The sequence below is a fragment of the Triticum urartu genome, chromosome 3A (genome assembly GCF_056163025.1).
Source record: "Triticum urartu cultivar PI428250 chromosome 3A, HENAU_Tu73, whole genome shotgun sequence".
Classification (NCBI taxonomy): domain Eukaryota; kingdom Viridiplantae; phylum Streptophyta; class Magnoliopsida; order Poales; family Poaceae; genus Triticum; species Triticum urartu.
In genome coordinates this window covers 60,990,614-61,061,546 of record NC_141875.1, presented here as the reverse complement: position 1 = coordinate 61,061,546, position 70,933 = coordinate 60,990,614, and the positions used below count along the sequence as shown (strand labels likewise).

At 50.2% G+C, this 70,933-nt stretch overlaps 2 protein-coding genes, 1 long non-coding RNA gene and 1 pseudogene across 3 annotated transcripts; 2 read left to right on the top strand and 2 right to left on the bottom strand.

Moving 5' to 3' along the window:
- Positions 1–18,716: 18,716 nt before the first annotated feature.
- ETG1 (E2F target protein 1 (ETG1)) lies at positions 18,717–22,847 on the bottom strand. Its single transcript, XM_048706037.2, has 14 exons — positions 22,561–22,847; positions 22,043–22,156; positions 21,849–21,956; positions 21,616–21,741; positions 21,475–21,522; positions 21,068–21,187; positions 20,804–20,962; positions 20,621–20,695; positions 20,382–20,495; positions 20,080–20,282; positions 19,828–19,963; positions 19,277–19,501; positions 19,109–19,176; positions 18,717–19,018 (listed from the first exon to the last, which is right to left on the bottom strand). The coding sequence occupies exons 1-14, from the start codon at positions 22,738–22,740 to the stop codon at positions 18,904–18,906; spliced, it is 1,791 nt and encodes a 596-aa protein (XP_048561994.2). The 5' UTR covers positions 22,741–22,847; the 3' UTR covers positions 18,717–18,903.
- Positions 22,848–23,564: 717 nt separating this feature from the next.
- On the bottom strand, positions 23,565–27,049 carry LOC125542815 (UDP-xylose transporter 3-like). The gene is made up of 8 exons (XM_048706013.2): positions 26,830–27,049; positions 26,520–26,729; positions 25,817–26,001; positions 25,472–25,539; positions 25,254–25,386; positions 24,759–24,920; positions 24,402–24,671; positions 23,565–24,141 (listed from the first exon to the last, which is right to left on the bottom strand). The coding sequence occupies exons 2-8, from the start codon at positions 26,641–26,643 to the stop codon at positions 24,016–24,018; spliced, it is 1,068 nt and encodes a 355-aa protein (XP_048561970.1). The 5' UTR covers positions 26,644–26,729; positions 26,830–27,049; the 3' UTR covers positions 23,565–24,015.
- Positions 27,050–28,778: 1,729 nt separating this feature from the next.
- Positions 28,779–30,653, top strand: LOC147978545 (uncharacterized). The gene is made up of 2 exons (XR_015599596.1): positions 28,779–29,209; positions 30,417–30,653. It is a non-coding gene; the product is annotated as an uncharacterized LOC147978545 (long non-coding RNA).
- Positions 30,654–30,813: 160 nt separating this feature from the next.
- Positions 30,814–34,611, top strand: LOC147978544 (uncharacterized; annotated as a pseudogene).
- Positions 34,612–70,933: the final 36,322 nt, after the last annotated feature.

The window sequence follows — 70,933 nt, the reverse complement described above, 5'->3', positions numbered from 1 at the left end:
GCTGCGCCGGTCTTCGGGCTGACTTGTAAAGATGATATAGGCGGCATGCTCGTCGGGGAACTCGTCATGCACGGCTCCGACTGCGGGCCAAGCGGCCAGCGGCTGTGGAGCCGGAGGTGGCGGACCGGCAGGCGGAGGCAGTGCGAGCCCTTCGCCTTTAGAGATTCGGGTGAGCCAGTGGCACTTCCGGGTTGTGTGGTTGGACGGCTTCGCGCCGCTGTGGAACTTGCACGGGGCGTCGAGAGTTTGCTCGTAGGAAAAGGCCGGCTGCCAAGCCGGCCTGCCGCCCTTGGGTTTCTTGGGCGCGGGCCGCCCTTCGGGCGGCACGTCTTCGACTGTGGCCACCTGCCGGCTGACAGGAGGCGGCGCGGGGCCCTTGCGCTTGTGGTCGTTCAAGTGTGGGCGTCGGCCGGAATCCCCAGCCGGCGTCTTGGGCGTCGGGTTGAGTACTTTCCCGGACGCGTCTACCCGGAGCTCGGTCTTCATTGAGGAGTCGGCAGTGGCGTACTTGTCCGCTATGTCCAGAAGCTCGTCGAGGGTAGTCGGCTCGTCGTAGAGAAGCTTGTGCTTGAGGAGGGTGCCTTCTCGGCACCCGGCGGTGAAGTATTCTATGGCTTGCACCTCGTGCACCCCTTCGCAAGAGTTGCGGAGCTCGGCCCAACGCGTGAGGTAGTCGCGAGTGGACTCGGCGGGGCCTTGTACACACAAGGAGAGCTGTCTGGGCTTGGGAGCCCGCTTGTAGGTGCTGGTGAAGTTGCGGACGAAAGCTTCTGTGAAATCTAGCCAGCTGTTGATGTTGTGTGGTTTGAGGCTGTTGAGCCAGGTCCGCGACGTGCCTTGCAGCATGAGGGGCACGTACTTCACGGCAACGCGCCAGTTGCCGTTGGCTATGCTAACCGCCGTGGAGTAGTCGATCAACCAATCTTCCGGCTTCACGGAGCCGTTGTACTTGGGCGTGTCTCTTGGGAGCGAGAACCCTTTGGGGAAGGGCTCGTCGCGGATGCGGGGGCCGAAGCAAGGCGGACCGACATCATCTTCTTCTTCCAGCGCCAGGGATCGCGCCAGGCGGTCGATCCGATGGCGGGCGTCGTTCTCGCCGACTCCTTCGCGGCGACCTAGCCGGCCGCTGAGAGTCGGATGCGCAACAGGCGGCGGGGTGGGATATCTCTCTCCATGGGGCCGGGGCGGAGGGGGGTTGCCCCACCACTCCACGGCCCAAGGGTGGCCTTCTGCGTCTCGCTCGATGGAGATCCGGGTTTGGCATCGGCTGGCAGCTGGCTCTTTCTCGCGCCGCGCGCGGTCTCTACCCGCAGCCGGCGTCCGGGACGTCGCGCCGTGATCTCGGCCCGGGGGAGGGCTTTCCGCGCGGGCGTCGGCTTCGTGCCGCTGCGCGGCTGCATCGATCAGCTGTTGGATGCGTCGGGTCATGTGGGGGAGTTCCTCGGCCCCCAGTCCGTCTAGCTCGTCTACGGCCGCCTGGGCGGCGCGCAGGTTTTCGAGTGGAGTGGCGTAGACTGGGCGGTCGACTCCTAACGTGTCGGCAACGACAGCGCCGTGCTGTCTGACAACGCCGGCCCGGCTAGGCCCGCCTGGGGGCGGCGTGCCAAAGGCGGCGCGATCGGCCTCGCGTCGGTGGGCCTCAGCGAGGCATCTCATGGAAACCAACTTCCGGCCCTCCGCGAGGAGGGCGAGGCGGCGAGCCTCCAGTGCTTCAGCGTCGGCGTCAGTCGGGAGGGGGATGGACAAGTCGTGGACCGCCGCGTGCGGGGCGTCGTGGGCGCTCTCGTCAGCGGCGCCGTCGTGGCCGGTGACCATCACCTCGGTGGTGACAGCGTCGCAGCCATCGGCTCGGGGAAGCGGTTCGTTGTAGATTGTGATGTTCGTGGGGAAGGTGTCGAATGAGGCCGTGTCGGAGTCGACAGGCATCGGATCGGTGGAGCCAACCGACTCCAAGTCCACAGCAGGCTCGCCGGAGACGTGGAGCCGGCCGAGGAGGTTGACGAGGTGGTCGGTGCCCGCGTCGGAGGCGAGCTCGTCGGAGATGAGGGCCTTGTCGAGGAGATCAGCGAGGCTGCTCGCTGCGCAGGCGTTGGTGACGCCATGTAGCGCGTCGTGGCAAGCGCCATCGGGCGTGCCGGGCTGGCTACGCTCGCGGGGGAGGAAGAGGGTTCCCGTCCAGAACAGGTCTCCAGACGACGGTGCACCTGGCCCCACGGTGGGCGCCAAATGTCGGGTGGTAGGTGCGAGATGTGCCAACGGGTGGCTTATCATTGTGGGAGCTAGTAAAACATCGCCGGTGCCTGAAAACGGGATGAGGCGAAGACATGCACGCCGGCGAATCTTACCCAGCTTCGGGGCTCTCCGTGGAGATAACACCCCTACTGCTGCTCTGCGGGGTCTCCGCATGGTCACTAGATGAACAAGTAGCTACACGGTGCTCCTTGAGCTGTTTGGCGAGAGGAGGAAGAAGGGCACGGCTTGCTCTCTTCTCCTCCCTATGTGGTGTTTTAGACTAGCAGAGATTCATCCCCTTGCATGGATGCCCCGGGGGGGTTATATAGGCCTACCCCCCGGGGGTACAATGGTAATCCGGCTGGGCACGGGTCCCAGCTGTCTGTGTCTATGCTCGCCGGCTTCCGCGCCGACTGCTAGGGCCCGCCGACTGGTGGGTCCCGCCGGCTGCTGGCTCCTGGGTCGACAGGCAGGCCCCACTGTCCAGGGCCTTGTCGGTGGCTGGTTACTGTTGCTCAATCTTGGTGACGAGGGCTTCGCCGAGGTAAGCGTGGCTACAGTGCTGTCGTCCGGCGGGCGATCACTGTAGCCCCTCCGCGTCTTGTCTCCTTAATGGGGCGTCTTCTTCGAGGGAGGTGGCAAGCCGGCTGTGGGGAGCCGGCTCTATCTTGGGCCGACTAGGGGAGGTCTGGCCGCCTTCGGGTGTCTCTCTGCCCGAAGGGGGCCACCGCCCGTGGGCCGTACTGGCAGCCCGTCGTGGATGACATCAGGGTCAACGTGGCAACAGTGCTGCGCCGGACGGGTCATGCCCACCCGTACGGCGCATTGTGCCAGGCGTGCTCCGGGATTCGGGGGTGGCCAGCCTTACTGTAGCCACGCCCCGTCACATCGCCGTTATGTGGGTGCAGACTTCGAGGGTACGACCTCGACCGCTTTATGGGAGCCGGCTCCTTGGAGTCGGCCTTCTCGCAGCCGGCTTTCTTCATGAGGGCTGTAGTCGGGCCGCCTTCCGATAGCCGGCCTGGGAGACAGCCGGCCAGGGGAAGGCGGCCCCATGTCTTGGACTCTCGAGAGCCGGATCGGCCCGTAATTTTTCAGAAAGGCCAGGGGGAGCCGGCTAGGCTACCCGTGGTCACTTACTCCGACAGTAGTCCCCGAAGCTGAGCGAGCTTCGAGGCTGATAAAGGGACGAGAAGCTTGGTCAGCTTCCTATCCTAAGGGGCCGGCTTTGCTTGTGCGCGCCGACTTCGGAGAGCCCCGTTTCTCATAGGCGGGAACGCGGTCGACCTGCGAGCTGTCCGCAGGCCATCCCGCGGGCCACGTGGCAAGGAAACCCTGCCAGTGCACGCGCGCGACGGGATGCCGCCGCAGGCCCGGGCCCGCCACTACTAGGCCTCGGCCCGAGCGTGGATCTTCCACGGCCCATGCGGACCGCTCGCCTTCCCGCAGTGATTTTATTACGCCATTAGGGCGTAATAATCGCGGGACGTGGGGGAGTGGGCACAGTTGATCCCCACGTTCCCCCACGCCACGCCTCCTCGGCTCTGCCGCGCGGTCTATAAGTAGGGGGAGGAGGGGGGGCGGCAGAGGCTCGCACGCTCTCCCTCGCTCCACCCCCTCTCGTCTTCCTTCTTCTCCATCCCGCCGCCGCAGTAACTCTTTGCCGCGCCGTTCCGCCGCCACATCGTCTTGCTTCTCGCCGCGCTGCCCCATGGCGCTGTCAAGCTCGTGGGATGGCTCCAACGTCCATGAGGACCACGTCAAGTTCCTCCGCCAGACGCGACGCCTGCCCGGCGAGGACTTCGTTCGGGTTCGTCTAGCGCCGGAGAAGGAGATTTCGCCGGCACCGGAGGAGGGCGAGCGGGTGATCTTCCGCTCGCACTGCCTGCGCGGCTTCGGCCTTCCGGCGAGCGGGTTCCTCCGAGCCTTCCTCGAATTCTACAACCTCCAGCCGCATCACCTCACGCCCAACGCGGTGATGCTGCTGTCGGCCTTCGTCACGCTGTGCGAAGGCTTCCTTGGGGTCCTCCCCACGCTCGAGCTCTGGGCGGAATTCTTCCAAAGCAAGCTCAGCACCGTCGTCGCGGGCGTGCCCGCCCCTTGCGGAGCCTTTATTGCCATGAGGCGGGCGAGCAAGAACAACCCCTTCCCGCCCATCCCGCTGATCCAGTCGGTGAAGCTCTGGCAGAAGTCATACTTTTACGTGAAGAATGTCGCGCAGCAAGGCGACTACGTCAACCTGCCGGCTTATGAAGCCGGCCCGCCGGCTGGGAGGCGACCTTCGTGGAGCTACCGGGCCAGGTCGTTGTCTCAGGCCGGGAATGCAGCCGTCTCCCGGCTTCGGGTGATGATCCAGTCGGAGGGCCTGACCGGAGCCGACTTGGTGGCCGCCTTCGTGGAGCGCCGGGTTCTTCCCCTCCAAAGCCGGCCTCACATGGTTTGTCAGATGAGCGGCCGCTTCGACCCAAGCCGGCTGAGCACCAGGGAGATGTTGGAAATATGCCCTAGAGGCAATAATAAATTGGTTATTATTATATTTCCTTGTTCATGATAATCGTTTATTATCCATGCTATAATTGTATTGATAGGAAACTCAGATACATGTGTGGATACATAGACAACACCATGTCCCTAGTAAGCCTCTAGTTGACTAGCTCGTTGATCAATAGATGGTTACGGTTTCCTAACCATGGACATTGGATGTCGTTGATAACGGGATCACATCATTAGGAGAATTATGTGATGGACAAGACCCAATCCTAAGCATAGCACAAAGATCGTGTAGTTCGTATGCTAAAGCTTTTCTAATGTCAAGTATCATTTCCTTAGACCATGAGATTGTGCAACTCCCGGATACCGTAGGAATGCTTTGGGTGTATCAAACGTCACAACGTAACTGGGTGGCTATAAAGGTACATTACAGGTATCTCCGAAAGTGTCTGTTGGGTTGGCACGAATCGAGACTGGGATTTGTCACTCCGTGTAAACGAAGAGGTATTCTGGGCCCACTCGGTAGGACATCATCATATGCGCAATGTGACCAAAGAGTTGATCACGGGATGATGTGTTACGGAACGAGTAAAGAGACTTGCCGGTAACGAGATTGAACTAGGTATTGGATTCCGACGATCGAATCTCGGGCAAGTAACATACCGATAGACAAAGGGAATTGTATACGGGATTGATTAAGTCCTTGACATCGTGGTTCATCCGATGAGATCATCGTGGAACATGTGGGAGCCATCATGGGTATCCAGATCCCGCTATTGGTTATTGACCGGAGAGTCATCTCGGTCATGTCTGCATGTCTCCCGAACCCGTAGGGTCTACACACTTAAGGTTCGGTGACGCTAGGGTTATAGAGATATTAGTATGCGGTAACCCGAAAGTTGTTCGGAGTCCCGGATGAGATCCCGGACGTCACGAGGAGTTCCGGGATGGTCCGGAGGTAAATAATTATATATAGGAAGTGCTATTTCGGCCATCGGGACAAGTTTCGGGGTCATCGGTATTGTACCGGGACCACCGGAAGGGTCCCGGGGGTCCACCGGGTGGGGCCACCTGCCCCGGGGGGCCACATGGGCTGTAGGGGGTGTGCCTTGGCCTATATGGGCCAAGGGCACCAGCCCCTAGAGGCCCATGCGCCAAGAGAAGAGAAAAAGGGGAGAGTCCTAAAAGGGGAAGGCACCTCCGAGGTGCCTTAGGGAGGATGGACTCCTCCCCACCCTTGGCCGCACCCTTCCTTGGAGGAAGGGGCAAGGGCTGCGCCTCCCCCCTCTCCCTTGGCCCTATATATAGTGGGGAAAAGGAGGAGCAAACCAACCTAAGGCCTGGCGCCTCCCTCTCCCTCCCGTGACACATCTACCTCCTCCCGCAGCGCTTAGCGAAGCCCTGTTGGAATCCCGCTACTTCCACCACGCCGTCGTGCTGCTGGATCTCCATCAACCTCTCCCTCTCTCCTTGCTGGATCAAGGCATGGGAGACGTCACCGGGCTGTACGTGTGTTGAACGCGGAGGTGTTGTCCGTTCGGCACTAGGATCATCGGTGATTTGAATCACGACGAGTACGACTTCATCAACCCCGTTCACTTGAACGCTTCCGCTTAGCGATCTACAATGGTATGTAGATGCACTCTCCTTCCCCTCGTTGCTAGTCTCTCCATAGATAGATCTTGGTGATACGTAGGAAAATTTTGAATTTCTACTACGTTCCCCAACAGTGGCATCATGAGCTAGGTCTATTGCGTAGATTCTATGCACGAGTAGAACACAAAGCAGTTGTGGGCGTTGATTTTGTTGAATATGCTTGCCGTTACTAGTCTTATCTTGATTCGGCGGCATCGTGGGATGAAGCGGCCCGGACCGACCTTACACGTACTCTTACGTGAGACTGGTTCCACCGACTGACATGCACTAGATGCATAAGGTGGCTAGCGGGTGACTGTCTCTCCTACTTTAGTCGGATCGGATTCGATGAAAAGGGTCCTTATGAAGGGTAAATAGCAATTGGCATATCACGTTGTGGTTTTGCGTAGGTAAGAAACGTTCTTGCTAGAAACCCATAGCAGCCACGTAAAACATGCAAACAACAATTAGAGGACGTCTAACTTGTTTTTGCAAGGTATGCTATGTGATGTGATATGGCCAAAAGGATGTGATGAATGATATATGTGATGTATGAGATTGATCATGTTCTTGTCAAGGGAATCACGACTTGCATGTCGATGACGAGACAACTTCAAGAAAACACGATGATGGAGATCATGGTGTCATACCGGTGACAAGATGATCATGGAGCACCAAAGATGGAGATCGAAGGAGCTATATGATATTGGCCATATCATGTCACTACTATATAATTGCATGTGATGTTTATTATGTTTATGCATCTTGTTTACTTAGAACGACGGTAGTAAATAAGATGATCCCTCATTAAAATTTCAAGAAGTGTTCTCCCCTAACTGTGCACCGTTGCTACAGTTCGTCGTTTCGAAGCACCACGTGTTAATCGGGTGTGGTAGATCCTTACGTTCACATACAACGGGTGTAAGACAGTTTTACACAGCAAAAACACTTAGGGTTAACTTGACGAGCCTAGCATGTACAGACATGGCCTCGGAACACAGAAGACCGAAAGGTCGAGCATGAGTCGTATAGAAGATACGATCAACATGAAGATGTTCACCGACGTTGACTAGTCCGTCTCACGTGTTGATCGGACACGGCCTAGTTCACTCGGATCATGTAATCACTTAGATGACTAGAGGGATGTCTATGTGAGTGGGAGTTCATAAGATGAACTTAATTATCCTGAACATAGTCAAAAAGGATTTTGCAAATTATGTCGTATCTCACGCTTTAGTTCTACTGTTTAGTTATGTTCCTAGAGAAAAATTAGTTGAAAGTTCATAGTAGCAATTATGCGGACTAGGTCCGTAAACTGAGGATTGTCCTCATTGCTTCTTAGAAGGCTTATGTCCTTAATGCACCACTCAGTGTGCTGAACCTCGAACGTTGTCTATGGATGTTGCGAACATCTGACATACACGTTTTGATAACTACGTGATAGTTCAGTTAAATGGTTTAGAATTGAGGCACCAAAGATGGTTTTTTGAAATGTCACGAAACATATGTGATGTTTTGAGGGCTGAAATTGGAATTTCAGGCTCGTGCCCACGTCAAGAGGTATAAGACCTCCGACGATTTTCTTAACCTGCAAACTAAGGAGAAAAGCTCAATTGTTGAGCTTGTGCTCGGATTGTCTGAGTACAACAATCATTTGAATCAAGTGGGAGTTGATCTTCCAGATAAGATAGTGATGTTTCTCCGAAGTCATTACCACCAAGCTGCTAGAGCTTCGTGATGAACTATAATATATCGGGGACATGTATGATGATCCTTGAGATGTTCGTGATGTTTGACACCACAAAAGTAGAAATCAAGAAGGAGCATCAATTGTTGATGGTTGGTGAAACCACTAGTTTCAAGAAGGGCAAGGGCACGAAGGGATACTTCATAAAACGGCAATTCAGCTGCTGCTCTAGTGAAGAAACCCAAGGTTGAACCCAAACCCGAGACTAAGTGCTTCTGTAATAAAGGGAACAGCCACTGGAGCAGAATTACCCTAGATACTTGGTAGATTAGAAGGCTGGCAAAGTCGATAGAAGTATATTGGATATACATTATGTTAATGTGTACTTTACTAGTACTCCTAGTAGCACCAGGGTATTAGATACCGGTTCGGTTGCTAAGTGTTAGTAACTCGAAATAATAGCTACGGAATAAACGGAGACTAGCTAAAGGTGAGCTGACGATATGTGTTGGAAGTGTTCTCAATGTTGATATGATCAAGCATCGCACGCTCCCTCTACCATCGAGATTGGTGTTTGCGTTGAGCATAGACATGATTGGATTATGTCTATCACAATACGGTTATTCATTTAAGGAGAATAATGGTTACTCTGTTTATTTGAATAATACCTTCAATGGTCTTACACCTAAAATGAATGGTTTATTGAATCTCGATCGTAGTGATACACATGTTCATGCCAAAAGATAGTAATGATAGTACCACCTACTTGTGGCACTGCCACGTAAGTCATATCGGTATAAAACGCATGAAGAAGCTCCATGTTGATGGATCTTTGGGCTCACTCATTTTTGAAAAGTTTGGGACATGCGAACCATGTCTATTGGTATATATGCATGAAGAAACTCCATGCAAATGGACCGTTTTGTACTCGCTTGATTTTGAATCACTTGAGACATGCAAATCATACCACATGGGCAAGATGACTGAAAGCCTCGTTTTCAGTAAAATGGAACTAGAAAGCAACTTGTTGGAAGTAATACATTTTGATGTATGTAGTCCAATGAGTGCTGAGGCATGTAGTGGATGTCGTTATGTTCTTACTTCACAGATGATTTGAGTAGATGTTGAGTATATTTACTTGATGAATCACGAGTCTGAATTATTGAAAGGTTCAAGTAATTTCAGGGTGAAGTTGAAAGATCGTCGTGACAAGAGGATAAAATATCTATGATATGATCATAGAGATGAATATCTGAATTACGAGTTTGGCACAGAATTAAGACATTGTGGAAATTGTTTCACAACTAATACAGCCTGGAGCACCATAGTGTGATGGTGTGTCCGAACATCATAACTGCACCCTATTGGATATGATGCATACCATGATGTCTCTTATCGAATTACCACAATAGTTTATGGGTTAGGCATTAGAGACAACCACATTCACTTTAAAAGGGGCACCACGTAATTCCGATGAGATGACACCGTATGAACTATGGTTTAGAGAAACCTAAGCTGTCATTTCTTAAAAGTTTGGGACTGCGACGCTTATGTGAAAAAGTTTCAGGCTGATAAGCTCGAACCTAAAGCGGATAAATGCATCTTCATAGGACACCCGAAACAGTTGGGTATACCTCCTGTCTCAGATTCGAAAGCAATAAGGGATTGTTTCTAGAATCAGGTCCTTTCTCGAGGAAAAGTTTCTCTCGAAAGAATTGAGTGGGAGGATGGTGGAGACTTGATGAGGTTATTGAACCGTTACTTCAACTAGTGTATAGCAGGGCACAAAAAGTTGTTCCTGTGGCACCTACACCAATTGAAGTGGAAGCTTATGATATTGATCATGAGACTTCAGATCAAGTCACTACCAAACATCGTAGGATGACAAGGATGCGTACTACTTCAGAGTGGTACGTAACCCTATCTTGGAAGTCATGTTGCTAGACAACAATGAACCTACGAGCTATGGAGAAGCGATGGTGGGCCCGGATTCCGATAAATGGCTCGAGGCCATATAATCCGAGAGAGGATCCATATATGAAAACAAAGTGTAGACTTTGGAAGAACTACTTGATGGTCGTAAGGCTGTTAGGTACATATGGATTTTAAAAGGAAGACGGACAATGATGGTAAGTATCACCGTTAAGAAAGCTCGACTTGTCGTTAAGATGTTTTCCGACAAGTTCAAGGAGTTGACTACGGTGAGACTTTCTCACTCGTAGCGATGCTAAGAGTCTGTTGGAATTATATTAGCGATTACTGCATTATTTATGAAATCTTGCAGATAGGATGTCAAAACATTGTTTCCTCGACGATTTTCTTGAGGAAAGGTTGTATGTGATACAACCGGAAGGTTTTGTCAATCCTGAAAGATGCTAATAAGTATGCAAAGCTCCAGCAATCCTTCTGAGGACTGGAGTAAGCATCTCGGAGTTGGAATGTATGCTTTGATGAGATGATCAAAGATTTTGGGTGTATACAAAGTTTATGAGAAACTGGTATTTCCAAAGAAGTGAGTGGGAGCACTATAGAATTTCTGATGAGTATATGTTGTTGATCAGAAATGATGTAGAGTTTCTGGAAAGCATATAGGGTTATTGGGAAAGTGTTTTTCAATGGAAAGCCTGGATTAAGCTACTTGAGCATTGAGCATCAAGATCTATAAGGATAGATCAAAACGCTTAATAGTACTTTCAAATGAGCACATGCCTTGACGTGATCTTGAAGGTGTTCAAGATGGATCAGTCAAAGAAGGAGTTCTTGCCTGAGTTATAAGGTATGAAGTTAAGACTTAAAGCTCGACCACGGCAGAATAGAGAGAAAAGACGAAGGTCGTCCCCTATGCTTAAGATGTAGGCTCTACAGTATGCTATGCTGTGTACCGCACCTGAAGTGTGCCTTGCCATGAGTCAGTCAAGGGGTACAAGAGTGATCCATGAATGGATCACAGGACAGCCAAAGTTATCCTTAGTAACTAGTGGACTAAGGAAGTTTCTCGGTTATGGAGGTGGTAAAAGAGTTTGTCGTAAAGGGTTACGTCGATGCAAGCTTAACACCTATCCGGATAGCTCTGAGTAGAGATACCGGATGCATATAATGGAGCAGAAATTTAGAATAGCTCCAAGTAGAACAGTTATTTGGAATAGCTCCAAATAGAGCGTGGTAGCTACATCTAGGAGATGACATAGAGATTTGTAAAGCACACAAGGATCTGAAAGGTTCGGACCCGTTGACTAAAACCTCTCTCACAAGCAACATGATCAAACCTAAAACTCATTGAGTGTTAATCACATAGTGATGTGAACTAGACTACTGACTCTAGTAAACTCTTGGGTGATAGTCACATGGCGATGTGACCTGTGAGTGTTAATCACATGGCGATGTGAACTAGATTATTGACTCTAGTGCAAGTGGGAGACTGTTGGAAATATGCCCTAGAGGCAATAATAAATTGGTTATTATTATATTTCCTTGTTCATGATAATCGTTTATTATCCATGCTATAATTGTATTGATAGGAAACTCAGATACATGTGTGGATACATAGACAACACCATGTCCCTAGTAAGCCTCTAGTTGACTAGCTCGTTGATCAATAGATGGTTACGGTTTCCTAACCATGGACATTGGATGTCGTTGATAACGGGATCACGTCATTAGGAGAATGATGTGATGGACAAGACCCAATCCTAAGCATAGCACAAAGATCGTGTAGTTTGTATGCTAAAGCTTTTCTAATGTCAAGTATCATTTCCTTAGACCATGAGATTGTGCAACTCCCGGATACCGTAGGAATGCTTTGGGTGTATCAAACGTCACAACGTAACTGGGTGGCTATAAAGGTACATTACAGGTATCTCCGAAAGTGTCTGTTGGGTTGGCACGAATCGAGACTGGGATTTGTCACTCCGTGTAAACGAAGAGGTATCTCTGGGCCCACTCGGTAGGACATCATCATATGCGCAATGTGACCAAAGAGTTGATCACGGGATGATGTGTTACGGAACGAGTAAAGAGACTTTCCGGTAACGAGATTGAACTAGGTATTGGATTCCGACGATCGAATCTCGGGCAAGTAACATACCGATAGACAAAGGGAATTGTATACGGGATTGATTAAGTCCTTGACATCGTGGTTCATCCGATGAGATCATCGTGGAACATGTGGGAGCCATCATGGGTATCCAGATCCCGCTGTTGGTTATTGACCGGAGAGTCATCTCGGTCATGTCTGCATGTCTCCCGAACCCGTAGGGTCTACACACTTAAGGTTCGGTGATGCTAGGGTTATAGAGATATTAGTATGCGGTAACCCGAAAGTTGTTCGGAGTCCCGGATGAGATCCCGGACGTCACGAGGAGTTCCGGAATGGTCCGGAGGTAAATAATTATATATAGGAAGTGCTATTTCGGCCATCGAGACAAGTTTCGGGGTCATCGGTATTGTACCGGGACCACCAGAAGGGTCCCGGGGGTCCACCGGGTGGGGCCACCTACCCCGGGGGGGCACATGGGCTGTAGGGGGTGTGCCTTGGCCTATATGGGCCAAGGGCACCAGCCCCTAGAGGCCCATGCGCCAAGAGAAGAGAAAAAGGGGAGAGTCCTAAAAGGGGAAGGCACCTCCGAGGTGCCTTAGGGAGGGTGGACTCCTCCCCACCCTTGGCCGCACCCTTCCTTGGAGGAAGGGGCAAGGGCTGCGCCTCCCCCCTCTCCCTTGGCCCTATATATAGTGGGGAAAAGGAGGAGCAAACCAACCTAAGGCCTGGCGCCTCCCTCTCCCTCCCGTGACACATCTACCTCCTCCCGCAGCGCTTAGCGAAGCCCTGTTGGAATCCCGCTACTTCCACCACGCCGTCGTGCTGCTGGATCTCCATCAACCTCTCCCTCTCTCCTTGCTGGATCAAGGCATGGGAGACGTCACCGGGCTGTACGTGTGTTGAACACGGAGGTGCTGTCCGTTCGGCACTAGGATCATCGGTGATTTGAATCACGACGAGTACGACTTCATCAACCCCGTTCACTTGAACGCTTCCGCTTAGCGATCTACAAGGGTATGTAGATGCACTCTCCTTCCCCTCGTTGCTAGTCTCTCCATAGATAGATCTTGGTGATACGTAGGAAAATTTTGAATTTCTGCTACGTTCCCCAACAGGAGATGCCTCATGCGGAGGTCTCCTACATGGTGAACTATATCTCCAACTGCAAGCTCGCCGAGGATTGGCGGTACGGCAAGGGGCCCTACTCTCGCGCCAACCCTCCGCCCGTCGTAAGTTCTTTCTTATTTTCTTCCTTTGGTAGCCGGCCTCATGATAGCCGTCCTCTGATCAGTCTGTTTGCCCCTAGCAGAACCCTCTCCTTCTGCCGACGACCGGGGCCGCAGGGATAGAGCGCCAGCTCGTCCTTGACCGCATGGTGGACGACGCCGACGACCCGGACTTGGGAGCGGCCGCCATGGAAGACGCCATCGTGGGAGAAAGCAACGAGGCCGGAGGCGCGGGGCTCACAGCCGACTTCGAGGACTGGCCGGATGATGCCGAGGTCGAAGTCGCTCCGCGCCGCCAGCCGGCGCCTGATCATCAAGGCGCGAGCTCGTCTGCCGCGCCGGCTGCTGGCGGCGGCGCCCAGAAGCGCCGGGCCGTGTCGATCCTCTTCGGCAGCCGGCCGAAGAAGTCCAAGGCTTCCACAGCGGCGACCAAGCGAGATGAGGCGACCGCGAAGGCGGCCTGCTTCCGCAAGGCGGTGAAGCAGCCGCAGGCGATCTCAGCGTAAGTCGTCGAATGCTTGGATACATATTTTTTGTTGTTCTTTTCGATTGAAAACTCTTCTAAACCTTTCTTTGTTCGCCGGACAGGGCGCCGCTTTCCCTTGAGCGGGGTCCGGGCGGCTCCGTAGTCGGGCCGACTGGAGGGTCTTCAGGCTCCCGCCGCATGGATCCCCGCGCCGACCTCAGGGAGCCACGGAGCGGAACGCACGAGAGGTGCGGGAGGAGCGGGAGGCGGCGGAGCGAAGGGCCGCCCAGGCGACGAAGGAGCAGGCTGATGCAGCAGCCAAGGCCCGAGCGGAGGCGGCAGCTGCGGAGACGGAGGCGGAGGCTTCGCACAACCAGCCTCCGCTGCTAGCCATTCCCCTCCGCGCCGTGGCCCCCAACATTCCTGTGCCTCCGCTGGAGGAGGTCGACCAAGAACCGCCGGTGATGGAGCGGAGGGAGGACTCCGTGATCTTCGTGGAGGGGGCGCCGCCGGCAGCGCCAACCGAAGCGGGCCAAGGCGGCCAGTCGGCTGCGGCACCAGAGCAGCCGGCCGGGGGTGAGACGGAAGCAGGAGCCGGCCTCGAGGTGCAGCCAGCAATGCGCCGGCGCGCAGGGGGAGGCACCGCTGCGCCGGAGCCGCACCGAGCTACGGGTGCCAGCCAGACGGCGGAAGCCTTGGAGGCGGCCAGCACCGGCACGTCCGAGTGGACTCCCAGCGGCGGGACGGGCGAGCTGAATGTGGCGGCCCAAAAGATTCGGAACCGGCTTCAGGCCCAAGCCGCCTCGCTGCAGCAATACACCCAGGAGTTCCTTGCGACACGGGCCGTCATCCGGGTGAGTCTTCTATCTTTTGTTGTTTTGTTCTCTTGATTTCTTCCGTGGGGGCGCGTCAGCGCACCCACTGGGTGTAGTCCCCGAGATTCGGGCCGACTGCTGAGCAGTCGGGTCAGATTTTCCTTGACGACTACCTTATTCTCGCCTCCTGTCTAATCTTCCAGGAGTATCATAACCTCCGCGCTGCCGCCTTCAACTCCCAGGCTCAGGAGCTGGGTCGGAGAACCGAAGACCTGGTCAGCAGCCGGAGTACGTACTTGGTTTCGTTCATCTCCTGTGGGGGCGCGTCAGCGCACCCACTGGGTGTAGTCCCCGAGATTCGGGCCAGCAGTCGGGTCGGATCTTTCCTGACGACTTCACCTTACTAGTTTTTCTTTTGTCTTTCGTGCTCGCAGAAGCCAATGCCGACTTAAGGGGGCAGCTTAGCAAGGCGCAGGCCGCCCTTCGCGCCAAGGAAACCGAGTACGACGCCTTGGTCCTGGAGCGTGACCGCCTGGCCAAGAAGCTGGCTGACCAGGAGGAGAGCCACAAGGCGGCTCTGAAGAAGGCGCAGGATAACGAAGCCGCCCTGAAGGCCGAGTTCGAGACTGAAGCGGCGGGCTGGGCTGAGACCAGGCAAGCGCTGAATGAAGGCTTCGGCCGTATTGAGGATTTGATCGACGGTAAGCCGCTTTCCTCACTCCTTGCTTGCCTCTTGCCGCCTGACTTGTGTTCTGACTTGAGCTGCTTTTTATTCTCTGTGCAGACTACTTTCCTGGCTACCCCGTCTTCGCCGCCCAAACCATCGAGGCCCATCGCGAAGCGCGCCGGCAGGCGGGGGCTGAAGTCGCGCCGGACGCGAGTCGGTCGCTCGAAGAGCAACTCTTGGCGGTCCAAGCGCAGCTGCAGCCGGCTCATCGTATGCTCCGCTGCCTCCAGCGCGCCGGAGCGCAGGTGTTGGCCGCCCTCTGGCCAAGCGAGACGATTCCCAGCACCCCGAGTCGGACTGCCGACTGGCTGGAGGTTGCGGTTGGCCGCTTCGAGGCCTGGAAGGCGTCGGCGGCCCGGCTTGGAGCTGGGCAGGCGCTGGAGTTCGTCCGAGCTTGGTATCCGGGGCTGAACCTGGACCAGCTGCGCACCTGGCGGCTGGAGGCCGACGAAGAGCTAGCGGAGGTGCAGCCGGCTATCGCTCAGCGCGCATCGACAATCGCCGAGTGTACTGACATCAGCGTCTTCGCTCCCGAGATTAATGATGACGGCGTTGCCCAGCCGGAGGAGTGGTTCGGGCTGGACCCGGCGGCGGGTGAAGACTCGGCAGAAGAGGTCGCCTCCGGCGACGAAGGCAAAGACGACGAAGGAGAGGAAAGCGAAGACGTCGAGCCGGCCGGTGGAACAGCCAGCCAGCCTCAGCCTGACCGTGCCTCCAGCAACGAGGCGCGCGCAAGCGCGCCTTCTGCAGGAGGCGGTGATCATGCCGAGGTTCGCCAGCCGGCCACTCCTCCAGCCGACACTGCCGTCTCCGCCGACCTGCCCGGCTCGTCAGTCGCTCCGCCGGCTTAATCTGCCGTCCTTGTTTTTTCCTGCTTGTTGCCTTCTGAACAATTTTATTAAGCTTCCGTAGTTCCACCCACTGGGGGTGTATCCAAACTATGTTGAATGCTGGCCTTTTGAAGGTCTTTTATGTAAATATTAACTTGTGCATGTTTGGTTTCCATTCACGTATGCTTTTTATCCTTAGGCTGTTTCCTTTGCCGCCTTCCCCTTTTGGGGAGGCAAGTACTCGAGCTTTCTTGGATTGAAGTGGAGTGAATGGAAGCCGGCCGGCCGGCTACTCTGGTAGTCGGTCGGTGGTGGGAGAGAAACCGGCTTTTGTTATATTAGTCCATTAGTCCCTAGCCGTTTTTCATGTGGGCGTCCTTTCCTGCCTTTAACTCTTGCCAGCCGGACAGCCGGTTCTTCGAACTGCGACTTTTGGCAAGAGAAGGCTTGGGTGCCGGCACACTACTTGTCTGACCGCGGGTAGGACTTCTAATATAACTCCAGTCGGCCAGTCCCCGGGCCGACTAGTCGAACCCGGTGCCGGACGGAACAAATAAATGTAATGACAAGGTCATAAGCATGATACTCTTCATTCATAGATAAAATATGGCAGCCCCGAGCTCTCCTCGGGGGGCCTATTGTCTCGTACTTAGTACAAAAGTTAGCGTGATACATACTGCATTTCAGCTGTAAAACCTTCGGAGGAGGTTGGCGTTCCATGGTCGTTCCGACTCCTTGCCGGAGTCGTCTCTCTTTCGTGCCTTCGGCTTCTGCGCGTCGATCAGGTAGTAGGAGTCGTTGCCTAAGGCTCTGCTGATGACGAAGGGGCCCTCCCAAGGGGCCGAGAGCTTGTGCTGGTCGGCTGTTCGCTGGATCAGCCGGAGCACAAGATCGCCCTCTTGGAAGGATCTTGGCTTGACCTTCCGGCTGTGGTAGCGGCGCAGGCCCTGCTGATAGATGGCGGACCGGCTGAGGGCTAACAGCCGGCCTTCTTCCAGCAGGTCGACGCCGTCTTCTCGTGCTTCCTTGGCCTCGACTTCCGTGTACATGGTTACCCGAGGCGAGTCGAACTCGGTGTCAGTTGGGATGACCGCCTCGGCACCATATACGAGGAAGAAAGGAGTGAAGCCGGTTAACTTGTTTGGTGTAGTGCGCAGACTCCATAGGACAGTCGGCAGCTCATCGAGCCAACAGCCGGCTGAACGCTCCAATGTTACGATCAGTCGGGGCTTGATGCCGGAAAGAATGAGGCCGTTGGCTCGCTCGACCTGGCCGTTTGACTGCGGGTGGGAGACGGACGCTAGGTCCAACTGGATGCCTTGCGTCGCGCAGAAACGTGCCAAGGCTCCCTTGGCGAAATTCATGCCATTTGTCGGTGATGATGCTGTGTGGTACGCCGTACCGAGTTGTTATATCTGTGATAAATGTCACGCCAGTCGGCCCATTCAGCTTCTTGATCGGCTTTGCCTCAATCCATTTGGTGAATTTGTCCACGGCGACAAGCAGATGTGTCATGCCGCGCGCGCGCCGCCTTGAATGGGCCCACCATGTCCAGTCCCCAAACGGCGAAGGGCCAAGTGAGGGGAATGGTCTTGAGTGCTGAAGCCGGCGTGTGTTGCTTGGAGCTGAAGAGTTGGCACCCTTTGCAATGTTTAACTAACTCCTTGGCGTCATCCAAAGCAGTCGGCCAAAAGAAACCATGGCGGAAGGCTTTGGCGACGAGTGATCTTGAGGCCGCATGGTGGCCGCATTCTCCTTGGTGGATGTCTCTGAGGATTGCAATGCCCTTCTCTTGCTCAACGCATCGCTGGAGGACTCCAGTGACACTGCGCTTGACGAGTTCTCTGTTGACGATTGTGTATGCTCCGGCTCGGCGTTGGACTTGTCTTGCCTCTACTTTGTCAGCCGACAGATCTTGGTTTATTAGGAAGTTGAGGATGGATTGAGCCCATGACGGAGCTGCGACTTCTTCTATTGCCAGAACGGCTACTGCGACCAGGGCGGGCGGGCTGGGCGGTGAAATGCTGGAGTCGACCGCCGCCTGTTGTGTTGGCGTAGTCTCCAGGCCGACTGGGGGAGGTCTGGCCGCCTTCGGGTGTCTCTCTGCCCGAAGGGGCCCACCGCCCGTGGGCCATACTGGCAGCCCGTCATGGATGACATCAGGGTCAACGTGGCAACAGTGCTGCGCCGGACGGGTCATGACCACCCGTACGGCGCACTGTGCCAGGCGTGCTCCGGGATTCAGGGGTGGCCAGCCTTACTGTAGCCACACCTCGTCACATCGCCGTTATGTGGGTGCAGACTTCGAGGGTACGACCTCGACCGCTTTATGGGAGCCGGCTCCTTGGAGTCGGCCTTCTCGCAGCGGGCTTTCTTCATGAGGGCTGTAGTCAGGCCGCCTTCCGATAACCGGCCTGGAAGACAGCCGGCTAGGGGAAGGCGGCCCCATGTCTTAGACTCTCGAGAGCCAAATCGTCCCATATTTTTTTCAAAAAGGCCAGGGGGAGCCGGCTAGGCTACCCGTGGTCACTTACTCCGACAAGGCCAGACAGAATGTAGCTACCAGAGCACATTTCACAAAAACACAGGCTTAACTTGATAATTGAGTTGTCAAATGACACTCACAGGAAGGATCACAAACAATGGTGCAGATTCAAGTCTTGATGATTTAGACCCTAGTAGAAGGAAATATACACATCACAGCAAGCCATTACTACAACTAGAGTTTCACACATCCATGTGCTTATGACACTGTCTTCTCATTGCATCCTCTCCTTTCTAAGCCTCTCAAGCTCCTTCACCATCTGCCAGTGCTCCAGGGAAAGGCTCTTCTCACCAAAGCTTGAGGCTGTTATCTGAGCCATTGTCAGCCATCTGCACATCAGCGCAAAAAAAGTTAGTCGGATGGAGGTTCATAAACTACCATGTTATCGCAAACGCAACATGTTAGACGCCCAAGATTACCTGCTAAGTTCAGTGCAACCCAAGCTCCTGTCGTTGCGCATGGCACTGACCATTTCATCTTGGATCGTCTACAGTTAAGATGCAAACATTGAGCAAACTCAGTACATGTTTAAACATAATCTGAAATTCTGAATCTGCTAAATAAGAAGTGGAGTGAGGGATAGTTACCTGGTAAATCTCAGGTTCAGAAGACTGAGGGAGAGACCTCACTGTGGCCAAGTACCACCTCCAGCTCTCAAGCTCCTCAGAAGTTGCATTCACCGCAGAAACAGTGGATGGACGAAAAGGCACTACCAAGTCTGAAGGCAGGATGTTTGATTTTCCCTCAGAAAGAGTAAGTAGCTGCACATCGGTCGCCATCTCCAGCTTGTAGTACTCAAAATCATACTCAACCTGTAAGTACAACAGACAAAAATTGTAAATGAAAAATTACCCAGCAATGATAATTTGGAGGTTCATGCTTGAAGTATCATGCCATCACTAATTAACTTTAGATGTGCACAGTTGGTTACACCTAAGTGCTTGTGAATTTTGATTCAAATTTTCATTCACTGTTGGATCATGTAGTCACTGACCTAAAATGGTTGATACTGATATGTATGCTGACAAAAGACTTACACACCACTCTAATGGGATGAGCATAGAATCTTAAAGAAATATAATGCAATACATTCTTATATGTATGATGTCTTAAAGACAAATTCAGAGAGAATTATTACCATCTGTGACTCCATCAAGTTCTTAAGCAGCACCGTATTCTCAACACCTTTAGATGCCAAAGATCCAGATTGCAAGAGAGTTTCATCAAATGTCAAGTGAGAGCCTTGAGGTAGCTGCAGAACTCCTGTAACCAACCTACACCAAATTTTATGAAGAGCAGTTTATAGGTTAGCTCCCAATAAAGGCAAGGAGTTATTAACATACTTATGGAATTTGATTGGACAAACAAAGGGAAACTGAACAGGACTTACCTTCCTGACTTGTTGTCCTTTCTAGGTTGAAGTGTGGCTGTGTTGAGATACTCAATTGACAGAGGAATAGCTTGTGAATACGGCATTAGTCCCTGGATCAAAGCATTTAGCTGTTTTCCAAAAATGGAAACACTTTCTCTGTTAAATCCAGTGAAATTCAAGGAGAGCCTGCCAACAGTGACCACATCCACCCTAGTTCGTAGCTGTAGAGATATTGAAAAGGCAATGAAATCATTAAACCAACATACAAAATATCTGGCAAAAAGCATGAAAAGAAAGCAATGTGCAGTGATAAGACATACTCTGGATAGAAGATGCAGCAGTAAACAGTTAGCTGCCAGGTCATCTTTCCCTAATACCAGAGTGAGATGTGAGAGCAAAGATTGCCGGATGCCTTTTAGGAGACTTGGTGAAGGCTGCATAATCAAAACAAAAATATGTCAATAAAGCAATGGTCAAGAGATGTGTATATTAGCACAAGGAAATGAATTACATGGTAAAACCAGCAAGTCCATTTCTGAGTTCAAAGTTATAAATTCACCTCAACAGCAGGACATTTTGCTAGAAAATCAACAGATGATAATTTTCGCCACACCAAACAGTGAAGACGGGGCACCTATGCAAACAGTTTTAGAGGTCAGGGCAAATATTAAAATATGCATAGAAATTCAAGTTTCTGTGTCACGCATGAAATCAAGCACTATGCACCCTATAATAGGCATACCTTGCTGGGAGGCAACTGAGCTGTTACATCTTCTATGAGATCAAACATTATATCATCCGAATTATCATTGGGAGCAGCAAGTTCTGGGTCAAATGTGTATACCCCTATGAACTCAGCAACATCGTTTAGTTTCACTTGACTTTCAGGCATATCATAGATCTGCAGTGCATGAAAGTCTGTAAGCAATAGGACTTGCGAGAACAGGAAGCACGGCAAATAAATTAGCTAATGTACATTTCATACAAAAAAGTTCAGGTGCCCCACCTTCACTAGACATGAAAAGGAGCTTCCAGGAATATGATGATCGTTCCCATTCATCTGTGGCACGTTTTCACTTGCTGGCATTTCTGCTGAACTAGATGGGATCTGGACGTCATCTTCCTTCTGAGAAAAACAAATGCACTTTATGTCAGATAACCAAACCCTTCATTCTATATGACTTCAGATTAGCATGAAATGGAGCATAATTAACTAAAACATGTTACTATTCAATTGATATGGTTCCTTATTCTATTTTATGATTATGCTAATCTATATCCAGACAAGTAATTTAGGCCATCAAATGCTAGATGAACTTCAAACCAGAAACAGATACACGGTAAATTATCATATGGGGAAATGACAAAGCTCAAGCATGAAGTTGCTTGTAGAAAACTAAGTTCGGTTCTTACTGGTTTCTTGCTGCATGAAGAACTCTCGCCATTTCCATTTTCCAAAACCTGTAGCAAGCAATGCATTAGTGCCAATGGTAGTTACTGGACACAGAAATTGTTAATAGAATGCATTACTGTAACAACATGACAAGAGCTTACATCCATGGCATCATCATCTCCATCCCTCTTCCTTTTCTCCCTTTGTTCAGGTGACAAGCAGTTTGCCATTTGGCGCAAGTCAGGCCCAGGGGAAGAGTCCAGTGTCCACGAATTCTGCCCAGGCACCTGAAAGAAGCCAATCACACAGTCAAGATGGATTCCACCAGCCAATCACACAATGAACTCTAAAATTGATAAAATGAAAACAAGTGCGCAGGGAAGTAGTAACATACAGGCACACAATGGAAGAGATGGCGCTCCCAGAGATGCGAGTCACACGGGTGCGGCATCGCGAACGGTGAGAAATCTGTGAACTTGTTCGTCCTCCAGGTAGACCCATCCTTCACAAACAATGTTTTATACAGGTAAGCAAAAGAAGCAGTGGCCAAAGCTTGACGGCAGAATGTCAGCAGAGTCATGTGGGTACCTTGAAAGCCCCGGCATAGAACTCGTTCCCGAGCATGTCCTGAACCATCCCCCGGAACCGGACGAGGGTGTTGGGTTTGATCAATCCGAGATTCGATGCATCCAACAATGGAACCTGGAAAGGGCAACACACAGTGTAAGAAATCCCATTTCACCTGGTGAAAGACAATTTTGAAATCTGCTAACAGTGCAGTAGGGTCTACTAATACATACAAAAATAAATCCCTTTCCCCCACCATAAATCCGCAAACGCATTTGCTCTCGAGCATTCTTCTACTCCTTCTATTCATTTTGATACCAATCATTACCCCCTTTTTACAGTGCGGAGCACGGACTGTGTACATAAGATTATCAAATTTTGATGATTTATTTATCTAGGATGAGGCCGATTAATCTGTAACATGATAGCCTGATACATGGGAAACTGGCAGACGCCAACCAGATCGCGAGTGGATAACCTAATCTCGTGCACACGACAGGGAAATAAAGCCAAGAACAGAGACGACGAGGGGTCGATACCTTGTCGAGGCCGCCCTGCTCGAAGAGGAAGGAGCGGAACACCTCGCTGGCGCCCCAGTCCTTGGACCGGAATGCCGCCACCGGGTCGCGGCCCCCGGACTCCGCCGCCGCCGCCCTCTCGAAGGTGGCGCGCACCGCGCCCAGGGGGTTGCCGACGAGGTCGTACTGCGGGCCCACCATCCTCTCTGCCTTTCTCCGGCGGTGGATCTCGCTCGCTCTTCTTGGGGAGTTGGGAGACCGGGAGACTAGGAGCAATGGCGGGGAGGTGGTGCGGCGGGGAGGGAGGCGGGAGGGGTTATAAGTTGTCAGGGTTTCGCGCCACTGGCGGCGGTGCTTCCCGCCGTTTCTCCCTCCGTTCCCGCCATTTTCTGTGGGCTGGGTGCGTGTACTGGGCCGACCCAGGCCCAATTTTGCCGTGGTACAAGTGATGAGCCTGCATCAGGACTGCGAGCGAAATGGAGGAAATGCAACATGCCAACAAGGCCCAGAGGCCCATCTGGTTCATGTACAAGTTCTTTTTACTACTAACATTTCTGTTACCCCCTAAAAAAAACTAACATTTCGGTTACCCCCTCAAAAAAAAAACACTAACATTTTTGTTACCCCTCAAAAAAACTTACGTTTCGGTTTTGTGAGAGAAAAGAAACAAGATGTCAGTAGCATAGTTAACATTTGTCTTGGATTCTCTTGAAAAGAACATATTTGTTTTGTTTTAGATAATGAGAAAGAAAGCTTCCCACCATCTATTATCGTAGGATAAGAAGCATAATCAATTTTATTATTTTATGTCAGGCATCATGATCGAACAAAATTGGCTCGCAAAGTTTGTGCGTATCAATTTGATACAAAAGATGGCATGACATTTCTTCAACAATGACTAGCCTAAAGAAGTCTTGTCTTTAGCAACTGGCATATGGGACCCAAGAGAGAGAGAGAAATGCATCTTATATCACAAACTGAAAGCTCAAAAGATCACCACAGACCATTCACTGAACACTTGTACAAAAAAAGAATGTAAACTACGTGTTGATATTTATGTCTTGCGACCAAAGTTACAACCGCGGATCCGAAGCTGAACATGCGAAAAATAATACTACAAGAGATCCCCTTCCCAGCAATTGAAATTTTGTATCTTAGCTTCAACAAAGGTAGATCTGCCATTTGGAGTCATTTGGGGTGAGATTCACTTTTACAACAGCACCACAGGCATGGTAAGCCAAAACAGAAGCAAAAAAGGGGGGGGGGGGGGGGGGGGGGGAGAAAAAAGGCCCAAAAATGGAACAAGGAACGTTCATTACACTCAGGGCTGGCCTGGCTTCCTTCCAGCCCTACTATCTGCCTACTAAACTGAATAATTATGTATATAATACCATGAACCAAGGTCCGAAGCGGCGTTCATGCCCTCGAGCGCTTGGAGCTCCACATGGGCACCTTCAGAGGTCGGAGCAGCAGCGTTCATGCCCGCGCGTACTTGGAGCTCCACATGGGGACCTTCAGAGGCTCGTCGGTGGTTGCAGCAGCTCCATTCTCGGCGGCGTTCAAGGAGTCTGCGATCAAAGGGTCTGATTCGCCTTCCTTCACCTGCCATGCAGATGACATGCGAGGTAAATAACAAGAAAATTGTAGCAGTAACCGAGGTAAGAGGGGCTGAGAACCACCATCCAGCTACATATGAAGCACATCAAAAATAATTGATAGGGCTTATAAAGTGGACTACCCAGTGAAACTCATGCTAGGTGAATTATGCTTACTCCTTAATCACGTCGCTCAGCAGATCAGGATTCCAAAATACAGAAAATAGCAAGAGCTCAAAGCACAATGAAAATACCCAGGGAATGTACCTGAGTGACTTGTGGAGAGGCTTCAGTGGGCTTTGGAGCTTCACGGGTGCAGAAGTATGAATATAGTCCCATCCCAACCACTGCAATCAGGATTCCAAGTATATTTCTCCAGCTAAACGGATCGTGCAGCAAGACATAGCCGAAGGCAAGAACCAAGCATGTCTTTAGATGGCCAAGGACTTGGTAAGTTACGGGAGATGTCTTCCCAATCACAAGGAAAGTGCTGAAGTTCACCGAGACTGATATCAGACACGACAGCACGATGAAGAACTGCAGAAATGATAAGAACAAACTATGAATCACATGAAGCCGTGTCAAAAATCAAGGTAAGCTTTCACAGCCTAGTTCAATACTTACCAGAACTTGAGGTGTGTATGCAAAAGCAAAGACATTTTTGTTAGTCAGAAATCCATCGAGGAATGGACCAACAATGAACAGGGTCAATGCTTGGTATGGGCATGATTGGTACAGCAGCTGAGTTGAAGATACTTTGAACTTCTTTTGAATTGTATTGGTCATCTGATGGCTGGTTAAGGACTCAAATCGCACACCATAAAGCAAACATAATACTCAATCGTGAAGTTTTTTCAGCATTGTAACCAAGAGGTATATTCCGAGTAGGATAGAAAATCTACAGTACCTATTGTAAGTTCAGAAGGAAAGTAGAAACAAAGTGGCTGTCAAGAAAACAAAGTAGCTGTAGGGAGTCACTTCTATTCATTATTTCATTAGCTAATACTGACAAACTACATGATGTGCAGCTAGTTACATGCAACATTTAATATATGCAGATGATTTGGCAAGCACAGAAAGTTTTACGGTAGAAGAAAACAACTATTGTCGAAAGGATACAATTTGAGCAATACAGGTTGTGACGATGGCCAGTAGAGACAGCACAGATCCCATAGCATTGAGCTGCAGATCAGTCACAGTTGCAACTCCAACACCAAAAAGGAGCACACTAAGGGACAGCTGGATGTAACGACTGCACAGTAAAGATAGAAAATCAGTCAGATGATAATTATTAGTACTCCAATATAACAGTGGACATGGTGTATCAAAATACCAACCTGAACTTCTTCCTGAAGAAAAGAGTCTCCAATATAACAGTGCAGGGAATAATGGCCAGCTTTGTCATCTGGAAATAAAGAGAATTTTTAGCATGAGCTTGTTGCAGTGTAAGGTCGGACAACGCACTCACGCGACATGTAATAACTTAACTGAAACCCTTCTCCTAAGATGTCGTTTGCCATGCGAATATAGTAGGGACACTACTGCATGCGTTAAAGTCACACTAATTTTATGCACACCCAACGTCCCATCCAAAGCAACTATTGCCATTCTAGATAAGGAACTGAATCGACTATGAAATCTTGAAAAGTTCTGGCACAGTGGAAGCAAGGGACAACGCTTACCTGATAGAAACCAACAGAGTTGAAACCCAGACTCAGATTGAGAAGCCCAATCGAGATGCCGTTGAGCACTCCGAACCCCATGACGGTCCTTGCGTCAAAAGGTTTGTGCTCAAAGAGCTTCATGCATAATGCCACATGAAGCGAACAGAATGTCACCAGGAGATGCCAGCTTGTCAACGTGGTGGCTGCACAATAAAGAACAAGGTTGAGTAAAACTTCGGGGTAACCTACCTGCTTTTTGTTTTACTAATATGTTTAGATGAACCACTACTCTTTTCTTCTCAACATATTGTTTGGCAGGATGTAAGCTCACTCTAGCTCCCTTCTCCTAGACATATTCATTCCAGCAAGTCACCCTAAGCATCAGTAGCTGTAATTCATTCAAGTTGAGCACAGGACAAATTTATTTTGTTCTAGTCATGATGTGCCAACCCACGGATGCTCGAGGAACTCCACCGACGGCGATTCCCCTCATCGAGACAAAAAAAGGTAACTGATTTTGCAGTTCGCAGTAGACAAAATTCTCACAGGCCCAAGATTTCCACTGGCCACTGCCCACGACCCTAACCGAATCTGGACATCGCACGTCTACGAGCACTACGCGGGCGAAGCATGGAGCGCAGGCATCCAGGGAGGCGAAGCGCCAGCGAGGACAAGGAGCGGGGCACATCTGGAGAGCGAGAGGCGAGATTGGATCTCATACCGAAGATGAAGCCGAGGGCGCTCATGAGCGCCTTGTTGCAGATGACAATGGAGACCGAGGAGACGACGGAGAGGCTGAGCGCCCCCACCGTCCCCAGCTGGAACTTCTCCCCCGCCAGCCCCATCTCCGCCGGCCGCCTTGGCTACAGAGCGCGGGAAGCAAGAAGCAGCAGCCGACGAGCTTCCCACCGAACCACGCCGCCGGCAGGACCTGCGCAACAGGAAGAAGATCACATTCCGATCGAGCAGCCGCGGCACGAGACGGGCTTCCCGCCGGCCGGTCAAAGCAACCGGGCGGCAGCACCACCAACCTCTTCAGAAATCCAAGCGCTCGGAGCTGGATCTGGGAGGGGCGCGCGCGGGGAGATCTGAGGGGGCGAGCGGCGAGGGATCTGATCGGGTCGGGGGGTCAGCTCCGCCCGCGGTCGGTCGGCAGCTGGTGCTGTGCAGTCGTGCTGCGTTCTTGGCCTCCACCCGTCCTCTCCCTCTCTCTCTCCTGCTAACCGGAGACGGAGACAGGGGCTTTTATATAAAAACGAGACATTTCCGCCCGGTGGTTCCGGGTTTGGTGGTGGGCGCTGGCCAGGGACCTGAGCGTGAATATCAGACACCGCAGGGGGTGGCTGGCGATTTCCTCCGGGGACATGTTTGATTAGAAGTAGTAGTAGGTGTTGGAGGCCACGTGTGTGAATGAGAGGGATTTTGTGATTGTTGGCGTTTGGTCGATCATCATTTGCCCCCTGCTGGACTCAACTCATTGAAATTGCTTTGGTGATTAGTTTATGTTTATGTTCTCTTTAGTAGTATTAGGTGGTGCAAAAGTGAGCTTTTTTTCCAATTCATTCAACTTTGAGCAGTCATGGTGTTTATAAATGTTTATATATTTTTCGCAAAATGAATAACCTAACGCATGGATGTGTAGATGATGGGCTCCGGGTGTGATATAAGCACGGGTGAAGGAGAAGAGGGGAGGCGGATCGGATTGGTGGGGATGGATGACGATGACGATGACCGGGGTTAGCAACGATAAGAGGAGGCAAAGGCAATGAGGTTGCGACACAGCAACAACAACCACATTTACAGTGTCGACTAATAGTTTTTTCGGGACTTGAAAGATAGGTTGGTCAAGGTGTGGGTGCTGCTCACGCCGCCCATGGCATCGATCAAAGTAGGGGCGGAACAACAGAAAGAGAGACGAAACAAGAAAAACGAGAAAGCCATGTGGAGGTGAGCGTTGGCGTTGGCGTGGCGGGGGAGGCACAAAGCGGCGCACCATTGCGGATGGTACTAATCGAGAAAGAATTTGCTATGATGGCGGTGGCCTTCTTGCAAAGTTATATGACCTTATTCGCAGAGGGGATACAGAAGCAATACATCGCGTAACACAAGCAAAAAAAAGAAGCAAATGACCCTTTTCAACAGGGCAACCACGGAAACGACATTTCTGCTTCGTTAATACGAAGCTTTCGGTGTTTATCATTGTTGCTGCATGGCATAGTCGAGCATGCAATGCAGCCCATGGTATGGCCCAACAACCAGAACGATAATACTTATCTGACCCCCTTTCATGCGTCACTGTTTCTAATCGAACAGCCAGGCACACGAGCACGTCGTCCTTTGACACGACACTAGCGTGCCATACACAATCGTCCAGTCCACACGCCACCGCCCACAAGGCTGCCCCCCACCCCATCCTCGTTGTAAGTGGTCAAACATCCCCACATCAGTGTATCTCGTTTAAGATCGAGGTAGGTCACGGGCCTTGGAAAATCGTCGAAAGACGTTGTAGTCGTATCAATTGAACAAGTTCGTTGGTTTATTTGTGTTTTCCCCTATATATGGGTTTATGCGGTCTTTTAGTCCCCGTGAATCCGCATCCACATTGTATTCACACCACATTTGTTTCTGGTAGTACCATTTGCTTTTGAAGTTTTTATGCATGTGCCCGCTTCCATGAAAATGATAATACAAAAACAAATTTAGCAGCAAGCAGTTCAATTTATTCCCATCCCGTTTCATTCATAAATAATACTCCGTTCGTTCCAGAATGCACTGCCTGTGTTTGTCTTCCAAAAGTGAAGCATAATGTGTCTGACAGAGTTCATACAATAAAACTATGGACATCTAAAATGCTAAATAAATATAACATAAAAACACACTTTCATGATGAAATCCGGTGATGCTAAACATGCATGTGCTGTGGATGCTAATGTGTTTTCACAATACCTAATGTGCACCACGTTCTGAAACCTAAGGAATGGCGCTACGTGCTACTACATGTTTCGTTGTCCATTTTTAGTCGGTGCGGCGGTGTGCGCCATTATTCTGTTGGCTGTTTTGGCTGTCTCTCCCCGCGGTTCCACGTAAATGGCAGTCAGCCCCAGGAAGAGGGAGAAAGCTGCTGCTGTGGCCGTGGCGCTGATTTCCATGGGAGTTTGGCAGTGGAGGACAGTGGTGCGCGGAAAGCCACAGCCAGTAGGGAACCCAGGCCGTTCATACGAACTGGAGCACACCCCTCCATATGGCAGGCCGAGTATACGAAAGGAACATGAGCCACTTCTTCTGATAATTCATTTCTGGCGGTGCGCGTGTGGGAGATGCAGTGCTAAGAGAGCGGACGTCGTCTTCCGACGGCGTCTATATACGCCGAGACCTCTCCCTGCTTGCCTGCCGTGGGTGTGCTCCTTGGAGGTACGTGCGCATGGATTTGTGGCGTTCCTCCGCTCGAATCTCCTGATCGTTCACCGTCGCTGGTCTAGAGCCAGATGCATACACAGTAGAAAATTCAGTATATAGTACAGTAGAAAATTCAGTAGTGGAAGGGAGCTCCGACTCCGACAGGTAGCTGATTGATTGCGCCGGGATCTCCTTCAGTGCTGGGCGGGAATCTTGCGGCAGCGATTCCTTGATGCGGTCAATGCTGCAGCGATGGCCCAAATCTACAGCCCCGAGCACTCCTTTTCTGTACTCGCTCTGCGCTGCTTGCTTATTAGAATCCGTGGACGTAAAAAAAATTCAGAATCCATTTGCGTCTTCTCACCGTCTCTTCGTGCGGCGTGGCCTCGCTTCCGAAACAATCCTACTGCCAGTCCTGCAATTTCTTGGTTGGTTAGGCCGTGTGGATAAGGAGGAGGAGGGAGGAGGAGGAAAGCGAGAGGCGCATGGCTGGGCTAGCTTTTAGAGGGTTCGGTGGCGCGCCACTTTCCCCGCAATAAACATGGCGAAAATTCCCCATTGGTGTGGATATATATTACTGTACTTCGTACTCTCTTCGTTTTAAAATAAATAATCCAACTTTATATTAACTTTAGTATAAAATTGGGTCATCTATTTTAAAACGAAGGGAGTAGTTGCTTAAAGAGGGTAACGGCGAGTTGTTGCGCGCGCTGGTTGGTTGGTTGGGTTCGCTCCCATGGCCATGGCCTCCACCTGATCCAGGCATCCGGCGCTTCTACGGGCTCCATTCTTTTCGCGCAGGGCCTTCCCATGCACTGCCGTTGCTTATTTGCATGCGCCACCGACACTCCTCCCGGCCTCCCTGCTCCAAAGTCTTCAGCGCTGACTCGTTGTTCTGTTCTGGACCAGGGTCCCAAGGCTGATCACTGCTCTGCTCCCTGCCTCCCTCCGCTCTATAATATAAAAGCGTTTTTGGCATCACACGAGTGTCGAACACTCTTATATTATCGAATGGACGTATTCGTGCAGTATCAAAGACACTTATATTATCGAATGGACATATTCATACGATATCAAAAACACTCTTATATTATGGGACGGAGAGAGTGATTAACGGTGCCATCCATGTCTGTCAGAGCCGGTTCGGTTGGATTGTAGTATTCTCCTTAACTAGATTTTTTGCATCTACGTAGTACTTTTCTGAATTGAAGGTCATTTTCAGGTTTAGTTCGGCCCTTTTTGGTTCAGAGTTGAATCAAGCATCGACGCTCTTAGAGAAACGCCCCTTGTGGAGACAGGCAATCCCGTTTGACGTTTCCTTTGTTCGATGCAGTCGTTTGATGTTGCAGTACTGCTGGTCTGCTACTAACAACTACAGTAGATGGATGGTGATTGTTGTATCAAGACTAAAAGTGTTTCGCTAGAAAAGTATGCATCGTATTTGATTTTCTTTCCTTTATTGATAAAGTACGACACCTTCTGGTGCCAACCTCTCTGGTGGTATACGTAGGATCTGTAAGGGTTGGGTGCTTGATTAGGTGGAGCTAATTAAATTAGGAACAAATCTTGACATGGATGCGTCCTTGTAAGGTTGTTGCTAGGGCTAAACAATGGGAGAAATGCGAACATATCCGGTCCCATCCTGCAGGTGTATGTTCATTCGCCTAAATACGCTTATAAGAGCATCTACAGCCTCAGGTTGTAAATTCAATCCCTCAAACGCCCGTCGGCGAGCACTGATCGGGCATGCTTCATTTGGTGGCTTTCACACCTGCGTCCCTCGTATGTGAGCCCTCAAACCCATACAAATAGCTGGCAAAGAATACACAAAGCTGGACCCCGTGCAGCTCCCGCGAGCGGCCCGGGCGTAACCCTAGCCCCCTGCCGCCGCCACCCCACACCTCGTCTCTCTCCTCCCTCGCCACACCCCGTGCAGCTCCCGCGAGCGAAGCCCGTGCGTGCGTCGGCGGTGGCGGGATTCTTCCTTCCCCACGAGGCATCCGGGCGGCGTGGGACGGCCGGCCTTGTGGTGGCTCATCGGGCCGGCGGCGGCTTGGGGTGGCTCCGAGGGGCGGCGGCGGTGCTCTACTGCACCGGGCGGTGCGAGGCGACCTTGGCGTGCGGCGAGGCCAGATGCGGGCCGGCGCGCGGATCTGGCGCGACTGCGGTCGATCGGGCTCGAGCTGGTCGCGTCGGGCGGCTGAGGGTGGGGCGTCGGGGCGGCGGCCTCAGTCCGGGCTCCCGATGGCCTGGGCGTGGACGGCGTATGTGCGCGCGGCGGCTCTTAGCTCCGGATGTGCGCGCGGCGGCTCTTAGCTCCGGATGTGCGCGCGGGGCGCGAACCGACAGCCGGGCGCGGCGGCGGCAGGCGTACGTCGGGCACGGGAAGCAGCCGGGCGTGGCGGGTGCTGCTCCGGAGCGCGAGGTGTGCCGCGGGCGGCGGACCTGCTCGTCTGCTCTGCTGCTTCGCTTGCGGCTCCAATCTGGATCTGACGTGAGCTGTTTCTTCGATCTGGTGCTGCTCTTCGCGATGTGGTGTTGGTTGTTGCGGTGGTGGTGGCCGTGGTGGTGCTGCGGTGGTGGAAGGCGGCTTCGGCCAGGGGACGGTGCGTTTCTGGTCGCGATGGTGAAGGAAATATGCCCTAGAGGCAAATTAATAAAGTTGTTATTTATATTTTCTTATATCATGATAGATGTTTATTATTCATGCTAGAATTATATTAACCAAAAATTTGATACATGTGTGAATACATAGACAAAACAAAGTGTCCCTAGTATGCCTCTACTAGACTAGCTCGTTAATCAAAGATGGTTAAGTTTCCTAACCATAGACATGTGTTGTCATTGGATGAACGGGATCATATCATTAGGAGAATGATTGATGTGATGGACAAGACCCGTGCGTTAGCTTAGCATAATGATCATTAAGTTTTTATTGCTATCGCTTTCTTCATGACTTATCCATATTCCTTTGACTATGAGATTATGCAACACCCGAATGCCGGAGGAATACCTTGTGTGCTATCAAACGTCACAATGTAACTGTTGGAAATATGAGCAATTTACCAAATGATTTTATTAACAGAAATATTAGATAAAGCATGACTAATATAGCTGCGATAAAGCAAGTCATACAATCTGATGGAGAGAAAGTAAATAGCATCTGCATATATGAACTTAAACTGAACACATCTAGGACAGACACTAGATCATGTTGCATATACGGAGTAGAACCTAACACATGTAGGGCAAGAACTAGTACGAGAAACTATGGCAGGACATCTGACAGAAAGAAGAAGAACACATACGGGACAACAGCAGCAGAAGCACTGGACTTGGGGTTGACATCCTCTCCAGCCATGTCGTTGCTGAGGTAGTCGACGTCGGGGAAGAAGTTGTCGTCAGGGAAGTAGTCGTCGGAGTCCGTGATGAAGAAGCCAGTAGTCGTGCAGAGCGCTCCCCAAAAACCTTATCACCCTTCTCCCGTACAGGACTCAAAAGGTGCGGTCTCGGAAGCCTACTGTCCCGACGTGCGATGCACGCCGCAAGCCGGGATGAGGAAGACAACAGCAGCTCAGAGATGGAACCGATGGCGAGGGAAGGAGTAGTTCTGGTGCGTCTCTCTGGGAGGAGCGACCTCCCTTTTATAGGCACAAGAGAAGGAGGCGAGAGGGCAATGACGGGAGGCGACACGAAGAGACGGAGACGAAGCGAACAACCAGCAGCCGAAGGGCTGCACCGTTCGCATTCAAACTTTACTTTCGCAAAAATCTTTTCAGCTTTCGTGTGACCTTTCATATACCCATAGTGCGTGGCAAAAATTTAGATATCGGCTCGGCTCATTCCCGCAACCCGCGGCGCGTCGTGACGAGGCGTGGCGCGGCGGGCGGCGGAGGAGGAGCGCGCGTGGATATCCCTCTTGTTCTCATGCTCGTACAAGTGGGGAAAGAACCTCCCTTATAAGGAGATCCAACTCCCACTAAACTAGCAATGTGAGACTAAATTTTAGTAGTATCCCTTGCCTTGCACAAATGGGCTAAGTGGGCCTCTAAGATTTATTAGGAATTTCTGAAATAGTTATTGGGCTGCCCAAAATAGACTAAATTCCAGCAGTAACTGAGTGATTATAAAGATGCTCTACAGGTATCTCCGAAGGTGTTTGTTGGGTTGGCATAGATCGAGATTAGGATTTGTCACTCCGAGTATTGAAGAGGTATATCTGAGCCCTCTCGGTAATGCACATCATGATAAGCAATGTGACTAATGAGTTAGTTACGGGATGATGCATTACAGAACGAGTAAAGAGATTTGCCATTAACGAGATTGAACTAGGTATGAAGATACAAACGATAGAATCTCGGGCAAGTAACATACCGATGACAAAGGGAATGTCGTATGTTGTCATTGCGGTTTGACCGATAAAGATCTTCGTAGAATATGTAAGAACCAATATGAGCATCCAGGTTCCGCTGTTGGTTATTGACCGGAGATGTGTCTCGGTCATGTCTAGATAGTTCTCGAACCCGTAAGATCCGCACGCTTAACGTTCGATGACAATTTGTATTATGAGTTATGTGTTTTGATAGCGAAGATTATCCGAAGTTTCCAATAAGATCACGGACATGACGAAGAGTCTCGAAATGATCGAGATTGATATATTATAGGACGGAGAGAGTAGTTAACAATGCCATCCATGTGTGTCAGAGCCGGTTTGGTTGGATTGTAGTATTCTCTTTGACTAAATTTTTTGCATCTAGTTCTTTTATGAATGGAAGGTCATTTTCAGGATGAGTTTGGCCATTTTTGGTTCAGAGTTGAATTAAGCACCGACGCTCTTGGAGGAAGCCCCTTGTGGAGACAGGCAATCCCGTTTGACCTTTCCTTTGTTTGATGCAGTCGTTTGATGTCGCAGTACTGCTGGTCTGCTACTAACAACTACAGTAGATGGATGGTGATTGTTGTATCAAGACTAAAAAGTGTTTTGCTAGAAAAGTATGCATCGTATTTGGTTCTTTTTCCTTTTTATTGATAAAGTACGACACCTTCTGGTGCCAACCTCTCTGGTGGTATACGTAGGATCTGTAGGATTGGGTGTTTAGGTGGGGCTAATTAAATTAGGAACAAAGGCCCTGTTTGGTTCAGCTGTGGATTTTTAAAAGCAGCTGTGAAAAATCTGCTGTGAAAAAACAGTTGTGAAAAATCTGATTTGAAAAAGATGTAGGTCATTTGGCAAACCAGCTGATACAATCTTTTCAGATTTTGGCCCGCAGCAGAATCAGATTTTGGAAAGTACGTCCTGCGCTGCTTCCGTTTTTGGTTCAGATTTTGGCAGCGGATTTCTGGAATCGGATTCTGCTGGGTTCGCCCTTTGGTTCAGATTCTGCTGCGCGGCAGCGGAATCCGGCGATAAAAGGTGAACCAAACAGGGCCAAAATCTTCGACGTGGATACATCCGTGTATGATTGTTGCCTAGGGCTAAACAGTGGGAGAATATCTCCGTCCCCATCTGCATGTATACCCCTTCCCCAAAAACGTTAAACCCATCAAAAGAATCTTGTTTGGGAGTGTGACGCCCGGGTAATCAAGCTACAGTAACCCTCTGGTAATGGTGCCACGTCACCTCGATTATTGTTGATAATCTCGTGTTAGCTCGGAACCAAACCAAATTCAAATTTGAATTAAAGTCAAAACAATTAAAGTTTTTAAAAGTCAAAACTAAATTGTTCCTAATGTGTCAAATAATCCATAATAAATGTTGGTGAAGAAATCATCATTTAGTAAAATATTTAAATGCACAAAATAAACTAAAACAGTAGCAAACACAATTATTTAAATGCTTTTAAAATGATAAATGATTACAAACTAATATATTTAGGTGCCAAATTAATTGTGGCAGTGGTATAATTTCTATTACCAATTTAAGGATTATTTTTGTACTTTACAAAACTAAAATACAATGAGAAACAAAATAAAACAAAAAAAGAAATAAAATACATAAAAGGATAGAAAACTAAAATACAAAAAAAAGGCCCCCTGGCCAACTGGGCCAACGGCCCAGCCGGCCAGCTCACTGGCCCAACCGGCCCCAGCACCACTTAACCCCCCAACCCGACCGAAACCCTAACCCGACCGCACTACCCCACTCCTCCCCCCCCACATCGCCCACTCCCCCCCTCGATCTGGATCGAGATCGAGGGCTCGACCCCGACGCCGCTCGGTGCTTCCCCGCCATCGCCGCTCATCCCCTTGCCGCCCTCGTCGCCGGCGGCCCAGTCGCTGCCCCGTCCTCACCTCCTCCTGACTGGTGCCCAATGCTCGGGGCCCCCACCCCATCGCCGCTCGACGCCGCCACCACCGGATCGCCCGCTACCTCGTCGGCGTCGCCTCCCCGCCAGACTGCGTCGTCCCCGTCTTCTTCCTCGACCCCCACTGCCCGGGCCCTACATCCCCTCGTGAGATTCCTCTCCTCCGGTCCCCTTGCTCGCCGTGCCCCGCCTGTGGCCTGCACCCGCTAGCTCCCGCCGTGCTCCCCTGCTGTCGCCCGCGCTGCCGTGTGGCCCGCTCGCCTCCCCCCCCCCCGCACGCCCGTGCGCGCCACGTAGCCACGGCTGCTACTGCCGCACCGCCACGGCGCCCTCACTGCGCCCGTGCCCAGTCTCTGTCCCGTGACCGCGCGCCCGCCGGAGCTCTGCCGCTCGGGCCGCCCCTGCAACCGCCTCCCTCCGCGCTCTCCAACGTCACCGCCACTGCACGCCGTCGCCCCCGTCGATTCCGGTAGCCCCCGCACGAGCCGCGGTTAACAGTCGACGCGCGACGTCGAGCACGTGCCGTGGGAACTGTCCCCGGGCCAAACAGTGGCCGGAGTCCTCTGTATGGCCGCCGCCGGCGCATTCTGCCATCACCGCCGTTAGCCACTTACGTGGCCTCATTAGCGATGAGCTAACCACCTCCTGACTCCCTGACACCGGCCCCCACCTCGCTAATTAATGTTTTTTTTGGATAAATAAAATCTGTAAAAAAATGGTGACTCACTGACAGGGGCCCCGTCAAATAATTATCCCATTAAAAACGATCTGTTAAAATATCAGCCAATGACAGGTGGACCCCTTGTCCAGATTGACCAAGTCAAACTGCTGACTGGACTAGCCTAGTCATTGACAGGGGGTCCCACTAGACCCCTTTGACTAGTCAAGCTGACCAATCAACTGCTGACTGGACCTAGTGACTGGGTAGTTGACTTAGTCAACTGTCCCCACCTGTCAGCCTCAGGTGCACACTTCTGGGTACACTTTCTGTGTACGCATAGCATTTAAATACTAATTTAGTTTCGAATTAAATTAAACCCAGAAATTAGAAAATCATTTAAAACTTTGAAAATTAATATAAAATAATCCGTAACTCGGATGAAAATACTTTGTACATGAAAGTTGCTCAGAACGACGAGACGAATCCGGATACGCAGCCCGTTCGTCCGTCACACGCCCCTAGCATAGCAAACATGCAACTTTCCCCCTCCGATTCATTGTTCGAAAACACGAAACACCGGGGATATTTTTTCGGATGTTTCCCCCTTCACCGGTATCACCTCATACGGCGTTAGGTCACCCCTAGCACCGCGCATTGCCATGTTATGCTTTGTGTTGCTTTGTTTGCTCTGTTATTTATGGTGTTCCCCCTCCATTACTTCTTTCCGGTAGACCCCGAGACCGCTGCCGGTACCCCTGATCGACTACGGTGTTGACGACCCCTACTTGCCAGAGCAACCAGGCAAGCCCCCCTTTGATCACCAGATATCGCCTACTCTTCTCTATACTGCTTGCCTTAGAGTAGTGTAGCATGTTACTGCTTCCCGTTAATCCTATCCTGATGCATAGCCTATCCTTGCTACTACTGTTGTTACCTTTACCTGCAATCCTAATGCTTAGTATAGGATGCTAGTTTATCATCAGTGGCTCTACATTCTTGTCCGTCTGCCATGCTATACTATCGGGCCGTGATCACTCGGGAGGTGATCACGGGTATATACTATATACTTTATACATGATACATGTGGTGATTAAAGACGGGTCGGCTCGTAGGAGCACCCGCGAGTGGATCTTTGAGGCGGAGCGACAGGGCAGGTTCAGACCACCTAGGAGAGAGGTGGGCCTGGCCCTGGTCGGCGTTCGCGGATACTTAACACGCTTAACGAGATCTGGGTATTTGATCTGAGTCTGGCCATTTGGTCTATACGCACTAACCATCTACGCGGGAGTAGTTATGGGTATCCCGGCGTCGTGCTTTCAGCCGAAGCCTTCATGACGTCAGCGACTGAGCGGCGCGCGCCGGATTGGAACGTAAGCCTGCTCCTGTATTAAGGGGGCTAGTTCTGCTTCCGGCCGCGTTCGCAACGTGCAGGTGTGCTAAGGGCGATGGGCCCAGACCCCTGTGCGCTTAGGTTTAGACCGGCGTGCTGACCTCTCTGTTGTGCCTAGGTGGGGCTGCGACGTGTTGATCTTCCGAGGCCGGGCATGACCCAGGAAAGTGTGTCCGTCCAAATGGGATCGAGCGTGTTGGGGTATGTGGTGCACCCCTGCAGGGAAGTTAATATATTCGAATAGCCGTTATCTTCGGTAACAGGACGACTTGGAGTTGTACCTTGACCTTATGACAACTAGAACCAGATACTTAATAAAACACACCCTTCCAAGTGCCAGATACAACCGGTGATCGCTCTCTCACAGGGCGACGAGGGGAGGATCATCGGTTAGGATTATGCTATGCGATGCTACTTGGAGGACTTCAGTCTATTCTCTTCTGCATGCTGCAAGACGGAGGCTGCCAGAAGCGTAGTCTTCGAAAGGACTAGCTATCCCCCTCTTATTCCGGCATTCTGCAGTTCAGTCCACATATGATAGCCTTATCCGAGTTGATACCAATGCATACATATGTAGTGTAGCTCCTTGCTTGCGAGTACTTTGGATGAGTACTCACGGTTGCTTTCTCCCTCTTTTCCACCTATCCCTTCTACCTGGTTGTCGCAACCAGATGTTGGAGCCCAGGAGCCAGACGCCACCTTCGACGACGACTCCTACTACACCGGAGGTGCCTACTACTACGTGCTGCCCGCTGACGACGACCAGGAGTAGTTTAGGAGGATCCCAGGCAGGAGGCCTGCGCCTCTTTTGATCTGTATCCCTGTTTGTGCTAGCCTTCTTAAGGCAAACTTGTTTAACTTATGTCTGTACTCAGATATTGTTGCTTCCGCTGACTCGTCTATGATCGAGCTCTTGTATTCGAGCCCTCGAGGCCCCTGGCTTGTAATTATGATGCTTGTATGACTTATTTTATTTGTAGAGTTGTGTTGTGATATCTTCCCGTGAGTCCTTGATCTTGATCGTACACATTTGCGTGCATGATTAGTGTACGGTCAAATCGGGGGCGTCACAAGTTGGTATCAGAGCCAACTGCCTGTAGGAATCCCCCTTTCCAACTCCTTGGCCGAAGTCGAGTCTAGTCATTGAAAAACTTTTACTAACATGGTTGTGCGGCTTACGGGCCCATGTCGCCATCTGGGTGGTATTAGGATCTTTTACTCATCGATCCTTACTTTGGGACTCTGAACTCTCTTCTATTCGGGTTAAATGATTTTGCTAAAATCTAACTTTAGGTTCTCGAAAATACTTCCTCCCGAAGAGCCCCATTCAGGCCAGATGATCGCCTGCTGCACCAGAAGATTTCGTAGTTACTCTCTGCTACTCTTTCGAGACTTTGTGCCCATCGCCTTTGCAAATTCCCTACCACTGTTATATCATTATGGATAACTACATCCACTTGCCCTTTCAAATCCCATTGATCTTGTTATTACAAGATATACCAAAAATTCTCTGTATTGTTCCGAGAATATTTTGTGCCTACTGACTTGCAGTTCCTCGCCACCTGAATACCCCTACGGATAATATCTCGCCCTTATCGAGTATCTGCTCATCCCTAGTTGTTCATGTGTTTCACAATGGTCATCGAAATACTATTCGATCCTCCAAAATTCCTTAGTAGCTTATTGCTCTACAATACTTGTCTGCTTGCATGATGGATGCTTTCCATATGTCTGGCAATATTCGTTAGTATCCTTAGGCACCGTCATTTTGATCCCTTTGATTCAACATGAGTGCGAATGCATGCAATCATCAGTTGATCCTTTTAAATTATCTTTCCGGCTCAGACGTCATTTTGAACATGGGCTGGTTCTCAACAAATCCAATTGCCGTCGATTGTACCCCTAAGGCTATTCAACTTATCCATCCCTAATCAGAACATTGCTTCTGATCCCTTGATTTGAAAATCATAACTCCTTTGCACTTGAGCTCTGGATTAGTCAGTTGTTTCCATAATCCAATGCCTTTGCATTCTTTCTTCTTCTGGTAGAGTACCGATACTCACATCAGCTCCATTGTGTATCGTCAGATCCATTGTTTGATTTCATCCGACATCGTCCTTAATGTTCAATAACCTTGTGATCCTTTCCGCAGGTATATAATGCCTTTGGTAAACTGTATCCTCTGCCTTGTCATCCATGCTCTACTTTTGAGCTTGTGTTATTTACTCCTGAAGTTTGTGGTATATGTTTCTATGATGCCCCGATGGGTTGAACCTATGCCTTCCTTAATCTATGTGATCCTGAAAAATTTCACATGTCATACTTATCTGGTATTGCACCAGGTAAAACTGTCAACGACTAATGTCATTTTCGAAAAGCGAGAGGTGAATGGAAGGTTATGCATTGAGGAAATGGGAGTTGACCTTGAACCTTTGTGTTCATGCCCATGGACACGATGTAGATCCTATCATGGAAGCCTCTTGTAATAATAACTATTTCCTTCATTTAATATCATTTGATATCTGTGAATTGGTCCTTTGCAATCGTGCTTCCGATCATATTTTCTCCTTGATTCCATTTCTCGGACTAGTTAAAGCACTTGTTTTCTGTAGATCAATGCACCCCTGCAACCTCTATTATGTTCTACCTTCGAGTATTAGCCCATGGTATCTTGATAAAATCACAGAACCATATTACTTCTTGTGAGTTCTTCAAGTATTATTTCTCACTGATTTCAATTTTTCCCTGGGTTCTGAGTTGTTAGGCACTCAGGGACACCGATAGTGAATGGAGTCTGAAATCCGATTCATTAACTCTAAGTAATTTCCGTTGCTTATGAGTTTAATAATCCTTCAAGTCATTCCTAGCCCGATCGGCTATATCATTATCGTGCTAAATTTTAATTGTGGTACCTGGTCCTTCTTCACGAAGCACAATTCTCGACGATGAGCTAAGCTTACGTTGATTTTCCTCATCATATCATTTCGGATTGAACCGCAAGCTTGATTTCGAGTTTGTGTCGTAACCATGGTTCCAATAACCTTCCGCTTATCATTCGTTTGACTAGATGTCATCACCGATTGATTACATCTTCATGAAATCTCTCGACAAATGTGCCGTGATCATCATCAGCATTCCGAGCTCTTCCAAGATATCAATTGAGTTCATGATGAGAAATACCATCCTTGCCCTCGATGATTTGTGTTACCATCGACCACTTTATTGACTTCCCTCCAACACAAACTTGTTCGTGTTTTGTGTTATACCTTGAGTTCCTTGCTATCCAGCATTTGTTCTTCTTTACCTTGGAGTATTACCATCTTTAATGTCAAGAAAGTCGTGAGGATTTCATCACCTCTTAAGGATTCTTGATACAGGTAATACTTCTCACCATCACCTTTCTTTCTTGGTCCCCGTGTTGGTTCTAACCGAGATTCCAACAAGTGAATGGTACTGCGTGGATTTTGTACTTCTAACAACCCTATTGCTTTGAAGTTGATGGTCGATAGTTCGTTCTTAGACTATTGGTTGTTGAACCACCATTTTAACGTTGATCATGCTACCTAAGCCCATCTTTTGGGTGCACCTTTCAATCAATGTTCAATTGTGTATGCTTTCCTCGAGCATAAATCATTATATTATAACATTTGATCTGACAAATGTTATCTCCTTGTTCACATAATTGTGGAAACCCATCCTTTCGAAATTTCGATGAATTGTCACTGAGTTCATCAACTACCTCCTTATTCCTTCATTGGTTTAATGATGAGCTCTTGTTCTGGAACTCCCTTCCATAGTACATATCCCGAGAATCTTACAATGTCTTCTCATCAAATTGTGTTGCACCTATTCTTCTCAGGTATCCAAATGTCTGAGGTATCCTGTCCCCAATCAGATCTGAATCTCAGTCAGATATGATGGTTGGAGCATATTTTCAAGAGTTATAACATTGGTCTTTATGTGACCCGGTAAGGTGAGGTCGTGCCTAGCACACCTGGCCGGAGGCCCTATTATTATAGATTCCTTTTCAGCAAGGTTAGCCATTCTTCCATGAGGAAATTGTAAGACTTATTCTATAAGTTGTTCCTGATGGATCCTTTGCATATCCAAAATCCGATCTTTGCTTGAAGACCATGTCGATGCTATCTCGAAGCATGTCTGTGGTACTTCGATTTTCAATAAAAACATTTGAAGCATAATGCTAAATGTTACCTGCTCAATTATCCAAACACCGTTGCATGGGTAATGTCATGAAATTTCTTTCCCCTTTCCTAAAGAGTTTTTATTATATCCTGCCAAGGATATCATGCTCTGCTTGTCCTTGGGGAGGATATACCCCTGATATATGTGTTTAAACATATTTTCCTTTCCATTATTTGGTTTAACCTTTCTTGTGATCTATATGATCTAAGCAGTAATATTCTCCTGCTTATGTATATACCTCGGTGTACAATTCTGTCAGCAAGACCCTGTTACTGTTGTTGATGACATTTCGGTAGCCACCGATGGACGGGAACCTTGCCTATTGGCCCGCCTCGTTCAACGAGCAGGAAAATGGTTCTCTTCGTCCCTCGCCCTTGGTACCAGCGTTGTTGCCGACATAGCTGACATGGTACTCCCTGACATGCCTTGCTATCATGACCGTGCAAGATGTCACTGCTCCTATTAAAAAAAAGAACCACATGGTGGGCCCATAACCCACAGTTTCACAGGATCGAAACCTGACACTCCTGTACACCACCTGTTCCCAAGGTTGTTCCTCGCACTTGACTTCGTATGTAATTCACGGACCACCTGTCTAGTGATCTATTCTGGTATGTGGCGCAATACCTATTCTCGTTGCCCTGAAACCCTTTCACCTTCTGATTAGGCATCGAACGATTGCCTATCCGTTTGAAACTTCTCATGGTACCTTCTTACTTTGCTCTCGATATCTTCTTAAGTTTCAATTCGAGAGATACTTATGCTTCTTCCCTGAGTTAACCGTCTGATGCTCGATCTTGTTAGAATCCATCCATATAGAGTTTTCCCTTCTTACCCTTTTGTAAGTACGATGGAGTTCCCGAAGAAAGGACGACAACTTCATCATGATGCATTGATGTATAGGAATGAAGACATCGACGCTATGGATCGACCTGTTCGAGAAGAGCAACCAAGACAGAGAAGATCCGTTAGATTTTTCGTAACCCAATCCCTCCCCCTTACTCCCTCCTAAATCTCGGGACGAGATTTCTTGTAGTGGAGGAGAATTGTGACGCCCGGGTAATCAAGCTACAGTAACCCTCTGGTAATGGTGCCACGTCACCTCGATTATTGTTGATAATCTCGTGTTAGCTCGGAACCGAACCAAATTCAAATTTGAATTAAAGTCAAAACAATTAAAGTTTTTAAAAGTCAAAACTAAATTGTTCCTAATGTGTCAAATAATCCATAATAAATGTTGGTGAAGAAATCATCATTTAATAAAATATTTAAATGCACTAAATAAACTAAAACAGTAGCAAACACAATTATTTAAATGCTTTTAAAATGATAAATGATTATAAACTAATATATTTAGGTGCCAAATTAATTGTGGCAGTGGTATAATTTCTATTACCAATTTAGGGATTATTTTTGTACTTTACAAAACTAAAATACAATGAGGAACAAAATAAAACAAAAAAAAGAAATAAAATACATAAAAGGATAGAAAACTAAAATACAAAAAAGGCCCCCCGGCCAACTGGGCCAACGGCCCAGCCGGCCAGCTCACTGGCCCAACCGGCCCCAGCACCACTTAACCCCCCAACCCGACCGAAACCCTAACCCGACCGCACTACCCCACTCCTCCCCCCCACATCGCCCACTCCCCCCTCGATCTGGATCGAGATCGAGGGCTCGACCCCGACGCCGCTCGGTGCTTCCCCGCCATCGCCGCTCATCCTCTTGCCGCCCTCGTCGCCGGCGGCCCGGTCGCTGCCCCGTCCTCACCTCCTCCTGACTGGTGCCCAATGCTCGGGGCCCCCACCCCATCGCCGCTTGACGCCGCCACCACCGGATCGCCCGCTACCTCGTCGGCGTCGCCTCCCCGCCAGACTGCGTCGTCCCCGTCTTCTTCCTCGACCCCCATTGCCCGGGCCCTACATCCCCTCGTGAGATTCCTCTCCTCCGGTCCCCTTGCTCGCCGTGCCCCGCCTGTGGCCTGCACCCGCTAGCTCCCGCCGTGCTCCCCTGCTGTTGCCCGCGCTGCCGTGTGGCCCGCTCGCCTCCCCCCCCCGCGCGCCCGTGCGCGCCACGTAGCCACGGCTGCTACTGCCGCACCGCCACGGCGCCCTCACTGCGCCCGTGCCCAGCCTCTGTCCCGTGACCGCGCGCCCGCCGGAGCTCTGCCGCTCGGGCCGCCCCTACAACCGCCTCCCTCCACGCTCTCCAACGTCACCGCCACTGCACGCCGTCACCCCCGTCGATTCCGGTAGCCCCCGCATGAGCCGCGGTTAACAGTCGACGCGCGACGTCGAGCATGTACCGTGGGAACCGTCCCCGGGCCAAACAGTGGCCGGAGTCCTCTGTATGGCCGCCGCCGGCGCATTCTGCCATCACCGCCGTTAGCCACTTACGTGGCCTCATTAGCGATGAGCTAACCACCTCCTGACTCCCTGACACCGGCCCCCACCTCGCTAATTAATTTTTTTTGGATAAATAAAATCTGTAAAAAAATGGTGACTCACTGACAGGGGCCCCGTCAAATAATTATCCCATTAAAAACGATCTGTTAAAATATCAGCCAATGACAGGTGGACCCCTTGTCCAGATTGACCAAGTCAAACTGCTGACTGGACTAGCCTAGTCATTGACAGGGGGTCCCACTAGACCCCTTTGACTAGTCAAGCTGACCAATCAACTGCTGACTGGACCTAGTGACTGGGTAGTTGACTTAGTCAACTGTCCCCACCTGTCAGCCTCAGGTGCACACTTCTGGGTACACTTTCTGTGTACCCATAGCATTTAAATACTAATTTAGTTTCGAATTAAATTAAACCCAGAAATTAGAAAATCATTTAAAACTTTGAAAATTAATATAAAATAATCCGTAACTCGGATGAAAATACTTTGTACATGAAAGTTGCTCAGAACGACGAGACGAATCCGGATACGCAGCCCGTTCGTCCGTCACACGCCCCTAGCATAGCAAACATGCAACTTTCCCCCTCCGATTCATTGTTCGAAAACACGAAACACCGGGGATATTTTTTCGGATGTTTCCCCCTTCACCGGTATCACCTCATACGGCGTTATGTCACCCCTAGCACCGCACATTGCCATGTTATGCTTTGTGTTGCTTTGTTTGCTCTGTTATTTATGGTGTTCCCCCTCCATTACTTCTTTCCGGTAGACCCCGAGACCGCTGCCGGTACCCCTGATCGACTACGGTGTTGACGACCCCTACTTGCCAGAGCAACCAGGCAAGCCCCCCCTTTGATCACCAGATATCGCCTACTCTTCTCTATACTGCTTGCATTAGAGTAGTGTAGCATGTTACTGCTTCCCGTTAATCCTATCCTGATGCATAGGCTATCCTTGCTACTACTGTTGTTACCTTTACCTGCAATCCTAATGCTTAGTATAGGATGCTAGTTTATCATCAGTGGCCCTACATTCTTGTCCGTCTGCCATGCTATACTATCGGGCCGTGATCACTCGGGAGGTGATCACGGGTATATACTATATGCTTTATACATGATACATGTGGTGATTAAAGACGGGTCGGCTCGTAGGAGCACCCGCGAGTGGATCTTTGAGGCGGAGCGACAGGGCAGGTTCAGACCACCTAGGAGAGAGGTGGGCCTGGCCCTGGTCGGCGTTCGCGGATACTTAACACGCTTAACGAGATCTGGGTATTTGATCTGAGTCTGGCCATTTGGTCTATACGCACTAACCATCTACGCGGGAGTAGTTATGGGTATCCCGGCGTTGTGGTATCAGCCGAAGCCTTCGTGACGTCAGCGACTGAGCGGCGCGCGCCGGATTGGAACGTAAGCCTGCTCCTGTATTAAGGGGGCTAGTTCTGCTTACGGCCGCGTTCGCAACGTGCAGGTGTGCTAAGGGCGATGGGCCCAGACCCCTGTGCGCTTAGGTTTAGACCGGCGTGCTGACCTCTCTGTTGTGCCTAGGTGGGGCTGCAACGTGTTGATCTTCCGAGGCCGGGCATGACCCAGGAAAGTGTGTCCGGCCAAATGGGATCGAGCGTGTTGGGGTATGTGGTGCACCCCTGCAGGGATGTTAATCTATTCGAATAGCCGTGATCTTCGGTAACAGGACGACTTGGAGTTGTACCTTGACCTTATGACAACTAGAACCGGATACTTAATAAAACACACCCTTCCAAGTGCCAGATACAACCGGTGATCGCTCTCTCACAGGGCGACGAGGGGAGGATCATCGGTTAGGATTATGCTATGCGATGCTACTTGGAGGACTTCAGTCTATTCTCTTTTGCATGCTGCAAGACGGAGGCTGCCAGAAGCGTAGTCTTCGGAAGGACTAGCTATCCCCCTCTTATTCCGGCATTCTGCAGTTCAGTCCACATATGATAGCCTTATTCGAGTTGATACCAATGCATACATATGTAGTGTAGCTCCTTGCTTGCGAGTACTTTGGATGAGTACTCACGGTTGCTTTCTCCCTCTTTTCCACCTATCCCTTCTACCTGGTTGTCGCAACCAGATGTTGGAGCCCAGGAGCCAGACGCCACCTTCGACGACGACTCCTACTACACCGGAGGTGCCTACTACTACGTGCTGCCCGCTGACGACGACCAGGAGTAGTTTAGGAGGATCCCAGGCAGGAGGCCTGCGCCTCTTTCGATCTGTATCCCTGTTTGTGCTAGCCTTCTTAAGGCAAACTTGTTTAACTTATGTCTGTACTCAGATATTGTTGCTTCCGCTGACTCGTCTATGATCGAGCTCTTGTATTCGAGCCCTCGAGGCCCCTGGCTTGTAATTATGATGCTTGTATGACTTATTTTATTTGTAGAGTTGTGTTGTGATATCTTCCCGTGAGTCCTTGATCTTGATCGTACACATTTGCGTGCATGATTAGTGTACGGTCAAATCGGGGGCGTCACAGGGAGTTAACACCGTCTAGTCCTCATTTAAAAATACTTTATCTCCTCAAATTTGAGCAGTGACCCCTCAAACAGAGCGCATCACGCCTTAGGCCCTTCCCAGTGCTCCACCGTAGACAGATGCTAAGCATGCCACATAAGCAAAAGCATGACATGGCACAACAAATGAGGAGAGAGAGCACTTTGGTGACCCCAGGAAGAACCAATGTCAAGCACATGAACCTAGGTAAACCACTTAAATAAGAGAAGTTGGCCAATGCATGAAAGAGTTTAGGTGCTAAATTTTGGAGTCACTTTCGCCGTCGCTCGTCCCTCCCGAGTCGCCCCCGTGCGGCGGCTGGGAGGCCCCAGATCCCGTCGCCCCCGACTCCCCCTCTCGTCCTCCTCCCTCGCCGCCACCCGAGGGCGCGGCCAAGCAAAGCCTTGCCGTCGCCAGCGGCGGCGGGGACTAGGCGCCCTTCCGCTCGTGAGGAGCTGGCGCGGGCCGGAGCGTGGCGTGCACCGGACGTCACGACGGGGGCTGACGGCGCTCCGGCGATCTCATTCCCCATGGCAGGCGGCTTCAAGATCTGGGGCGCCATGGTCGCCAGGGATGGCGGCTGCATGACCAGATCGGCGGCGGCGCGGCCGGATCTGGGCTCAGGCGTGAGCTTGGTCTTCGGGTCACGGTCGGCGCGATGGCGAGTGCGACACATCGGCAGCTGAACGGATCTGCGGGATTCCATATGTGTCTGGTCCTTGACAACCCAGGCAACTCTAGGGGAAACCCTAGATCTCCATGGGATCGAGCGATGGTGGTGCTCTTGTGTCGTAGTCCCTCTTCAGGGCATCGTTCTGGAGTTTGCTACGGTCGAAGGAACCAGCGAGGCCGGCGGCATACGTCCGGTGGCGCAACTGCCGATGAAAATCGTGCCGACTACGGTCATGGAGGACGATGGCAACGTCTTTGATGTCATTTCCTTGTCGAGGCATCGTTGTTGCAGTCGGCGTCATCAGGCTCGGGATGCTCCAGGGGAAACCCTCTGGGTCTCCCGGATCGGACGATGATGGCGTTCTTAGTAGCGCTTTCCCTCATGGAGGCATCGTTTTGGAGCAAGTGATGGCTGGAGGAGACAAGAGGAGGAGCGGTGCTTCATCACACACATTGATGGTGTCGGATCTCGATGTCATGGCGCTCTAGAGATTAGGCGTCTAATGTGCGGTGATGGACTCGCACAGGAGGTCGACGCTGTCTGGCGTCATGGTGGTGTCGGCGGCAGCTAGACCGGGCAACGTTCATGCAGCAGTACAACTCTGAAGATGGATTGGTGGCAGGTGGCTACGGCGGCCTCATACCCGGTAGGCGTCCTGGTTGAGGAACACACCTGATTGGTTGGGTGGCCATACCCGGCAGGCGTCCTGGTTGGGACCTCAGGTCTTAGATGTTAGATTTGGCTGCGTGGTCTGTTTGGTATTAGGCCCAGACTATCAACATCCCTTCATCAATTGGATAGGAGTAGCGACACTTTTGTTGCCTAGACAGTGGCTTCGGTCTTACTGTTGTATGACTTTGTAAGGTCTTGTGTGAATAATTAATAAAGTGACTGCATGCATCGTCCAGATGCAGAGGCCGGGGGTCCTCCTTCATTAGAAAAAACAAGCTAAACACCTATGCATTAAGGAGTTGAGTTGCTAAGCTATTTAATGCACTTAGCATCACATCTAAGCACCTTTGCATTGGAAAAGGCCTTAATTTGAGCAGCTGAATCAATGTTCTCTCATTTGCCCTCTCCTCCAACGACTCCCATTGCCGATGTTGGTGCTCGCCGATGCGCAGTTGTCGCCACTCCGATACTAGAGGCAGCTTCATCTTGTTGATAAAAGTCGGGAAGTCTTCGTGCACGTGTCCCTATGGATCAACACTCCGGAGCCGCAGTCGTTATCATTGACCCTTGAATCGATCCAAAGTGTATGACACCAAATTTAATCATTTGTGCACATATGGTGAGAAACCCTAACATCGCCGCTCCAAGGAGACTATAGGAATATATGTCAGAGCTCCATCGACTCCTCCTGACGGACGAATTCGAAGAGGAACGAAGCATGGAAGACCAACTCGAAGATGAAGCATCGCCATTTACCTGAGCGACGCCCCTGCGAGGACAAAAAAATCTAACCCAAATTGCTAGCCTGATCCAAGGCACCGGGATACCCCCAGCCACCAGCCACCAAAACGATAGGCAGATGGGAGGAGAATTCACGGAATGGCCGATGAAGTTTCTTCGAACAGATCTGAGTGAAAACTTGCTTTTAACTACTGCAAAGGCCGGCGATGGCGGCGCTATCTGTGTCGTTCCCTTCTTGAAGGCATCGCCGTGGAGAAGTTCAAGGTCACTCTCTGCTACCTCCGGGGGAAACCCTAGATCAGTTGATCGGATGATGGCGCTCCGGTGTCGTTTCCCCCTTGGGGGCGTCGTTCATGGAGGTACACACGGGCTCGAGGAACAGAGGACGGCTTTTTTGGTGGAGTGGTACTTCATCTTATACATTGATGGCGGCGGATCTTGGCGGCGTGGCGCTGTGGGGATTCGGAGTCTGATGTGCGAAGATGAACTCGCGCAGGGAGGTGGCGCTGTCTGGCGTTGTGGTGGCGTCGACGGCAGTTAGACCGAACAAGGTTGATGCAGCAGTACATCACTGAAGATGGATTGGTGGCAGGCGGCTGCGGCGGCCTCATACCCGGCAGGCGTCCTGGTTGAGGAGTGCGCCGGACTGGTAGGTGCCCCATACCCGGCAGGTGTCCTGGTTGGGACCTCAGGTCTTAGATGGTAGGTTTGGCTGCGAGGTCTGTTTGGTATTAGGCCCAGACTATCAGCGCCCCTTCATCATTTGGATAGGCGTAGCGACAGATGTTGCTTAGACGGTGGCTTTAGTCTTGCTGTTGTATTACTTTGTAAGATCTTGTGAGAATAATTAATAAAGTGGCCGTATGCATCGCCCAGATGCAGAGGCCGGGGGTCATCCTCCTTTTCTAAAAAAAAAAGCTTGGACGGGAGGAGATCTTTGCCCTAGCGCCTAGGCTTGAGGGAAAGGTACGTTATGTTTGCTACCGATTTTCCTTCTCTCTTTAAGTAAAAATAAAAATATACCAGCAATATATATTAGCCAAAATTCAAGAGCGTTTGCATTCTGTGCAACAAATTGATCTTGCATAGACTAAGATGTGCGCCTCTCTCTTCCTTGATTTGATTAGGTTGGCGCATCAGCTTTTTTTTTTCTTTTGACAAAAAGGTTGGCGCATCAACTAGCATGAGTAGCTGTGCAAGGAATTCAGCCGGGTACAAATGGAGCCAAATAATTGAGGAACGACCGGCACACAGGCCCCAGTGTCCCATCCTCGAGTCATCGAAGCAACGTACCAGCAGGCCGGTTGCCGTCCCGTCCAAACTCTGCCTACATTTTTTTCTTCCTTTTTTTTGAGACCGCAATTAATATATATTTTATCTTCCAAATGTAGACGTAGTGAAGAGCACGTTGGATTGTTCGAAATGCAGAGAGACTAGCAAACACGTAGTGCGTACGGCGATACTCCTACCGATGGATTCCCGCGTTATAAACGAGACCTCCCCGGTGTTGAACTGAAGTCAGAGGGTGCACACGAACTCTTTCAACCTCGATCGGCCGTTAGGAGAGGAGGGACCCCGATGGATGGATGCATGGATCTCATGGTCCTAAACGCCACAAAGATTTCATACTTAAGAAGAGCCTTCCTTCACGTACAACTCCATGAATGCCTCGTTAAGGACCGGCGGTGCCCACAAGTCAATTAATCAAGCTTCTTATTAGTAGTAGTTTTCTTCTCCAAAAGTATAATAAGTCAATCGCATATACTACTATTCCTATTTGCTGAGACATGCATATGTCAACATGTCATTCTGATTCTAACCGTGGAGAAAGAAGAAATATGAAGGCAAAGAGTGGGAACGAGCAAAGCTATAGGCGGGGGACATGAGTTGACTGCGGCCAACCGTGGAGGTACCATGCATGTCGGTGACTTCGGACACGGATCTCACTCATCCAACGTCGGAGTCAAGCGTCTTGCATTTCCTGCCGCCGACATTTTCCGTCCTTTTTTTTTCTCGAGTGTTACATTTTCCGTCCTCGATGCATGTGATTTCTACGTTATCGGTGCTCGTCGTACTCGTACGTGCATGGCCTTTTTCATTTCTCCTGTTGAGCTGGATGTCAGGACAACCAGGAGTAAATCAGCTCCCGTCCCATCGCCATGAAGTTTCAGTGGCACATTGTTTGGGCCGGCAAGTTATCATCAACTATGTCATTTCATATACTACTAGCCGGTGTCCATGTTCTCCTACCGTCGTACTGGTCCAGCCAGGCAGCGTCAATAGGATCGGTGCATGGCGTGGCCGAATTCACGGTTTTGACCTTTTATCTAAACTTTAACACGATCTGACCTCGATCTGAAATTTTTTCGTGATCTGACCCTTTTCCTATCGTCATCGTTCTTGGCGGTAGGGTAACACAGCCTACCGCCGAGGGCTATGGCGGTAGGATGTGCCGTCACGGTCGTTTGAGTTGAAAATACCCTATTGTCATAGTCTTTGGCGGTAGGGTCTGAAATGTATATATTAGGCGTGGCGCCTGTTAGAACTGAAGCGCTGTGGTGGCCAGTTGGCTAGCACGTGCAGGTTTACTATGCTGGTTTTGGGTTCGAGCCTTACTAAGGGCATTTTTTGTTTATTTTTATTTTGGCCAGTAAACAATAAACAATTTGTACAACTAATATTAGTTTATGAATTATTGATAAAAATATTGTTTTACTTATCTGTAAATGTTTTATAAAATCCCCGCAAAGATATAAAAAAATATGATGTGATAAAAATGTGTTCAATTAATGTTAAGGTATGGATTATTTATAAAAATGTATTTTTTAAACTGCTCAACACTTTTTGAATTAGTCGGACGTCTAATTTGCAGTTTGTATATGTTCTTTTGAAACTTGTGTTCTGACACCGGAACCCAAAAAAGGATGAAGTACGGCTCTATGACCATTTATTTATCCTCTTCCATATCAACAAATAATTTGCTTACCCAGTGGTTGTACTACTTCCTGCTAATTTTCTTAGTTGGTTTAAAGTTCGGAAGACCATTGCACACCACGATTTGTATCAGTGTTTGGATGATAATACTGAGAACGAACTTACATCGTATTTGATCTTACTGGAGAGCTCATCTTTGTATCGCAAAATTTATAACATAGTAGCAACTAAACTGGAGGACTTGGAGGTGCGTGTGTGTCGTGGTTTGAGCGCAGAGCCGGCCAATCTTAGTGCTGCTCAGAATAAACATTTACTTTTAATTAAACAGTTCAAAATCAAGCATAAAGTGCTTTTATTCCGATAATTTGTTGCAAACAATTATTAATTACACACCATATGTAGCTCTTTTGGCAAAACAACATGAAAGAATACTCATAATTAACATAGCTAGTCAGAGACAGACAACAATAGAGTTAAACAAAGTAAAGTATGATGAGCGTGTAATCTTCAAGATGAGCAAAGAGTAAAAATGCTCTCTCCCACGTATGTTTCAGATATAAGCCGCAAAAAGACTGCAGAAAAACAAATCTTTGCGGGAATTTTATAAAACAGTTACATATAAGTAAAAAAATATTTTTATAAATAATCCATACCTTAACATTAATTGGACAAATTTTTTATCACATCATATTCTTTTATATCTTTGCAGGGATTTTATAAAACATTTACAGATAAGTAAAACTGTATTTTTATCAATAATTCATATCCTAATATTAATTATACAAATTGTTTATAGTTTATTGGGCAAAAGAAAAATAAACAAAAAATGGCCTGAACAAGGCTCGAACTCAAGACCAACCGAAGTATACCTGCACGCACTAGCCAACTCACCACCAGAGTGCTTCAAACCTAATGGTCGCCACGCCAAATATATATATTCCTCAAACGGCCATGACGGCGCAGTCAATTCCTACCGCCATAGTCCTCGGCGGTAGGCTGTGTTACCCTACCGCCAAGGACAATGGCGGTAGGAAAAGGGTCAGATTACGAAATTTTTTCAGATCGGGGTTAGATCGTGTTAAAGTTTTTAAAAAGGGTCAAAACAATGAATTTGGCCGCATGGCGTTCATCAATCGATGATCCTAGGTTAGTAGGCTCCTAGCTACGTTGGGGTCAAGCGTGTACCGTTGCATTTCCTGCTGCCGACATTTCTCGTCCTTGCCACATGCATGATCCATAGGTGACCCATCGGTTGGTCGTCTTCTCTTTTCTTTTCCGGTTGGATTGATGAACGTCAGGACAACCAGGAGGTTGATCGGCTTCAGTCGCATCGCCATCAAGTTTCAGTTGCTTGCTTGGTATTATTGCAAAGCAAAATTAAAGGGGTGTTTGGTTCAGAAGTTCTAGGATTTTTTCTAATTCCAGGGACTAATAAAAAAAGACTCTCTAATAGAGTTTTTTTCTAGTCCCTGTAGAAAAAGTCCCTCCCGTTTGGTTCCTAGAAACTTTTTAGGAACTTTTCTAGTCTCTGGGACTAAAAAGTCTCTGAACCAAACACCCCCTAAGCAGTATCATCGACTAGTCATTTCATATATACCCGACCGGTGATCATGTTCTCTTACCGTCGTCCTGGACCAGCTAGCGGGGACTCAGAGGTCGGTACTACTACATGGCTCCGTACTTTTTCTTGGGCAGTTAGGCCTCGCAAAAAGAAAAGAAAAAACACAGGCTACACACAACAGCGAACATTTCTTTTTAAAAAAGACGTAAAAGATTTGCCTCATCCATTAAATAAAAGAAACATGAGTTTAACAGTTTATAAGTAACCCTACAAAAACAGTATGACAATTACTCTCGTACAACAATACATCCTAGTTTCTTAGCACCCGCCGTAACCCATAGGTTGGCCTCGAGTATGACATTTTGGTGAAGAATAGGCAGCGGCGCACTCTTGTGGCGAAACACCTCGGCGTTTCTCTCATTTCAAAGAGTCCTAGAGACGAGCATGGTGAGGGAGGCCATCGCTCGTCTATCGGGGTTTCGCATGTCGGTTCTTCTACCCCACCAATGCATAGGGGAGTCCTCAAGGTGCCAATCGGAGGTGCCAATGTGCGGAAGAGCAAACTTGTCAATGACCGATCGCTAGAGCCTAATGGCGACATCACTTGACGAAAAGGTGGATGCCTGTTTCTTGCCCCCTTTTACAAAGATGGTAAAGCCCACAATTTTCCCAACCGCGCCACTCCAACCGGTCTGCAATCCAAATCAGGTCTTGCAAGGCCAGCCAAGCGAAGAATTTTACCTTTTCGGGAGCCCAAGCTTTCCAAACCATGTAGTGAATGGGCGAGTGTGTCAGACCAAGGAATTGCGCCTTATATGCGGTGGCCGCCGAGTATATCCCATCTACAACATGTTTCCAAACAATGTCGTCATCAACCTGGTTGTCAAGATGGAAGTTGTGCAGAAGTGTCCAAAGCGAGAAAAGCTCCCGGACGTGGGCGTGGGGACGACAATGTCATGCTTGATGTGCGTCATCCAAGCATTCCCGCGTAGGGCTTCCCGAAGCTTCCACCTCTTCTTTTTCGACGCTTCGAAAATAAGTGGGGCAACATCCATGGGCTTGCGACCAAGCAGTCACGAGGAGTCCTAAAAAGGCGTTTTAGCACCATTTCCCGACGATGATTGTGGTTTAGGCATAGAAGAAATCCAGGTCTTCCTTGCCCAGCCCAACCCATAATTTGTTAGGCTCCTTCCATTCGTAGGCTTGACTACGGACATTTTTTTTAGATGTGACTACACAACGTTCTCAGAAGGGAATCCGTGTGAACGAATCCTTCCCCCCACCCAGGGGAGCAACCGACTCCCAAGTGATATGTATCGCTTAGAGCATCTCCAACAGCCGCGCTAAGCGCCACGCGCAAAAAACCTGTTTACCGCGCGCGCTGCGGCTGGTTTTGCGCGCCCGCCTGCGCTGGCTCCAGCAGCCGCGCTATAATGCAGCGCGCACGCCACTCCAGCAGAGCGCAAAAATACAGCGCGCGCGACTCGCCGGACATTTTGCATATATGATATTTTGGACAAAAATGAACATGTGAAATTTGACACAAACAAGTTGATGAATAAAAGTTCATGCCCACAAGTTCAAAATCATGCCCACAAGTTCACCCAACCAAGTTCGAATGCAAACTAAAGTTCAAGACATGAAAGACACATCAATCTTCATCTTCCTCATCTTCGTCTTCGTCCTCATCTTCCGAAGACGACTCTTCCGCCTCCGAAGATGAATCTTCCTCCCTCTCCTCTCCGAAGATGATCGGCGGCTGGCTCAACGAGTGAGCTCGCCGACGCTTCGGTAGCCGCCGCGGCCGTCGAACGCCCTGCAAGCTTCTTTCCCCTCGCCTTCGTGGTGCCGGAGCCGTCCGCCGCCTTGTTTTTCTTCGCGGATGTTTTGCCCTTCTTCGTCCGCGCCGCATTGGGGATCTTCTTCGACGGTGCGGCGGCGGCACGGGACGGCGCCGGCGCGACGCCACCCGGCGCCGTGGTCATCCGCGGCGGCAAGAAGAGGCTGCGCGCGAGGCCGACGCTCGGCGGAGCTCCGGCGGTGGCGACGCCAGCGCTTCCCGCGCTAGGGTTTCCGGCGGCGGCGGCGGGGGGGGGGGGGGTCGCGGCTGTACAGGGGGGTGAGCGGGGCGCCGGTGTGTGCGTCCATGGGTGGATGGCAGGGCGCCGGTGCCGGCGCGCGCGGGGCGTAGGACGAGGAGAGGAGAGAGTGCGGCGCGAGCACTCGAGTGTGCCGCGTGCTGTAGCTGGCGCCCGAAATACGCCGCGCGGGTAAGTGTTTTCAACCGTGCGCCCAACCCGTTATATCGCGCGCGCCGTTTTTGCGCGCCCGCTGGAGCGACCCGCTGCGTTGCGTGCGCGCTAAAACGGCCTAATTTGCGGCGCGGCGCTAGTTTAGCGCGGCTGTTGGAGATGCTCTTAGTGCAACCTTATCATAGCGCTCTCCTACGCCTACAACACCTCCCGAGCGGGAGCACGTGAGTTGGTCTATGAAACTTCTGGAACCTTCCACCCGGGTTTGGGAAGGTTCCAGAAGGTTTTTTCATTCTTTTTTCTTCCTCGGTTTTTTTGTTCTTTTTATTCACCTTTTGTATAGTTATTTAAAAAAAACTAAGATCAATGTGCTTTAAAAATAATATTCAGTGTGTGTTCATAAAATGTTCATCATATATGAAAAAAACCGCTGTATATGTGAAAAATGTTAAATGTATATTGAAAAATCATTCACTGTATATAAAAATGTTCATTTTATATTGAAAATTGTTCAATGTATTTTTGAAAAAATTGTATTAAAAAGTTTCAGTGTGTATTATAAAATGTTTATAGTAAAAAATATAGAATGAAAAGGTTTAAAAAAGGAATAAAATATAAGAAAACTGCATGTAGAATAGAAAAAGGAAAAAAATAAAAAGGGAAAAACCCATACGTGAATGAGAACCCGTAAGTGGGCAAGGTGAGTGATCGTTCGTTCATACGGCCTCGTCCTGGCCCATTGTCGGGATTGCTGTGAGCGATCGCTCATTACTACGACCTGGGCCTGGCCGATTATCAGGATCGTTGTAAGCGATCGAGAACGGGGAGCAACTAGTTAACGAGCGCTTTTTTGGAAGTCTCGTAACAATCAGCGTCATTTGACGAGTTCTCAGCCATTCGTCAAGTGTCGCGCTTTGAACACTTTCTTCGGATTTGTTTTTTCCCTTACGTGTTCTCGGCTTTTTAAATGGTTTTTTCGGTTTTTTTGGCGTTTTGGTTTTCCCCCGGCCTTCCTTAGTTTTTCGATCAATTTTTTTTTAAAAATTTGCGTTTTTTTCACGAGAGTCACGGTTTTTCTTCCGCGAGAGGCACGGTTGTGCTTTAGCGAGAGTCACAGCCGTGCCTTTCGGAAACGGAAAAAATGTGTTTTTTGTTTCTTTTTTCTTTCGCGAAAGTCACAGTTTTGCTTCCGCGAGAGGCACAGTTGTGCTTTCGCGAGAGTCACGACCGTGCCTCATGGAAAGGAAAAAACAAAATGCGTTTTCTGTTTTTTTTCTTTCGCAAGAGTTACGGTTTTGCTTCCGCGAGAGGCACGGTTGTGCTTTCGCGAGAGTCACGGCCATGCCTCTCGGAAAGGAAAAAAATACGCGTTTTTCTGTTTTTTTTCTTTCACGAGAGTCACGGTTTTGCTTCCGCGAGAGGCACGGTTGTGTTTTCACGAGAGTCACGGCCGTGCCTCTCGGAAAGGAAAAAACGGTTTTTTTTCTTTCACGAGAGTCACGGTTTTGCTTTCACGAGAGGCACGGTTGTGATTTCGCGAGAGACACAGGCGTGTCTCTTTCGGAAAGGGAAAAAACCCGTGCTCCTGGTTCGGTTTTTTTGTCCGGTTCTTTTCGTCCAGTTTTTTTTATGAAAAAAAAGTTCGTCAAAATCTATCAACATGAATCTAGTTTTGAAGATCTCGACGCGAGGAATCCAATGGTGAAAACGGTTCGAGATTTGAATGCACGGTTTAAGAGATAAAACGTTTTGAATAAACGGATCTATGAAAAAAAAGGAAAAATTTCCAGATTGCAACAAGTGGCACGACCTGAAAAAATGAAGTGTTCTTTGCAACGAATACTTCTTAATTAATGATTTCGTCGAGAACGGGACCTCCTATTTAGCGCTGTACGCGCCAGCGAACGATGGAGCGCGCGCCCCCCGTTCCCCTGCGCGCCCTCATGGCCCGACCCATGTGTGGGGCGGGAAAGCGGGAAGCATTTTTTTTGTTTTTTTTTCTCTTTTAACTGTTTCTATTGTAAAACTAATTCGGGATTTCAATAAAGTTACAAATTGTGAAACGTTTGTAAATTCGAAAGTTGTTCATGATTCGAAGAAATTTTTGGGAAATTATAAATGTTCACGGAATTAAAGAAATGTTCACCTAATTCGAAAACATTTCTTAAATTTAGAAAATGTTCGCGATTTCAAAGGAATGTTTTTTTGAATTTGATGAACATATTTTGATAATTTATGAAGAAATTTGGAATTGGTTGAACAAAATTCCTATTCAAGAATTAAAAAATCAAGAACAAATTTTTGCATTTAATAAAAAAATTTCTGAAAAAATAGTGATTATTTTTCATTCAATGAACAAATTTAGAAATTGATGAACAGTTTTTGAAAAAATTGAACCAAAAAAAAGAATCCAATAAACATTTTTTTAGTTCGGTGAACAAATTATGAATTTTGATGAACATTTTTTCTATCGGATGAACAAAAAATTGAATTAGCTGAACATTTTTTGCATGGTTGAACATTTTTTGAATTTGATAAAAAAAGTGTTAACGAATTTGAAAATAAAAAATTCCAAAAAAGAGAAAAGGTAAATAAGAAGAAAATAAAAAATATCCCTTTTTTGTTCGTGAGTATAAAAAAACGTTCACCGTTTCAAAAAATGTTCATGATTTAAGATAATGCTCACGACTTTGTAAAAACGAAATCACAACTTTAAAAATGTTCATCATTTCATAAAAGGTTTGCGACTTTAAAAGTATTCACGAATTCAAAAGATTTCGCAAATTAAAAAAGGGTAAAAAAGAAAACAGAAAAGGAACCAAAAACGAAAAAGGAAAAGAAAGAAAAAATCGAAAGAAAACTAGAAGAAACCCGGTTCAGGGAAGGTCCTAGAACCTTCCCAAAACCGGTTGGGGGTGAAACCCCGAAATGGGCCAGCCCATTGAAACATTAGTGCACAAGGGGGTATGCGCTATGTCGCTTCGCAGCGACCTACGCGCTATATAGGAGCTGCGATTGAGAATGTTATAGGCGAGGGAGCAACTAACGAACGGGTACTCCCTCGGGAGCCTCGTAAGGATCATACGGGATGGGCTAAGAGTGTCTCACTTGGCGCGCTCTCAGCCGCCGCCACGTGTCGCGCTCTGGGTGCTCTTTTCGATTTTTGTTTTCTTTTTAGTTTTTCGCACGCATTTTTGGCTTTTTAGATGTTTTTTGTTTTTCACTGGTCTTTCTTAGATTTTTTTTTTAAAAATGAGCTTTTTTTCGCGAAAAAACGCATTTTTCCATCCGCGTGAGACACGACCATGCCTCTCGAAAACGGTGTTTCTTTAACTTCAGTGCCTCTCAGAAACGAAAAAAACCACGTTTTTTTTTGTTCTACTAGAGGTACGGATTGCTTCCGTGAGAGGCATGGCACGGTCGTGCCCGTCGGAAACGAAAAAAATGCTTTCTTTTCCTTTCGCGAGAGGCATAGTTTACTTCCCGTAGAGGCACGGATTTGCTTCCATGAGAGGCACGGTCGTGCCTCTCGTAAAATGATTTTTTTTTCTTTTTTTCCTTCCAAGAGAGGCACGAGTTTACTTCTTATGGAGGCACGGATTTGCTTCCCCGGGAGGCACATGCCCCTTTCGGAAAGAAAAAAAAACGTGCTCCGATTTCAATTTTTTCATCCGATTTTTCTCGTGAAAAAAATGTTTCTCAAAACATATCAACATGAGATCTAATTTTGAAGATCTCGACGCGAGAAATCCAACGATGAAAACAATTCAAGATATGGACGCATGATTTAAGAGATAAAATGTTTTGAATAAACAAATATATGAAAAAAAAGAAAACTCTCATGCGACAAGTGGCCTTTGAAAAGAGTGCTCCTTAAGTGATTTCGTATGAGTTGAAATATTTAGTAGCCACTCATCCACTAGGTGAATTAGCCTACCCCCCTGAACCGCTCCCATGATGCGCTCCACGCGTGCGTCACGTGGGACCTCGATCCACCACCGACAAACTCTTTCCCCTCCAGGCTCTCCTCTCGCTCGCCGCCACCGAAGGGCGTCTGCCGGGCGAAGCCCGTGCGACACGGGCCGTGGCGGGGCCTTTCCTTCCTTCTCCTGTTCAAGGTTGCGGCGGCGCGGGTCAGCCGCTCGTGGGGGCGCGGAGCTCGGCAGGGCTCTCTCTGGCGGGAACGTCGGGCTTCGACGACTGTTAGGCTGGGAGGGGGTGCGTCGTTGCGTCGTTGGTGGCGGGGTGTTGGTCGGGCTCTCCCCCATCTGGATCTCAATCCGCGGCGGGCGGCGCGGATGGTGTTGGCGGTGGTGGCCCCGCCCGCCGGTAGGCGTGTCTTGTGGGGGCTGGTCGTGGCTATGCGTCGACGCCACCCCCCCTACTTGGCCCCATCTGGGTCAAGTCTGGGACTTTTGGCCGCGAGCTTGGTGGCGTGACGACTAGTCCGAGTCCCGGCGGCACACTCGTGCGGTTGCGTAGCGATGGGGTTGGCTGGTGGTCGTATCGAGGCTGCGCGGGCCTATGTTGTGGCTTTGGTGTAGGCGGCCTCCATGGTGGCTGGTGGCGTGGGTGCGTGCCCGGCGGCCCCGACGCTTGGAGCTCGCCGGTCGACGCGGGTTGGGCAGTGGCCCGGGGTGGTTGTTGCTCCGGCCGTGGGTGGCTCCATGGCGGCTTGGCAAGTCGGCTATGGCGACGGCTGGCATGTCCCAGCATCGGCTCATCTGTAGGCCGCTTGTGTCGGCCTTCGATTTGTCTCCTCGTCGTCCGGCTGCTATTTCCGTTGAAGTGATGGCCCTCTTGTCGGTGTCAAAACCGGCGGATCTCGGGTAGGAGGTCCCGGACTGTGCGTCCAAGGCGGATGGCAACAGGAGGCGGGGGACACGATGTTTACCCAGGTTCGGGCCCTCTCGATGGAGGTAATACCCTACTTCCCAAGAGTTGATATGAGTATTACAAGAGTTGATCTACCACGAGATCGTAGAGGCTAAACCCTAGAAGCTATCCTATGGTATGATTGTTGTTGTCCTACGGACTAAACCCTCCGGTTTATATAGACACCGGAGGGGGCTAGGGTTACACAGAGTCGGTTACAAGGGAGGATATCTACATATCCGTATTGCCAAGCTTGCCTTCCACGCCAAGGAGAGTCCCATCCGGACACGGGACAAAGTCTTCAATCTTATATCTTCATAGTCCAACAGTCCGGCTAAAGTATATAGTCCGGCTGTCCGAGGACCCCCTAATCCAGGACTCCCTCAGTAGCCCCTGAACCAGGCTTCAATGACGAAGAGTCCGGCGCGCAGATTGTCTTCGACATTGCAAGGCGGGTTCTTCCTCCGAATACTCCATAGAAGATTTTGAACACAAGGATAGTGTCCGGCTCTGCAAAACAAATTCCACATACCACCATAGAGAGAATAATATTTCCACAAATCTAATCCGCTGACAACTTTTCATAACATGACATCACACCACGGCCTGGTCATTATTCGAACAGTTTCTCCCAGCCTGTCACTGCACGTTTCGCGAGGCGGTTTTTATTGGCACGTCTTGTCGAAGCAGAGTTCGTGTTCCCCTTATCACGGGATTCTCATCAATACGGGTGTGGGTAACCCAATCATGCCTGTTGGTATGACTCATCGATTTTAGGCAAGTTCCCAAACGGCCACACGGAGGATGCTTGAGGGAGTCCTGGATTAGGGGGTGTTCGGGTAGCCGGACTATACCTTCAGCCAGACTCCTGGACTATGAAGATACAAGATTGAAGACTTCGTCCCATGTCCGGAAGGGACTTTCCTTGGCGTGGAAGGCAAGCTTGGCGATGCGGATATTCAAGATCTCCTACCATTGTAACCGACTTTGTGTAACCCTAACCCTCTCCGGTGTTTATATAAGCCGGAGGGTTTTAGTCCGTAGGACGACAACTTCATCATACAACAATCATACCATAGGCTAGCTTCTAGGGTTTAGCCTCTCCGATCTCGCGGTAGATCTACTCTTGTACTACACATATCATCAATATTAATCAAGCAGGACGTAGGGTTTTACCTCCATCAAGAGGGCCCGAACCTGGGTAAAACTTCATGTCCCTTGTCTCCTGTTACCATCCGGCCTAGACGCACAGTTCGGGACCCCCTACCCGAGATCCACCGGTTTTGACACCGACATTGCTGCTTTCATTGAGAGTTCCTCTGTGTCGTCACTTTTGGGTCCGATGGCTCCTTCGATCATCTATAACGATGAAGTCCAGGGCGAGACTTTTCGCCCCAGACAGATCTTTGTCTTCGGCGGCTTCGCACTGCGGGCCAATTCGCTTGGCCACCTGGAGCAGATCGAAAGTTATGCCCCTGGCCATCAGTTCAGGTTTGGAAGCTTAAACTACACGGCACGATTCAAGCCACAGCCGAGCGCGCCGCACTGTCTCGAGGGGCATGATCTAGCTCTGCCACCGAACAGTGCCCTGGAGGCCGCACACGCACCGGTTCCGGCCCTTAATTCGGAGCCCACTGTGCCAATCGAGGATGAGTGGTCGGACGCCACCTCGGGGGCTGCGATCTCAAAGGCGATCGAGCCGAACGCCAGCCCCACGTTCCGCATGGCCCGCGACTCCGAGGAGCCGGATTCCTCTCCGAACTCCGAGCACCCCGTGCCCCTACCAATCAAATCTGATTGGGCGCCGATAATGGATTTCACCGTTGCGGACATCTTTCAGCACTCGCCCTTCGGCGACATCCTGAATTCTCTAAAGTCTCTCTCTTTATCAGGAGAGCCCTGGCCGGACTACGGTCAACAAGGATGGGATACGGACAATGAAGAAATTCAAAGCCCACCCACCACCCACTTGGTAGCCACTGTCGATGATCTAACCGACGTGCTCGATTTCGACTCTGAAGACATCGACGGTATGGACGCCGATGCAGGAGACGATCAAGAACAAGCGCCTATAGGGCACTGGAAAGCAACCTCGTCATATGACATATACATGGTGGATACTCCAAAAGATGGAGATGGCGATGGAACAGCGGGGGATGACACCTCCAAGAAACAGCCAAAGCGCCGGCGTCAGCGACGCCGCTCTAAATCCCGCCAAAGCAAAAACGGTGATTCCGGCATGGGAGATAATGCTACCCCGGATAGCGCCGAAGAACACCCACCCAGCAAGATTCGGCACAGGAAGATGGCGAAGCCAGCCCTCATGAGAGAGCGGCAGACAAAGAGGTTGAGGATAACCATTATATGCCTCCCTCCGAAGACGAGGCAAGCCTCGACGACGACGAATTCGCCGTGCCATCAAATCCTGCCGAACAAGAGTGTTTTAAACGCAGGCTTATAGCCACGGCAAGCAGCCTCAAGAAAAAGCAGCAACAACTTAGAGCTGATCAAGATTTGCTAGCTGACAGATGGACTGAAGTCCTTGCGGCCGAAGAGTATGAACTCGAACGCCCCTCCAAGAGTTACCCAAAGCGCAGGCCGCTACCCCGATCAGGGGAGGAAGCACCTACATCACCAGCGCACGACATGGCCGACCGGCCACCTCGCGGCCGCGACAGAGAGGCCTCTCGGCCCTCCACCCAAGCCATGCCCCGGCACCGTTCAACTAAGGCACGGGAAAATGCGCCAGACCTGCGAGACGTACTGGAGGACAAGGCAAGGCAAACAAGATCGATCCACGGATCGCGCAGGCGCCCCACGACACGTGACGGTGATCTTCATTCCAGATACCATAAATCCGGCCGGGCCGAACACAACAGACATAGCTCCTTCGAGCTGCGTCGTGATATAGCCCAGTATAGAGGCGCCGCACACCCACTATGCTTCACAGATGAAGTAATGGATCATAAAATCCCCGAGGGTTTGAAACCCGTAAACATCGAATCATATGATGGCACAACAGATCCTACGGTATGGATCGAGGATTATCTCCTTCATATCCACATGGCCCGCGGCGATGATCTACACGCCATCAAATACCTCCTGCTCAAACTTAAGGGACCGGCCCGGCATTGGCTTAACAGCTTGCCGGCAGACTCAATCGGTTCTTGGGAGGACCTGGAAGCCGCATTCCTCGACAACTTCCAGGGCACTTATGTGCGACCACCGGATGCCGATGACTTAAGCCACATAATTCAGCAGCCAGAGGAATCGGCCAGGCAATTTTGGACACGGTTCCTAACAAAGAAAAACCAGATAGTCGACTGTCCGGACGCAGAGGCCCTAGCAGCCTTCAAGCATAATATCCGCGACGAGTGGCTTGCCCGGCACCTGGGACAGGAAAAGCCAAAATCCATGGCAGCCCTCACAACACTCATGACCCGCTTTTGCACGGGAGAAGACAGCTGGCTAGCTCGCAGTAACAACTTAGCAAAGAACCCTGGTAATTCGGATACCAAGGACAAAAGTGGCAGGACACGCCGGAACAAGCAAAAGCGCCGTGTTAGCAGCGACAGCAACGAGGACACGACAGTTAATGCCGGATTCAGAGGCTACAAATCCGGTCAGCGGAAAAAGCCATTCAAAAAGAATACTCAGGGCCCGTCCAGTTTGGACCGAACACTCGACCGCTTGTGCCAAATACATGGCACCCCCGAAAAGCCAGCCAATCACACCAACAGGGATTGTTGGGTGTTCAAGCAGGCAGGTAGGCTAAGAGCCGAAAATAAAGACAAGGGGCTGCATAGCGATGACGAGGAGGAGCCCATGCCGCCGAACAACAGTGGACAGAAGGGTTTTCCCCCACAAGTGCGGACGGTGAACATGATATACGCAACCCACATTCCCAAGAGGGAGCGGAAGCGTGCGCTACGGGACGTATACGCGATGGAGCCAGTCGCCCCAAAGTTCAACCCATGGTCCTCCTGCCCGATCACTTTCGATCGAAGGGACCACCCCACTAGCATCCGTCACGGCGGCTTCGCCGCATTGGTTCTCGACCCAATTATCGATGGATTTCATCTCACAAGAGTCCTCATGGACGGCGGAAGTAGCCTGAACCTGCTTTACCAAGATATAGTGCGGAAAATGGGCATAGATCCCTTGAGGATTAAGCCCACAAAAACGACCTTTAAAGGCGTTATACCAGGTGTAGAGGCCAACTGCACAGGCTCAGTAACACTTGAAGTGGTCTTCGGATCTCCGGACAATTTCCGAAACGAAGAGTTAATCTTCGATATAGTCCCGTTCCGCAGTGGCTATCACGCCCTGCTCGGGCGAACCGCATTTGCAAAGTTCAATGCGGTGCCGCACTACGCATATCTCAAGCTCAAGATGCCAGGCCCTCGAGGAGTAATTACGGTCAATGGAAACACTGAGCGCTCCCTCCGAACGGAGGAGCACAAGGCGGCCCTCGCAGCGGAAGTGCAAAGCAGCCTTTTTAGGCAATTCTCCAGTCCGGCCGTTAAAAAGCCGGACACTGTCAAGCGCGCCCAGAGTAACCTACAACAAGACCGCCTGGCACGTTCTGAGCAGCCGTAGCAATGCGGCCCCAACCCCAGCCCTCGCGACGTAGCAAAACCAGTGCTTCGCGTACATAACTACACTCTTGAAATACCATGGGCGCAGGGGAAGGGGCACAATCACGGCGAGCCCAAAACACGGCCTAAACCGTACTAGGGGCTGCCGAATTCTTTTTTTAATCTTTTCTTACTTTCAGGACTCCATACTTCGGACGACCTGTTCGGCAATTCAACTGCCGCACAAATGATGCAAGATCCAGGGAAGCAGACAAGCCATGCCGCACTATGGAACTCCTAGGTGGTCTCTGTTACGAGCAGTATACCTATTTTGAATACAATTCCGTGACCTGCCCCTGGCCAGGACATGTTAAATAGTCCAATATCTTTTGCTTACCGCACTATTTGTATCGTTCTGCTTTGATAGCAGCCTTTTTATAAACAATGCATAGCTTTTTGTCTATTTTTTGCATTATCCTCTTTTCATATATATGTTTATTAATGACATGTTGCACCCGTACACCGTGGTACGGCAAACACACCAGGGGCTTCAGTACCCCTCAATATGGTGTGAGAAGTCCGTACACTTTCACAAGTGCGGCACCCCGAACTTATAGCACTATATGCATCGGCTCCGAATCATGATTTGGGTCAATAGTTGGGTTTGCCCGGCTCCTATGTTTTGGTGCCTTACGTTCCGATATATCGGCTAAGGTAGCACTAGGAGAACCGCTGCGATTGTGCCCCAGTTGAGCTGGGCTAAGCACCTCAGTGGAGAAAGCTAAAACTGACTGTCATGATGAGGCGAGAGACCGGTCACTGTTCGAGAGGTTTTTCGAGTCCCTAAAGACTTATGCTGCTTCGAGCGAGGAGCCGGCTTTGTCCGGCCAAGGCGTGGATAGCGCCCTGAACTCGGTCTTCCGAACTAGGGGCTTCGCCAAAATATAAAATTATAGAGTTCTATGGCTAAGTGAGAGTGTTCAAGCATTATAGTCCGATTGCCTGGTTCGTTGTGCTGAGCGCCTCCCTCGAAGGACCCAAATATGGGAAAAAGAGCGCTCAGGTTTATCCCGAACACCCCAGCACTAGTGGCATGGGGGCAGAAGCCGACGACTAGCCATCTCTCAATTTTTGATAAACGGCCGCACATAAAGTAATATTTTAAATTCAACAAGCATTGCTTAGCGCATATGAACATGTTTTCAGCGCACAGGATAAAACGAGCGAGTTCATTCAAAAATTACATCCTTGGTACATTCATCCGCCATAAGGCGGGCTCCCGGTAGAACATCCTTATAATAGTTCTCGGGCTTACGATGCTCCTTCCCCGGCGGCGGCCCATCCCTCACAAGCTTCTCACCATCCAGCTTACCCCAGTGCACCTTTGCACGGGCAAGGGCCCTACGGGCGCCTTCAATGCAGACGAAGCGCTTGATAACCTTGAGCCTGGGACATGCCTCCACCAGCCGCCGCACCAGCCCGAAGTAGCTCCCTGGCAGGGCCTCTCCAGGCCACAGCCGAACTGTGAAGCCCTTCATGGCCTGTTTGTCCGCCTTGTGAAGCTCGACCAGCTGCTTTAGCTGGTCGCTCAAAGGCACAGGGTGTCCGGCCTCAGCATACTGGGACCAGAACACCTTCTCCATCGAGCTGCCCTCTTCGGCTCGGTAGAATGCGGCGGCATCAGATACGCTACAGGGAAGATCTGCGAATGCCCCTGGAGAGCTCCGGATTCAGGTAAGTAACAAGCAGTTTACTTTTATATTTCTGCTTTGCATAAAGAATGCCTTACCCGCCGCTATCTTTTTCACCGCATCCAACTCCTGGAGGGCCTTTTGGGCTTCGGCCTTGGCAGACTTGGCAGTTTCAAGGGCCACCGTGAGCTCGGACGTTTGCGTCTTTGACTCAAGCTCCAAACTCTCATGTTTTCTCATGAGAGCCTGAAGCTCTTGCTGCATCTCGCCGACCTGGGCCTCAAGTTTCTCTCGCTCGGTGCGCTCCGCGGCCGCTTTCTTTTCGGCCTCGGACAGCGCCTGCTTGAGGGTCGCCACCTCAGTCGTGGCCCCTACAATAAGCATTACAATCCTGTCATTTTTTGCAATTGCGTCTTTTTTATAGACACTTTTTCTGTAAGGTATCTCTTACCTTCTTTCTCCTCGAGCTGCCGCTTGGCAAGGCCGAGCTCTTGCTCGGTCCGCTCGAGGCCCTGTTTCAGGGCACCCACCTCCGCAGTCAGTGCGGCAATGGCTAGCAACGAAGCCTGCATACGCATATTGACTTTTTTATTAGACTCCTGCGAAAATTGATAGATCCTCTATTCGGCTTTTCTTTCCGAACGCCAAACAGAGCATCAGGGGCTACTATCTATGTGATAACATTTTTACATATTTTTACTTACCTCAAAGCCTGTTAGAAGGCTAGCACAAGCTTCAGTCAGTCCGCTCTTGGCGGACTGAACCTTCTGGATCACCGCACTCATGATAGTACGGTGCTCCTCGTCGATGGAGGCGCCCTTAAGCACCTCCAGTAGATTACCCGGCGCCTCCGGTTGGACGGAGGCCGCCGGCTCATTAGGCTTGCTCCTCTTGACAGGAGTTCGCCTACCGCGGTCCGGAACCGTTGAAGATTCCGGCGCGGCGTCTGGCTCAAAGCCGGACTTGGAGCCCTGGGGGGTCTTGTCCCCTTTACTCCTGGAGTCCGGGAGGTCGCCTCGCGGCTCCTCCAGGACCACCTCCTCTTGCCCCGGAGCTTGTCGTGACGCCACTTCGGCGTCGTCAGCCATGCGGGGGGAGACAACGGGCGGAACTGAATTCACGTCCGATGAATCCAGGGAGCCACTCGACGACTCGTCGAGCCCGTCCTTGGGCAGGCTGCATAAGTATATTCGACGTTAGGGAAAGCTGTGCAACAAAGGAATATCATGAGTTACTCTGGTATCCGAATACTTACGATGCCGCCGGACGCTTGGCCCTGTCCAGCCACTCCTCGTCGTCCTCGTCGGCGTTAGGGGAGTAGTCCGGTGGAGGGGCCCTCCTCCTCTTGGACCCTTCGGCCTCCCCCGTTGGGGCGGCCTTCCTTTTCTTTCCTCCCCCCGCTGGAGGGGGAGAGGTTTCTTCTTCCTCCTCCTCGTTTTCACGGGAGGAGAGCGTCTCGGACTCGTCAGATGACGAGTCCGACACCACCATATGACGGGCACTCTTTCGAGTCCCCGTGGCCTTCTTCTTCTTGGCCTTCTTCTCTGGCACCACATAAGGTGCCGGAACCAGCAGCTTCACTAGGAGAGCAGGGGCTGGGTCTTCGGGCAATGGAGCCGGACAGTTAATCGGTCCGGACTTTGCCTGCCAAGCCTGTCAAAGGTGAGGGAGTTTAGATCCCGCATAGAGTCAAACTATGGAAAAACTTAAACATCCTGTAAAAGGTGAAAGTAGTTTACCTCGCTAGCGTGACGCTGCGAGCTGTATCCGCGGTCCTCGGAAGCGGATGCGGGAGCCTCGGCGCCTTTGGTTAGCACCTTCCAGACGTCTTCATACGTCGTGGCGAAGAGCCTGTTAAGGGTTTGGTGCTGCGCCGGGTCGAATTCCCACAGATTAAAGTCCCGTTGTTGACACGGGAGGATCCGGCAGATGAGCATAACCTAGACTACATTAACAAGCTTGATCGGCTTGTTCACCAGGGACTGGATGCATGTCTGCAGTCCGGTCACCTCGCTTTCGTCGCCCCACGACAGGCCCGTCTCTTTCCAGGACATAAGCCGCGTGGGGGGTCCGGATCAGAACTCAGGGGCCGCGATCCATTTCGGATCGCGCGGCTCGGTGATGTAAAACCACCTGGATTGCCACCCCTTCAGGGTCTCCACGAAGGAGCCCTCGAGCCATAGGATGTTGGCCATCTTGCCCGCCATGGCGCCTCCGCACTCCGCCTGGCTGCCGCGCACCACCTTGGGCTTGACGTTGAAGGTCTTGAGCCAGAGGCCGAAATGGGGGCGGATGCGGAGGAAAGCCTCGCACATGACGATAAACGCCGAGATGTTGAGGACGAAGTTTGGGGCCAGATCGTGGAAATCCAGGCCGTAGTAGAACATGAGCCCCCGGACAAATGGGTGGAGTAGAAAACCCAGTCCGCGGAGGAAGTGGGGAAGGAATACTACCCTCTCATGGGGCCTTGGAGTGGGGAGAAGCTGCCCCTCCTCGGGAAGCCAGTGCGCGATGTCTTTGGACAAGTATCCGGCCTTCCTTAGCTTTTTTACATGGCCCTCCGTGACGGAGGAGACCATCCACTTGCCTCCCGCTCCAGAAATTCCTGGAGAAGGTTGAGGTGTGAAGTGCGGGCTTGGGCGCTGGAGCTCGAGTGCGCAGAAGATGGATAGGCAAAGGAGGAAGAAGGCATAGGTAAAAAGGCGGATCCTTATCCCCTTATATGGGCGGATGCGGCTATGCGTCCCCACCAGCCTAGTAAAACTCGCTTGCCTCCCAAGCGCCGTGATAAATGGCGCAGTTGGGTTACCCACGTCCGTATTGATGAGAATCCCGTAAATGAGGGACACGATCTCTCCTTTGACAAGATGTGCCAAGGAAACCGCCTCGCAAAACGTGCTGAGGTGGAAAAGTGAAAACGATTCGAGTAAAAGACTTGGCCGTAGTGTGATGTCACGCTGCGGAATACGTTAGCAGATTAGATTTGTGTTAATATTATTCTCTGTATGGCAATATGTGGAAGCTTTTTTGCAGAGCCGGACACTATCCTTGGTGTTTAAAATCTTCTTGAAGAACTTGGAGGAGGAACCCGCCTTGCAATGCCGAAGACAATCTGCGTGCCGGACTCATCGTAATTGAAGCCCGGTTCAGGGGCTACTGAGGGAGTCCTGGATTAGGGGGTGTTCGGGTAGCCGGACTATACCTTCAGCCGGACTCCTGGACTATGAAGATACAAGATTGAAGACTTCGTCCCGTGTCCGGAAGGGACTTTCCTTGGCGTGGAAGGCAAGCTTGGCGATGCGGATATTCAAGATCTCCTACCATTGTAACCGACTTTGTGTAACCCTAACCCTCTCCGGTGTCTATATAAACCGGAGGGTTTTAGTCCGTAGGACGACAACTTCATCATACAACAATCATACCATAGGCTAGCTTCTAGGGTTTAGCCTCTCTGATCTCGCGGTAGATCTACTCTTGTTCTACCCATATCATCAATATTAATCAAGCAGGACGTAGGGTTTTACCTCCATCAAGAGGGCCCGAACCTGGGTAAAACTTTGTGTCCCTTGTCTCCTGTTACCATCCGGCCTAGACGCACAGTTCGGGACCCCCTACCCGAGATCCGCCGGTTTTGACACCGACAGGGGCTACTGAGGGAGTCCTGGATTAGGGGGTGTTCGGATGGCTGAACTATACCTTCAGCCGGACTCCTGGACTATGAAGATACAAGATTGAAGACTTCGTCCCGTGTCCGGATGGGACTTTCCTTGGCATGGAAGACAAGCTTGGCGATGCGGATATTCAAGATCTCCTACCATTGTAACCGACTTTGTGTAACCCTAACCCTCTCCGGTGTCTATATAAACCGGAGGGTGTTAGTCCGTAGGAGAACTTCATCATACAACAATCATACCATAGGCTAGCTTCTAGGGTTTAGCCTCTCTGATCTCGCGGTAGATCTACTCTTGTGCTACCCATATCATCAATATTAATCAAGCAGGACGTAGGGTTTTACCTCCATCAAGAGGGCCCGAACCTGGGTAAAACTTTGTGTCCCTTGTCTCCTGTTACCATCCGGCCTAGACGCACAGTTCGGGACCCCCTACCCGAGATCCGCCGGTTTTGACACCGACATTGGTGCTTTCATTGAGAGTTCCACTGTGCCGTCGCAATCAGGAAGGATGCCTCCTCCCGTCTTTAAAGACGGCGCCGTCGCTAAGGGAGCCTTGGCTATCGGCCAAACTCTCTGGCTAGGTGGTTTCCTCATGACCGCCTGTTCGGC

Coding starts and splice junctions, on each gene's coding strand:
- LOC125542815 (XM_048706013.2), bottom strand. CDS start 26,643: ATGGGGCTGGCGGGGGAGAAGTTCCAGCTGGGGACGGTGGGGGCGCTC. Junction 24,921..25,253: donor CAACCTGTATTGCTCAAATT/GTATCCTTTCGA, acceptor ACCAGCCATCAG/ATGACCAATACAATTCAAAA. Junction 24,142..24,401: donor CCTCTCCACAAGTCACTCAG/GTACATTCCCTG, acceptor TCTGCATGGCAG/GTGAAGGAAGGCGAATCAGA.
- ETG1 (XM_048706037.2), bottom strand. CDS start 22,740: ATGGTGGGCCCGCAGTACGACCTCGTCGGCAACCCCCTGGGCGCGGTG. Junction 21,742..21,848: donor ATCTCTTCCATTGTGTGCCT/GTATGTTACTAC, acceptor GGCTTCTTTCAG/GTGCCTGGGCAGAATTCGTG. Junction 19,019..19,108: donor GGTTGCACTGAACTTAGCAG/GTAATCTTGGGC, acceptor GCTGATGTGCAG/ATGGCTGACAATGGCTCAGA.